This window comes from Apteryx rowi, unplaced genomic scaffold (assembly GCF_003343035.1).
Source record: "Apteryx rowi isolate R43461 unplaced genomic scaffold, aptRow1 scaffold_874, whole genome shotgun sequence".
Lineage (NCBI taxonomy): Eukaryota > Metazoa > Chordata > Aves > Apterygiformes > Apterygidae > Apteryx > Apteryx rowi.
Window position 1 is genome coordinate 155,202 of NW_020451176.1, and position 72,089 is coordinate 227,290.

At 39.5% G+C, this 72,089-nt stretch overlaps 1 long non-coding RNA gene across 1 annotated transcript; it reads right to left on the reverse strand.

The window, feature by feature from the left end:
- Positions 1-18,056: 18,056 nt before the first annotated feature.
- LOC112977875 lies at positions 18,057-31,380 on the reverse strand. The gene is made up of 5 exons (XR_003257677.1): positions 31,182-31,380; positions 28,513-28,643; positions 27,414-27,546; positions 26,945-27,025; positions 18,057-18,592 (listed from the first exon to the last, which is right to left on the reverse strand). It is a non-coding gene; the product is annotated as an uncharacterized LOC112977875 (long non-coding RNA).
- Positions 31,381-72,089: the final 40,709 nt, after the last annotated feature.

Genomic DNA, 72,089 nt, shown 5'->3' on the forward strand with positions numbered 1-72,089 from the left:
TCCTCTTTCAGAGTGCAGCACCTGCTTTTTACTGCAAACTTCGAAGACAGGAGTTTGTATTTTCCATTCAGTGCTTCTGTTCTCACTAATGCAAACTCACTGATGGCCTTAAAGGCAAATGGTTGAGTGAAATGCTAACAATTGGGGTCAAGGTGGGAACATTTATGTATGTCACTGAACATGCTCTTGCATGATGGAGTCATACTGATTTTTTCCCCCCTGCCTTTTCATTCTTTCCTTCCCCTCTTCCATCAAAGACTTTCTGTACAGTTTCACTTTCTCTAAGGAATTGTCCAGTTCTACAGAGACTTTGTGCAGAGCAGAGTTTCTAAAGCATGCTAATAATTTAGGGGAAAGTTCCCATGAAGATTTCTCTTCCCTTCTATAAAAAAAACCCAAAACTGAGACCAGAAAAAGCATTTGTTCACATGCATTTTATTGGTAATGTTAAATTCAGTCATTTTTTTCTCATCTCTGGCTTTCTTCCATTGTCTGTCTTTACCTTCTGATTTCATGCTTCCATCCTCTCTCTTCTGTTTTTTCCCATCTCACTTCGTATGAGTTCGCTTCTACCTTTGTCATTTGTTTCCCTCATGTGTTCTCAACCCAATTCTACAGTATAAAATCACTCAGATGTTTGATTCTACTACTGTGATTTCATAAGGGGGCTATATTAGATATTAAAGTAAAACATGTAGATAATGTTAACAGAGTTGGAGCCTTATTCTGTAAAGGCCAGATCTACCCCTTGCCAAAGACAAAGGAAAGCTGACTTCAGAGGAGTAGGATCAGACTCGAAAATGCCAAGTGCATTTTTGAGTGTTATTTGTAACAGACACTGAAGATGCTCAGGACTCACCAGAAACACTTGGTGCCTTGCAGGATTAGGTCTTTGCTCTGCATCACTGCCTGGGAAGTTACTGTGCTGCTAAATGTCACAGCTAACTAATGTGTGACCTCTCGGGCCTGACACCACACTTTTCACCTTGCCTGCGTAAGATTTTTTGATTCTGTGGCTAGAAATCTGTCATAAAAGGCTTAAGTTTGAGTGAAGAATTCTTCTTTTGAAATAATAAGTTTAAAATATCCAAGTGATACATTTTTATTAGATTTTTTGAAAAATTCCCCCGTCAATTTTTCCACTGTTTTTTCAGTTAACAACAGTAATAAACCCTATCCTGAAGCAGATACACAGATTCTACATTCCCTTCTTTTTGATTATTCCCTACTCACAGGATATAAAATAGAGAAGTCTTTGCAGAATCAGGTCCTAATAAAATAAAATGCACTGCATATGGTCCCAGTAAAATAAAGATATACTATCATTCCCACCTTACAGAAGCAGAAGATCGTGTTAGTATATTGCATGTTCTAATACTATTTCTCTAAGCATTTGCTATTGGCCTCTGTCAAAGATTGCACACTGGGCTAAGTGGACCTTTGGTTGAAACCTGCACACTGTATTGCATTTCTTTGGGTAACTGCTCAATGTTACTTCTTGAGATTTGACCTCAAAAACATGCATATTTGGATGGAAAATGGTGGAAAAATAGAGCTTGACCATCATAAATGTGAAGATAAAGCAGAGAAACCTGACCCCTGGTGCTGAGTGTTTATGTTTCCTACTGTAATATGGGACTGTTGGGGGTGTTCATAACAGTGGAGCATTAAGTCCTAGGTGCAATAAAATTCAAACTAAAGTTAGAAAGCGAAACTGGGAATACACAATTCTGACAGTAATTCAAAAGGAACAGCTAGTTCTCAGATCTGCCAACTGCTTGACATTTTTATCTACTTCTTTAAGAAAATATAAAAAGAAAGTTGAAAGAGCTTTATTTTGTTGCTCCAATCCCAGGTTTTCATTCCAGTTTCATGAAGAGCAAACAAGAGGTTCATTATTCAGCTCAGAATACCTTTCGGAAGAATCTCTGCATTTAATAACATGTTTGTAAGTTCAGGCCCTCTATTTTTGTATGTAAATCTATATTCTCTGTTTCACAACCTATAGGATATTCTTAAAATCCATTTTGATGTTTGTCTTTATTGTATTCAGCTAATGGTTTTAATAAATTCTCATGTTTGAAGCTTTTTTATATAACACAAAAGTTAAAGATTGTTATGAAAGCAAAATAATCTATTTCCACTGGCAGATACAGAAAAATTTTCTTTTGATTCTTTGTCTGTTTTCACTGTATCCATTGTAAATGCAGTATTTATATATATATATATATATATACACATTCATTAGGGCTAAGATAAAAACTGAAGACATGATTCTTCTCCCAGTGAATGCAATGGCAAATCATCTCCAAATTCCAGTAAAATTAGGATGGATAGACTTTACTGTTCTGATAAGAAAAAAACAACTTTCTGACAAATCTCAAAGCCTGGAAAATAAGTCTGAAAAAAATTGGCAGAACAGGAAGCTTTACAATTTTCCTGAAGGAATGTTTGCAACTAATGATTCATGAGTTCATCACAATACCTCCTCTACTCACAAAAACCCTTTTCCCACATGAGCCTGGGGACAATAAGGAAAGTTGCATCAGACAGTCTTGGGAAGAGGGTTTTCTTTGGGTTTGATTTCTGAATGTGCAGTTCAGCACTTCTTGTAGTTAGCACCTACAAGGAAACTCAACATTTTCTGTGTGATAGGTAACAAACATCATAGCTCACCTATTCTCCTCTGTGTAGTCGGATGCAGCTGTCCTAGCACCAAGATTGCAGGAAAGCTTTATCTGAAAAGCATCTGTCAGTTTGGCTCCTATGTTCCTCTCCCCCTTTTAACAGCTGGTGTTTCCAAGAACTGAGTTGAAAGACTGAGGCAGATTTTCATTTTTAATAACTGAGCTTCAGGTTCCCCAGAGGAAAATGTCCTCCATTGGAGACAAGAAGGTCCTGTGTCACCCAAATTATTTATTTATTAAAGAGATAGATGAGATCTTCTTACAAAACCACTGTAAAGACTCTCCTTAAATCTGGAGAAGGATCCATCGCTGCTTTCTTACAATCTTTTTTTCATTTTTATGGCCCCATCATGAAAATCCAGGAGGTCACCCACTGCTAGAAAGGCAGGAAGAATCACCTGAACTGCAGGGTGTGGGGAAATTAGAAAATGATGCTTGTATTCCTGGGTCTGCCAAAAACATAATAGTACAGTGGAGGCCACTTAATTGCTTTCTGGTTCAGTTTCTTCAGGTGTACAATGTGAATAATACTTTAGTGAAAAACATAATGAGTTCCTTTGAAAGGTGCTAGCAAATGACAAATATTATTTTCGTCTGTTCTGTTAAAGGAAGATTATCTTCCTTCAAACTCCCATCATTCCTCACTGCCTGGTGCTAAGAGTGTACAAATACAGAGCAGATTGACACATGTGGAAAATTCATAATAGAACATGAAATTCTCTGGACTGATTTTCAGTATTTGTTTCCAATTCTTTAAACAATCTATTTTTATGAAAAGAAAAGAAAAATTGGGGGGTTGCTCACTGAAAATAGGGCAGTCTGGAACAAGAAAAAGCTAAGTACAAGAATGCTCCTCTTTAGAGGGAGACATAAACATAATAGTTTCAAAAAATTCCATGGAAAAAGCAGTTTGTAATTGAAAAATAGCATGCTTCATTTCAAGAGCTACTTTATTGGAATGTGTCAAACCCCAAAGGATCGTGTTCTCAAATGCCTGTGTGTACCTTGGGTGCCAAAGTCACGTCTGAGCATTGCCCCATATTTTAAAATCTTGCCCAGAATTCCTGGTTTGAGAAAAACTTTGGAGAAGACAGTTTTTTCTTTATTGGAGTAAAGGCTCTTTGCAAAAAGAAAATGGGAAGGTTGACTTGGTACCAAAGAACTTGAAGCAATTAAAGTTTTTGTGGAGGTTTCAAATGGACAGCAGGCTAACTGCTGGTTTCAGAGGAATCGCAGGAGGAGAAGGCAGAGAAAAGGGAAGAAACCAAAGCAGAGCCGTTCAGCTGGTCAAGAGCTTTGGATCCTACCTCTTGACTGTTAATGTAAGATAAGGGAGAGTTGTAATGGCACTAGAAATGCAGCAACCTCTCCTTCTACTTTTATGACTCACAATTTGTTTGTTCCCCTTTGGCGAAGTACTGTGGCTTCCCCACTGGTGCTGCACGGGCTAACACCTGACCTGACTCATCACTCCCCTTCCCTGGGGACTAACCAGAAGGACTATTTCTGGTTAAATTAACTTTCATATTCTTCTTTCCCTTTCCTTCTCTCTTGTTACAATTTTCTGCTAGTTTTTCTTTCTCGTACCTTTGCCTCTATTTCCTATTGCTGTCTCTCTTCTTTTCTTCCTCTCATCTCTTTTGCTGCTCTATCAGTTCCCTTTCTTTCTACCACCTGGTCTCATTTTTTGATCATCTTTCTCTTACTCTCTCCTGCCAAGGAAGGGGACTGGAGATACTTGCTCACAGCACCACTGAGCCTTCCTGACTGGAGTTGGTGCTCTCCGTTGTCGAAGCACTTCACAAGAGTATTGTTATGGTAATCGAGGGAGGAAGGTAAGCAAGTGTCCTGTTTTATTGACAGGGAAGCTGAGACAGCTACCTCATCTGCCTATTTCTGATTTTAAGTATCCAGTTTGAGATGCTAGCTAGCCTCCCACTCACCAGGTTTGACAACTATGTTATTTCTATCTTTGTTTTCCTTAAACATCTATTATTTCAGTATCTAATTACCCACACTAACACTAGCTGACATGTCCAAGAATAACCAGAGACTCGGTGGTAGCTCTGAAAGGAGCAAGCTGTCTCTCTTGCTGTATTCCTTTATCTAACTTCTGCTTTGTGCACATAGCAATGGAATTGCCAGTATTTCAATAATAAGAATAGGTAATGCCACCTTTRCAGAGCTGTCTTGATAGTCTGCAGATCCAAACTGCTGAGTCATATTATTGTGTTTTGGGCTTTCTGTAAAGTATTGTATTAATTCTGAAGGGAAATCACAATGGAGGGATATGGCAGCTCATGTGTCAGGCCCCCCAGGAACGCCAGGCACCCGCAGAGCACTACTTGCCTTTGTGTTGCGCGGCTCTCTGGGAAGCCTACACAGCAACAGCCCCAAAGAATGAGCAGCTTTATTCAATATTTCCTCTCAATTCACTGTAATTAGGGAGCAGCTACTGAGGAAAGGGGTGTATTACAGCATAGGAGAAAGGTTACGTATCATACCTTTCTGTGTATTGGCTCAGAGCTATAGCTGAAATATCCATTTTGGAAAGGATATTCGCCTCCACATGCACATACAGATCTTCTAATATAGCTGTATAGTAGCCAATTCTCTCAAAGGGCCTGATTCTGATCCCCAAACTTCTAGTGAAATTAGTTGATTAGTGTATGCAGAGTCTATGCAAGCTCCAGTTCTTTACTGTGTGTTATAGTGGATAGCACTTCGGAGGTTTTTTGAAGAGTTAGACAGGAGTTCATGTTTAAGTGAAAGTAAAATTAGATCTAGAATGAGCAGAAGCTAGACAAAAGGAGCGAAAGATGACTCGTAATGAATCTCTGGGGGATCTTAGGCAAATCACATTGCCTATCTCAGGACTCAGAGTTTCTATTGCTAAAATAAAGATGTAATTTCACACATCACCTTTATATCTTTGAGATCTGAAAACATATTAAAGAAGTGAAAAATATTATTACTGTATTATAGGAGCAGTGGTTTTTCTTTCTTTGAAATTGAACTCTAGTTTATATGCTTGCTTACCCCATTTTTATGCCCACGTAACACTATCAGCTTAAATTAAGTTAATATTAATTTATGCTTACTGAAGACCTGAGGTCATGGACTTAGGTTTTATCAATAAATTCCATGCCATAATAATGTCCAGTGTCTCAGTTTATTCATGTTACAAAATGCTGTCTCTCCTCAATCAGTGAAGTTTTTATGCAAATAGAAATAAGCAGCCACCTAAATTCTAGCAGGATGTGAGAGTTTATAAACCCAAATACTCTGTTGGCATGTGTTGCAAACCACCTGTATGTTCTTTTAGAAAATTTCCCTTAAAGTCCAGAGATTCCGTCATGGTATTCCCAGATTTAGAAGCATCCTACAAAAGATTCTGCATGTACTCATTGTATTAAAAATACCAAAATAAATGTAATCCAGCCATGCTGATCTACTAGTCTGAAAGATTACAGAAGGTAAATTAGAAGCCCCTGTGTTTGACTATTCATGAAAAGTGAATCACTACTCTTTTTCTGAGTACTTACACAAGAAGTCTGACTAGATGACTTACAGAAATAGAAATAATATGGTCTTTGGCACCAAGCACACTTATATCTTAAATGGAATACCCCTCAGCATGGAAAAGAGGGAATTTGGGGAAAAAAAGCTATGGAAAAATTTTAAGTAAAAATCAATTGAGGTTATTCCATAAAAAGGGTGAAGGCTCATTTTCCTTGCTTTAATTTGTTATGAACTGTTCTCAGCATTTAGCAACTACAGGTTTCAGAGAGCGCTGTCGCTAAGCCTGCATGGTGGGAAGGATTTCTGATGTCTGAAGAGCAAGCAGCCCAGAGTGGGGACCAGGGGGCTGGAAGGACCCCTGAGGGAAGCTAAAGAAACAGACACACTAGTTCACGGGTTGAAGGTGGGTTGGCATGGGCCTGGTAGAAATCTTCTAAATGTGAGGAGCACGCTTACACGAGGGATAAACAGGATTTGTAAAAACAATATAACTACAGGCAGACACATTAAGCCAAATACATTCCTAGTAAAACTCGCCTGGCTTACACTGCAGGGGTGAATTTGGCTCCGTGTGTGACCTTATCTAAGACTAGAGCTGTGACATCTAATAAGTACATATATTAACACTGTATATACTTGGAGACTTTTATTTATAAATGGATTTACAGATAAATACTTTTGGGTATACAGAAGTTAGGATTCTCTGAATTTGTGTGTGTACGTGCCACATGGCACAACCTATACTCTCGGTTTGTGCCTATATATAGAAAGTAAATATATGCAGCAAAGCAGTGGGGGCAGGGGAGGCCTTGGCCCTGATCCATTACACCTGGCCTTTCTAGAAGACCATTAAAATTTCATGTTGTTTTCCTCCTGTGTCTCCTGCCGTCTTTGTTCCACTCAGGCCACTGCTGACCAGCACACCTCCCGAGCTCGGCAGAGAGAAAGGGAAGGTCTCTAGTTTGTATTTTGCTGCTCCTGCAACTTCTAATGAGCTGTCAATCAATGGCCTTGTTTCTTCAAGGCTTATCTGTGACTGCTGAGAGGGGCCAGCCCCAGGGATATATGCAAGCAAGAAGCAAAGATACCAACGGCATATGTAAAGTGCTTTTTAGCTTTACAACCAAGATTTCTCTCCAAATTATTGTTGCATTCAAGCTCTTACAGTAAAAAATGTCACTCAGGATTACAGCACACAAACAAACTTATTTTATTATAAAGGAAGAGCAGTAATCTCTACACCTTATCAAAGTCATCACGTAAACAGGACAAATTACCTTGCGTCAGACTGGCTTGCAGATCACCTTTTTTGGCAGAAAGAAAGGAAGCTAATTTCTAGAGATGAGTCAAAAGTGGAACCATGTTGCTAACCCACAGAAGCTTGGGAGGGTGGATTAGAAAACATGATCTAGCTCTACTTTGGGTACATCTTTATAGTATTTGTAATTTAGCTGCCTCACAAACCCATAGGAAAAAGTGAAAGAAACTGAAGAGGTCTATAGCAAGCTCTGAGTCAGCCTTAAAGCAGTGTCACTGTAATAGTTTGGAGCTATGGCTCTGTGGTTCTGTTTGGATATAGCCCTTTTAGCTAAGGGTGGCAAAGCAGCCTCTCGCTGCCAGGGTCAGGTGTGCCATTCAGCGAGCGCACAGAACAGACTGCATGAAGGGGTCACTACGACATTGCTCCTGAACTTAGGAGGCACTGCAGACATGCAGAGCTATTTCACTTGAAATGCCAAGACCTGAAGGGATTTTCCTACTAATTCATTACTTTTGATAAATTGTGAAGCCAAACTCCTTATTGTATCCTACTTGGCAACAGCTTTTTAACCCTTTTCATTGTTGTCCCTGAGGGAGAGAGAACTGAGAACTAAACTGAAGGCCCACCAACTGCTATTAACCAAGCAGATTTGCTTTACACCTGGATGAAGATGCTCATGCAGCTTTAATTTTGGAAGGAGAAAAACACTCATATTTCAGAACAGCTGAGGAAGAAAGACAGTGAGTCTTCTTTACAAGCTGTTGTAGCAGAATTTAGTTGTAAGTTTGGGAAAGGGGGAACTTTGCTTAATATCATAGCTTCCTGAAATAGTTTTAGCATAATAAATAATTTCCATTGCTGAATTCAGCCTAATCCTGATTCTCTATTGCTTTGACCTTGTAAAACATATCTTAGAAGCCTTACTGCTTCCACCCAATCTCTCAAAAACCACGATATCTGATTTCATTGCTTTTAACATATCTATTTCCCCAGCATCTCTCTGAGGTGGGGAATTGCCCCACCTTTTGCAATGGGAGGAAACTGAGGCCAAGAGAAGCCAAGTGACTTGCCCAATGTTGCATGAGAAGTCTGTGGCAGGTGAGGAACCATGCAGGCAGCTAACATTTTAATCACTGGACCACTCATCCTTCACTGCCCTTTACACCTTTGCAAAATCAACTACCATACCAGTCTGGCAACATTTTGCACCACTTCAGATTTTTTATGCACCAAGTTTAAATGCCAGGGTAGTCTTATAAACAGCTGTACCATACTGTCAGTTTATACAATTACATTGTGAGTCCCAAGATCTCTAGTGGTTTTTGGCAGGCCAAGCTCCTGGGCCAATACTTTATTTCAAACCGTGGTGTTGGAGGAGAAAAGCTTGAAAACAAAAGTCTCAATATGGAAATGCAAAAGTCAGAATGAATCATACACCCTTACTGCATTTTAAAAACAGATTTTTAAGGCAAACTCTTGCCTTTTTATAGATTGACTCATGATTTCTGGATGCTTTGTGTTGCTAATACTGATATTCCCTCATACAACCACAGTGAAAACACACTATTAGCGAAACTGGTGCTGTGCTTTAACTAGAGCATCAGGAGATGGCCARAAAGGAGGTGGGAGGAGACTCCGGGGTTATGAGAGCAGGTAGTTGTGTAATACATGAACATGGAGTGTTACAAGTCTGTGCTTTTTCTGCACAAGCTAAACAAGGCTTGGCTGGACACATGGACTTTGAAAGACAGGAAATTTAGGGAAAGTTGTTCTAAGAATTCCATTTTTCTTATACATGCCTTCATTCAAATACAACTTCTCTACAGTGATGTTGGAAGGGACTTGAACAGGGGCTTTGCACAGCCAGACCAAGTAGAAGACAGAGGGGTTTTCACACACTCTTCATCCTCTCAGGCTCTACTACATCATGGTTAACATACGGATTTTGTGTAGAGCTGTGAAGCAGATGTGCAGTACCCAGATTTAAGCACATTGCACTCTGTTTCTTGTCATCTCCTTGGTGTGAAAGCCAACCACTAGCCATTATGCAGGAGGCACACAGCAGTCCCCTCTTTCAGCTGTTCTTTGGAATGAAAGTGGTTACAGCTACTATATTTTGTGCCAAGTGCTGATAGGCTGGTTACAGCATCAGGTACGTGCCTGAGGAGCTAGCTACTCATGTCCAAAGGAATGACTACCCTTAGGAAATAATTTGGGTCCACAAATCCCCATTGTGCACAGGTACCTGGCTCAAGGCCACAGGTAAGTGCCTAAGTCCTGGAGAAGGGTAGGGCTTCCTACATGCTCAGCCTTCCTGCTTTCCTTAGGTATCCCTGTACTCAGCATCCTGGCTGCTGTGAATCTTAATCCTGGGTGCCAGTTGCTCCAGGGTGTTGGTCATCTAATTCAGGCTCATGAACTCAAAGCTAAGGACCCATACGGTAGCTGTGGAGATGCTTGGCAAAATCAAGCCTTAGTACGTCTGGGCCTTGGTGTATAAAAATGCACCTTTCTTTCAGCTGATGTATAGTTCCTGCTCTTCGGCAGTCCAGACAACGCCTTACTGCACTGAAAAAAGCCAGCCATTACTATTAGCTCTGGTATACACGATGCCATTGGGTCCTTTGTATCTTTCAAAGTTTTGTAGAGTTTGAATACAGTTAAGAACTGGAAGATCTAATGTGTTACTGACCCTATCTGACCTACCAGTCCACTGTAAAAAAACCTGCATCCTTCCCCACACATGCTAACTATGAATATTACAGGTTAGGGCAATGCAACCTTTCCAAGTGGTTCTGGCTAAATCCCTTTGCATCCCTCTCCCCTCAGCCTATCTTTCAAGTCACATGAATGCAACAGTGGCAGGTCCTGTTTAAATAACTGATTATGTACAGGCACCATAGGGGTCATTCAGCTGTTGGGCCTTGTGCGCAGTCCTAACAGCTGTTCCCCATTTCCAGCAAGGCAGAGGAATTTTCTGTGGGCAAAGTTTGGCCCTTGGGCTGCTAGTCAGACCACCCCACTTATCGGTGAAATCTGAGATGTTCTGGGACTACAGTGGAAAATCCCTTTCTAAATGTCATCTCTAATTATTCTATTGCTTAATTCTTAGTAGTCCAGAAAGACTCTCTGTCTGACCATTTGTACATTTAGAAACTCCAGATGTCAACTGCCAGCTGTGTTGCACAGAGCTGTCTGCTACTCTTTGGATTAGAGTACAGTGATGCCAATTGTTGATCTTCTCCGAGATGTGTGAGCATAAGAGCAAAGCACTTTGGACAGTTCACAAGCAATCAACACCATCCTTAAGAATAAGCTTTGAACACTTCTGTTTGGATTCTTAGGGTCAAAGACAGCAAATCCTTCAGCACAACAGAACAGCTGTACAGATACAAGGTTCTTCTGTTTTTAAAATAGAAAACACAGCATTTGAAGGTCAATGCCTCAAAGCTCAGGTATGGATCTCGAGTTCCCCAAAGCATGCGGGAAAAAGACCTGGAGATTTGCCCTTATTTAATTGCCAAAACACTTGAAATGGTGCAAGTTTCTCCCAATATGTTTTACCAAAACTGTTTTTGAGGTTGCCCCTCAAACCTTACAGTTTCAGGAGATTTCCGTTTTTAAAGAGCAAGATCAAGAATCCCACTTAGAGTAAATACATGTCAGCTCCTGAGACCTTTGTCTGTGGTTAGAGGACAGCATGTCTTATTTAAAAGAAAAGTGAGTGAGTGAGAGAGAGAGAGAGAGACTATCTGAGTGACAGATACCTCACTGCAGTCCCCGTGTGAATAATTGAAGTGGAATCTGGAATGCACACCACCTTGCCAGGGACTTCTGGAGACCACATCTCATCAGAAGAACTGACTGTTACCAGAGAGGTAATGGAGAAGTTGCTGGCCCAAGCCTCTGTAGTCTCGGCCTGCTGTGGAACAGACGCCTGGATCAGACAGGCACCCCTCGCGGCACAAAGTATATGGGATTTGAAAACTGGGCATCAGTCCAAGGTCTAAACATAAGCTCACAAAGAGATCCTTCAGAGATGCCAAGGCAGCCAGGAGCTTGCCCCGAGGAAAGGATGCCAGGATTGCTGAAACAGTGATGCCAAAGGAGATGACAGAGTCTAGAAATCTCCTCTTACTCACTTTGCAAATGAATTTTTTAAATTTAACATGTACAAATTTGCATTTTGCTACCAACCCCTCAACTTTAAACTCAGTTTGCCAGCAGCCACTCCAGGCTGACGAAAACAGCCAGAAATATTATACCTATTGAGACCCAGACTGCTGCCTCTTGGGAATAGAGAACAGTTTAATGGGATGGGGAAAAGCATCTGTATAGCTACAATTGTTGGGGGAGAGAATAGTTTATTTAGTTGCTTCTCAATGACATATCTTTCTTAGGTGTTTCTAGGATGCCCATCACACAAATATGTGAGTTCCATCTCAACTGTCTGGAAGATAGTAACAGAAAACTGCTATTTGATCTCACTCCTTTATCTAATCTCATCTATCAAGAGCATGTTCAGCAGGCTGGTATCTGAGCACCTCAGAGAAACTACACAAAGTCAACAACCTTTTTTGGCATCTCCTTTTTGTATTGGAAAAAAGCAGTACTTAACATCAAGGAAATACAAATGAATACTGTGTGATCCAACTATGCGCACCCACAAGGAATGTGGTGAGGATGAGTAGGGGGGAGCATAAAAGAAGCTCCCCTTTCTATGGAAGTCTTCCAGCAGTCCCATCATCATCACTCATTACCTGTGACACAGTTGATACAAAAGTCTGCATGTTCGATGTTCTGTGCAAATGTTGTAAGATGTTTAACAGATGGGGAAAAGCAAACTACAGGTAAAATGTTGGTCCCAGACTACTCAAGCAGATAGCAGCAGAGCCACAGCTGCAGTCCTTGGGCCTGGATCCAGGACAATAAATTCTCTGCACTGGACTTAAGGTAGCCTGCACTTGAGTTTTTAAGCCTCAGTGGACTCCCTCAACCCACAGAGAACAACTTGTCATCTCCTTTCATCCCCCTCCCTCCAAGCATATGTTAGCAAAACCTCTATAGACTATCTTACCAGGGTGTAGCACATCCCCACACCACAGTATCCCACTGTGCCAACTCCCTGCACACACACCAGGAACAGTGAAGGTGGACAAACTGCACCTAGAAATCCCCAGCTGGCCCTCAGGCAAGCTTTGAAGTTGCCTTTGGGCTGAAAAGAGCAAAGATTCCAGGGCATCTGGCTTCTAGGACCTCATCTGATGAGGAGTACTTTTAGCAGCAGTACTGGCCAAAGCAGCCCTCGCACCCTGTATTGTCCTAACCCTGTGCTATCTCCTTCAAGTTTTGCCACTGCAGCAGCTTGTGGGATTAGTGAGTGACCCAGACTGAGCAAGTGACCCTGGTTCCTTTTAAGGCATAATGCCAGTAGGAGCTACATTGGCACAACTGAAGGGGCAGCTCAGCGGTAAGAACAATCAGTTGAGGCTGTTTGCCACCAAAAGAAATGATTGCCAAATTTTGCCCAAATCCAGTACTTAAATTTAAGCCCATATACTGATGAAACTGCTTGTTTCAGCTGCTGTTGCTGAAGCTCCTCCTACATGGCTTGCTGATGGACAAGAAAGTCATTTGCTAAGTAGATTCTTATAACTCTACACTTCAAATTCATTTTAAGGTCTGCCTGATAAATGTTGGCCTCCTGAGGAATAATAAAAGCCTTGATGTAGGCACTTATGATTACCTCTGTTAAGTAGTCACAGTATTTAAAGAAAGAATCTATAGTGGCTGAAGGCTTCTGTGCACCTTCAGGTCCGTAGTTCAAATCCCTCATAAAGCTTAATTGCTTTCCTGATCAGTCCTGCTCTCTGCAGTGTGCACCTTACTTCCTAACATGCTGTCAGTGCCAGCTGCGAGGACCTGGAGCCTATGCCACTTTATCTCAAGTCAGGCTGAACTAACAGTGCCTGGAATTAATAAGGGATCATGTGCTCAAGTTCTATAAATAAATGAAAGGGACAGAGTCATCCCTAGGAGCCTTGTCACCTTTTAGGCACTCATGCATACCTTAAGTGCACTGGGCCAGCACAACAGCTCAGGAACAAAATGAGCAATTAATTAAACAAATGTACATTATCAGAGGCAATGGAGTAACTATCTACACAGTGGGAAAGCTTCCCAGAGCCATGTCACCTGATCAAAGCCTATGCTAAGAGAGCAAGGTAGAAAGGAAACGAGTAAAGAAGTGAGTTTTAAAAAGATCAGAAGTTGTGTCTGAAAACCAAGAATACCTAGTTCTGTCCTCAGGGTACAGACACATTAAATAATCAAAGGATGTGAAAATCCCAGTGCATCAGCTGCTCCACAGAGATGCCTGTGCACACACTCCTACCCGCAGTAAACATACCTGAGGTTGTTTGTCCCTCGGAGAAAGAGAGATGGCAACCTCAGTTATGTTGGGTAACTGTTGGTCACGAAAGCACAGAGCAACTGATGCCCCTTCAGTTCACAGCCTAGTTCCCCATGTTGTGACTTAATGTGCCCCTATGCTCGCCTACACCAGCAAGCTAGTGGAAATATTGGCTTGAGCTTTACACTGCAGTCATGGTTAGTTTTCTGTTAAAAGGGTGATAGTTACATGGATGAGCTTTACTCTGTACCTGTACCTCAAGTGCCATACCTCCTGTCAAGCAAGGCTTACAGCAAAGTATGATGTGCTTTGTCCAAAATTCGGACTAGGTGATAGAAGTGTCCTGAAGAAGTACTAGGATGTCACGCTGTATGACTGTAAGAGCCCCTTTTGTCTTTAAAGCAAAGATCTCCAGGTATCATTCTTTGAGAATCAGTTCTAGTAGTTTCAGAAGAGCCCTGCAGGTCTCATAGCCTAATATGAGGTGTGAGAAGACATCCACCAAGTGTTTCACTCTGAGATGAATAACAGCATTGATTTTGGAAGAAATGCTGCAGTACCAATATCAAAAGCATTTAAGCCTCTCTAACACTCTCAATTTGGCAGAAAAAGCCCTGATCTTTGAAAGTGGCTAAAGATAATATGATTGAACAATCCAGAACTGCTGAGTGCACATCAAACACGTCTTCATTAAAAGTTGTTGATAACTGTTGGCTGAAATACTCTGGAGAACACTAATCTTAAGCAACTGTGTTAAAAAACAGCATTGGCCAGCAACTCTAGTACAAAAATATTATCTGAAACACTAAAATGATCTGTGAACCTAACTCATTTCCCAGTGTAGATGTGAGCACAGGACACATGTATTTGTGCATATGTAACCTCAAATAGACAGCCCAAACTAAGGAAATGTGTGATGAAACACATGGTTCCTAAAAATACCTGGCAAGAGGGAGAGTTAAATAGTCAGTTTGTCTTGTACTCTTCAGCTATTGATAGGTGGATTAATGGTCAGTCTGCAGGGAAAATGCTAAGTAGCATCGCTGGGAACAGATATGAGAGCCAGAATAAGACTGAGGGTTTTATTCTCCACTTATACCAGTATAATTCCAGAATGATGCTCTTGAATCCCGATTCACAATGCTGTGACTCAGTGGACTATAAGTCCCAAGGCATGATATTAATATAGGATTTATTTCTTTGATCCAGTAATAATGCGATGTGTACTAGAGCTGTTGAAAATGATTGGGCCATATCTCTCGTGATGGGATTTAACCAGGGATATAAGTGTTGTGCATTTCCCTCTCCAGTACAGGAGACCAAGACAGTGCGAGGGAGCCAGATTAAAAACACACATACAGACACAGACACACACTTCTAAATCAAAATGTTGTGTTTTCAGATTTCCATGAATGATATGGTTCCCTTGGAAAAAAATCTCTTATCCACTTCCCCTATTTTTCCACTGATGAACTAAAACCAATTTTTGATTTTTCATTATGGTAGTAACATATATGTTTATACAGTTTTCAGATCTTTACTTAGTGCCTATGCTTCATCAGTGCACAGCACGATTAGTTGGCTGAATATGACACAGCTTATCATGGGGGTGGGCCTCCGCCTCGAAACATTGGGATGCATTATACCACTCTCAGCTGCCTCTTTACTGATGGGAGAAACTCAGCTCAGCCTAACATAATAACATGCAAAGCAGAGCAAGCGTGCTGATACAGCAGTCTCCTCCATATTTAGGTTTAACGACATTTTGAATATTCCTGGTGAATTCACAGCAAATCGTACTACTGCTGCCCTTTATCTCAGGCTTCTAAAGGGAACATGTGGCTCTGATTTACCTTTTCCCCCCACACAAATTACTGCATGGGGGAGCAGCAAGGGAAATAGGAGGCTAGACAGAAAAATTACAAAGCTGCCTTTGCTATGTCTAAAGAAGCCCTCTAAGGGAAAAATTATAAGAATGGCAGAAAAATTAAGCAAGAAAGTTGCAGTGTTGGATTAGGCACATGCAAAAGCAGGAAAACATTAGGGCAGGTCCTTGGCTGCAATAAGCAGCTGTAGCTTCATTAAGTAGATGCGACCAGCTTGATTTACACTATAGGGGATCTGTTATGGTGTTCAGTACCATTATAACTTCTAATGAGCTATTTTTGTTGTTATTAATTTTGGTAGTCCTAATAATTTAGCTTTTGCACCAGCCAAAATAAACTAATTCAATCATTAAGAATAAGATTCAGTATTGCCACCTGAAGTTGTCTTTTGAGCTTCAGAAAGGCACTTTTGAGGTCTGGCCTGGCAAAACGCCTCAAGGCAGATCCAAATGTCTTCTTGAAAAGCCTGTCTAGACTAGGAAAATAAGCAGCACTTACAATGTGCTAATGAGTACATATTGCTTGACACATTTTAAAACACAGTAGAAGAGGAAGAAGATGCCTGCTCAGGGTGTAGTTCCTTGTGTAGCTAAGCTAGGTTAATGTCTTGCCACTGACAACAGGGGAAATCATGCTCCCTCTTCCCTTCTTCCTCACTGTGCCCTATCACATGCCCAGCTGTACAGTCCTGTTCCCTGCTTTAAATCTGATGATGCTTGCTGGACATTTTCTATGAACCAGTTCACTGAGCCTAGCAAGGAGGAGTCTGGATGATGTTTGTGTGGGTAGATGACTGCTTCAATTTCACATAAGCCATCGAGATGTATATGGACTTCAACTGGCTGCCTCAAAAACTGTAAATTGGAAATGAAGATACAGTAACAGTCCCAATTCCCCTTTTTGTGGAACAATTTTTAGATACTTAGTCAAAAGGCAGTCTTTATGCTTAAAATGTGAGCCTTTGCAGTTGGCTAAAGTCACTTCTACAGTCTATTGCGGTGAGCCCTAGGGTGGGGTGCACACTCCTGACTGCTCGTGGGTGACCCCACTCAGCACATTTCATCCTACTGCAGGTCACCCTAATCCCCCCCCGGCCCGTCTCTGAGCTGCTCAAACTTCCTCCCACCCCTATCCCTTCATGCTTCTTCCCTTCCTTTTGAGCTACCAAGAATCAGCGTCTCCTACTTTCACACTCCCTCTGAGCTTCATGTTTTTCTCCTCTCCCTTCTGGACTCAAACCTCTCCGCATCAGAACTTACTTTGTTTGGGCCCCTCTCATTCACCTATTTCCGATCACTGTCCAGCCCCTCCAGGAACTCAGATTCACTCAGCCCCTGGCTCATAGGTTGTTGACACAGCTGTCTGTATTAATATGTTTCCTTCAGATGGATAAAAACTGATCAAGATTTGGCCCTTGGTGAATTTTTGTAAGGCACGTGGCCTATTTTTCATTATGGTAAGTGTGTTTGTTCTGTTCCTTCTGGGTATGATAGGATCTTGCTTACCTGGATGCACAGTGCTGTGTATTACGAGGGAACCCCTGTTCACTTGGCCTAGTTATCTGTATTCAAACCTTTTTTTGCAATAATCAGAAAAGGAGGGGGTATAAACACCTAGCCTGGGGCCCAAGCTGTTAGTTCAATATAAAGAGATTTAAGTAGGAGCAATGGGAGAAGGAAACAGGCTGAATATCAGGAAAAGCTCCTGCCAGTGAGACGTGTTTGGCTGTGAAATCTTCTCCCAGGGGAAAGAGGTCAAAGCCTCATTGTTTGGAAGTGGGGCTGGTCAAAACTGTTTTTGGAGCAGCCGAGGGAGTGGTGGAGGTGAAGAGAAGAGCAGCAGCTGTGCATGGCAGAGCAGCAGATATAGGAGAGGAAGTGGCTGGGTGGACAGGGAGAAGAAACAGAAGAAGCAGGGGAGGCTGAAGGAGGAGTGGTGCACACATAGGCAAAGGCACAAGGGACACAACAAAAGGAGTAACAGAGGCATGGTAGGGAGCAGTGGACAAAAGGAGCAGAGAAAGCAGGGAAAGCAGAGAGGAACAGGCAGGAGCAGCAGGCATGCAGGACAGGAAGGAAAGGTGGAAAATGCTCAGGGCAGCACTGAAAGGAGTAAGAGTGCTGGGATGAACGACAATAACATGGTCTCATTTCTTTTTTGTGCACTCAGTGGCTTTGGTTAAACAAAGCTAAAGGATATTAAAGCACAGGGAAAGGACACCTGTTTTTTTAACAGATCTCTTATTCTAGGACAGTTTTTGCAGTTTCAGCAATTTTCTCATTCTGCATTTAGAGGAAATCAAGATTTTTTCAGTGTTTTTCTTGACAAAGTCAGGGACAGACAGACTAGAAAAGCACCAGCACAGTACCTTAGAGCATGAATCATAGGCACAGGCAACATTTTGACATTTGCCATCTTCTTGATGATATATGCTTGATGATATGAGCTGAAGGAGACTGTCAGTGTTAATATTGCACCATTTTTATTGGCTACTCATTGTTTTTTGTTCTGTTTTTATGGACTGTAGAAAATTCCACAAGTTCAGTGACATTTCATTCCTCTCACTGGAGTGAACTCCCCACCAAGCAAATCCTATTATGATATGAATTAGCTGAAGTTCTTCAGGATCCCTACTACATCCTCTATTAAAGCTCACCATTAGTTACCTGGTATTCCATGACTTCTCAGAAGTTCTTTAGCTATCGTCAAGAAGGAAATTCCCAGCTCAGTTTCTTTCCCTGTAATAACATTAATGTTTCTTTCTCTCTAAACCAGGCTACTCATTTAATTTTGCTGAAGTTTGCTTCGTAATTTCAACGTAGATCTGCAAAATAGAAAGTAATTTATCAGCTCCAGTTTTGGCTAGTCTGCCAGAAACTTCATGTGCTGAACTTCTCCCTGAGAAATCAGAACAGTGAAAAAAATACAGGATCTCCCCCAGGACCAAGTGACACATACCATGTCTAGAAATGCAGCAGAGTGTTGACAGAATTTACCTGTGGTCCAAATCCAGAGCAGCCTGTTATATTTCCATAGCCCTGTTCAAAAAGCTTATTTCCAGTTCCTACAAGTCCTTTCAAATGCCCATCTACAAAGAATATTGCACATTAAATACAGGACTCACCAAGTTAATCTGAAGACACTTCTGATAACAACAACATTAATTGCCTTCTCATTCTGCTTTTTATCTTCATTGCTAATCCTTTCTCAGAAAAGGAGCCCTGCTTGGATTACTGAGAACGGCCTCTTTGTTCTCCTTGGTTTTTGTTTTAATTGCCTTCAGAGGACTATTTTAAAAGAATATTCAAGACAGAAGTACAAGCTGGCAAAAAGGCCATTAAAAGGCCATTACTATAATTTTATATCTGGTGCAGTGAACAGGACCTTCACAGTAATGTAGCTCAGCTGCCAGTTTCAAGGCTAAGACAGTTTTGTGATAGTTGAGCCCAAGTGGAACCAACCAAATATAAATCTGTTGAAGCTACTGGAGTTTTTTTTTTTCACTCCATGTTTACAGTAACTGAGATCACGGTCTAGTGCCTTAGGTTGCCTGCAGCATTCATGGAAGGAATTTGAAGTGGGGGGGGGAGAGGGAAAGGGAAAGGGAGAGAGAGAGAGAAATCAGTTTTAAGTGTGATGTTAGGCCTTCTTGAGAACTGAAAGAAGCAGGGCCTGGAAATGAGATACTACTTGCTGCCTCTAACTTAATTCAGATCAATAAAGTTACATTGGGGTAGTCACTATCCATATGCAAAGTCAGTCATTCTCTCTTAGTTCTCAGTGAATAAATCTCCAAAGCAATTTCACAAAAGGTCGTAGGAGGTAAGCTCCACATGAAGGCCAAGTATTAGACAGAGTCACTTTTTCCTCTCTACTCCTGTATGTCAGGGTAGGGCACTCTTGGTGGAGTAGGGCAGCTTGTTTGGCTGATGCAGAGCTGTGTACACAGATGCTTTACTCACCAAACCATCATTTTTTAGGGCTGCTACTTTAACCAAAGCCAACAGTGCCCCTCCGCGATGTGATCATGGTGTAGCACAGTGCTTAATCTATACTTGGCTTTGCAGAGCCCCAGGGAAACAAAACACCTGATGGTGGGAGACTTGGAGGCAGGGAGGTTGTGCAGCTGGCAGGAAGGGCTCCTCTCCACATGCCAGCCAAAGTATCCTACACCAGGGCTCTTAGTATGATATCCAGAAGATCTCTGAGAAGCAAATTAACTGTATCCATGGAAATCATTCTTCCAGTACTAGAGGTGCATATATAAGGCCCAATTTACATCTGTGTGATTACAGCTTTATAATGAAAAAACAGGCAAATACAGTAGTTAAACTTACTGTGACCAGCTCTGTTGGCTTTTACCAATTCCTGCAACAACATCTACTTTAATATGAACCCTCATTTTTGAAAGAAGTTCAGGTAGAACTTTCTATATTTCACACTGCCTGACATCTTCCACTATAAGATTTGCATTCAGCTGCCTATAACTTTACTAAACATAAACTAGGCTGAGTCTTATACTATAGTTGATTCAAAAAACCCAAAACAAACAAACAATGAAGAAAAAGCAACACCACACCAACACCAAAGCCTTCAATAAAGCTATATAAAGGCTGGAAAGTAGAAGCTATTTGCCTATTTGGAAAGAGTCTTGCATCTGTTCCGTTCAGCTGGCATGTACTAGTAACTCTGAGCTTGCAGCAGCAGCAACACAGGCAATAGCTTCTGAAGGGGAGGGAAGTCTGAGGTCTTACAGAGACAGACCTGGGTCACTCGCAGAACAGGCTTTGTTGCTGCTGGGAGAGTCAGAGTATTTGGGAACGGTAGAGGTTCACTCATGAGATTCTGACCAAGCCATGAAGGAGGTATGGGTTTCCCCTTTGAGATGTATTCAGTTTATCTCCTCCTAGCTCAGAAAGCAGATGAGAGCCTAGGGTATTTCTCCTTCTAGTTTCTTGCCCCTCAGCCAGGAAAGGAAGATTTCTGAGTCCTTCCACCCACACTTCATATTAGAAGAAAAAACCTTGAAATTAGGTAAGGAGGGCAGCCTTTGAGTCAGGAATGTGTCCATTACTTTATGTGTCATAGAAGGGCCCAAACGGAGAGAATAAGCAAGGGGTGTCAAGAAAAGAAGGTAGCTGAGTGCCATTTTGGAGAAATGGATTCTGGCCCTGCCAACCCATCTAGTATTTAACGTCACACAGAACCAAATGTTCATGTTTCTTCTGGCCCCCAAATCTGGTGACGTATTCTGCAAAGATGTTGAGCACTTATAACTACGGGCCAGTTTGGGCTTTGAACATAAAAAAAAAAAGTATTATAAGATGCTGAAGTTCCAAAGTTTATATAACTGGTTTCTTGTATTGGGTATGAAATCAATTAATTTAATTGAAAAATGCTGACTTTACTCTCTGTGGTTCAGCCTCTTCTCCACAAAATAAGAATATGATCATCTAACCTTCTAGGTGTTGTAAGGAAAAATTCAAAGCTCATTAACTGCCTGTGGAAGATGACAGTACCCTGAGTACTGCAGAAGATCCTATGAGGAAATAAGTGATAATTAGATATTGAAAGCAGAGCTTGTAGGGTTTGTACAGTAAATAATGCAGAGATCTATCCATACATGTGATGAAGTGGAGAAAAGTAACTAATGAATAACTACCAAATCATGTACATGGGCTGTGGTCTCTGGAAAAAATACAGGATGATTATTAGTTCAATAACTAGCATCATGTACATACACAGGGACCAAATCAAGATGACACATGTGCACACACAACTTGATTCTGGCAATTCCTGACTTACAAGAATTTGAAATCTTTATGTTAATCTTCTAGTTTAGGTTTTTGTCTTTAATGTAAAAGAGCCCTATACTTATAAGCAAGAGCTTTTTATTTATTCTCAGAACTGTCTGAAATAACCAGTTTTACAGCAGTCATTCAAGGACTAATATCAAATACTTCCTTGCAAAGCAGAATTCCAACATGAATCAAACTTGAATAAGATATACATCATATACATAACATTTCACATTATTTTAATTCCAGAAAAATCTTTTTAAGCTTCTTTTCCCTAGCATTTGCTTCATTCTGGTTGCTGAATCTGATCTTCTAAAATCCTCAGAGTATTTTTCTGCAGTTAACATTCTTGCTGAAATAGCATTTGAAGAAGCTGATATGTGTTATTTCTTAATAATGTAAATCCTGTACCTGAAGCTGTAATCCCAGATTCATTGTGTGTATATATATATACACACACGTGTGTGTATGTGTGTGCATGCGTATGCGTGTGTAAAATATATATAAAAAACTGAGATGATTGGCTAAAACTTCATACTACTCAAGCTATTCTACACATTTTATTTTTCTTTGAGCATTAAAGCTATGCTATTGATATAATGTTGTTTTTGAAGATGTACAATATGGCAGTGAACTGCATTTTTATACAGAGGCAACTGCTGTTCTGTTAATGAATATAAACTATTTCAGTTTGTGTGGCATTATGATTCTTTGCGGTAATGTGGCACTGTAGAATTGTTCTGCTCATGTGGCTCTCTAATCCACGGCAACTGTTTGTGGAAGAAAGCTGTACGGTAGTACCACCTGGTGGCCAAAAAGGAAACTTCATAATCACAGTAGTTTGAAGGCAATTAACTGTTTTCCCTCAAAGAAAAAGTAAAATTCATGATTGAAAACCAAATGAACAAACTTAAGTCAAGCGTTAGAGTCTGAGGATAAAGGAATTACTTTTTAATGAGAAGAACTAAAATGAAATATTAAGATAAGGTTGTATCTATGCTTGTTTTCTGTTTTCACACCATAGATTTTTTTTACCCAATACACCTTCCCATATAGAGGCTGTAACTATTGCTTTAGTTTTCTGCATTAGACAGAAGAGCTTCAGGAAGTATTCCCTTAGCAACTTATAAGCATCTAATATAGTTTACTTCTCATGTGTTAATACTTGTTTTTCTTCTTTCTCGAATCATTCATTGGCATTTTCTCACAAGGTCCCAGTAGACAGTGGAAAACTGAAAGAACAGATATGATGTGTTTCTGCCTTACTGAGGCCATACAATATTTTCTTAAAGGAGCTGTAAGTATGATTTGTGACTTGTTAGTTTTATTTATAAAATATCAGTCCTAGTCTAGATTCACAGGAACTTGGCAATATTACTAGAGCTACATTTCTAGAAAAGAGAGTAATAAAGCAGAGATACAACATAAATGCAAATCATTCCATATTCTGAAGAGGCAAACCTTCAATTACTAAGAATGGGATTTTCAAAAACACTCAGCACAACCTTTTTCTGTTCTCCTGAAAGTCAAAATTCCCATTCAGGTGATCAGAACATTTATTCCTACACTAACTGCTGTTGGTAATATTAAAGATAGTTTAATACTCCCTGGCCATAATAAAGAAGCTATTCTCTTCTCATGTCAGTTTTTGCATCCAGGCAATGCCACAGATTTCACCTGAATTTCTCTTTATTTGTATTATGAGGGCCTGTGGAAACAGGAATTTCAGTCAATTCACCTAGAAACATAAAGTACATTAAGCTCAGCATATTAAGCTTGGAATTAAACTGAGAACTGAACTAATGCTCCCATCAGAAATAAAGTGGCCCTAGTTCTTTACATCTCAGTTATTCCCAAGTCTTCTTTTTCCCCCCACCCTGTGTCACAGCATCCAGACAGGTTTTATTTCATGTTCATCACCTTTGATGCCTTATTTCCTTCACCTTAACTTTACCACACAAATTCAACTAGACAAGCCTTGTGAAAAGATGCATCAGGGTAACAGGCAGCAGGTTTGTATGAAATCCCATGAACCCTCAGGGGCAGGAAACTTCTGATTTTTGCTGTTAGCTGGGGTTAGAGACAGCATTTTCCTATCCTCTTTGTTTTGCGTGCCCCTAAAACAAATGCCAAATGGGGGAGAGAAGTTATTTTAAGTTACCTGTGAATACCATATTATAAGTCAAGCAGCCTGTTGGACTCAAATATATGTATGGGGGGGGTGGGAAGAAGGGGCGTTCCAATAAAAGCTACACGTCGCAAGCTGAGAGGGACATCAAATGTTCATCTGTAGTAACGGCTTTTTAAAATAAAATAAAATGGAAGTAATATTGTGTAAGAGTGGAAACAAATTGTAATCACTTCTATGTCAACAGAGTAACTATTTCCCAGGGAAATAGTTCCCACACCTATTATTTAAACTTACAAGGATGATGACATGTTATGTAATATGTAATCTTAATCTTTTTGTTTAAGGCACTCCTTGTTTGTATACAAGTTTTAGATGTGTTCTGTGTACATTTCAATTCTAAAGTGCTCATGTCGCTCCTTTATCAAACTCAATCTAACCTCATAAACATCCTTCTTGTAAGACCTCCTGATTAAATGAAATCCTATAACTTGCTGAGCAGCAGCAGATGTGGGTGAACACACACCAGCTGTGTTTATATCTATGCTTTGATCCATAAGTTGATAAGGAACCAAAATACTCATTAACTTCAATGAGCACTTCCCTTCTTTAGAAGTGCATAATCAAAGCCATGCGAACTATTGTTCAGATTTGTTTGAGTGTTTTATATACCTGTCTTCCATTTGTAGTTTAAATTCATGTATTTAAATTTTTTTGCTCAATTTGAAAGGTGAAGCTGTTATATTTTACTCGAAAAAAGTGTAAATGGTAATAAAACTATAGAAGGACTTTTTTTCTTTATTAATATCCAGTAATCATGGTCATCCAGCCACTGAGACCAGACTGCTCTACATATCCACTGACATTTTTGTGAACATGGCATCTTGACTCATAAGACTATTTGCATTGTGATGATTTTCCTAACTTCAGTCTTTAAGCCATCCTGAAATTGTTGCTGCCTCCATCTAGTACCATAAGGACAAAGAAACTCCATAGCTGGTATAACTAGCTATGGAAGAATTGTGGCAGGGAGGCGTTTTCTGGTAGCACTGAAAAAGAATAGAGGCATTAGACTCCTCTCCCCTGCTTTTCATGTTGCTGGCAGGGAAGGCAATTGGGAAATAGGAAACACAGACAGGATTTCCCCGAACTCCAGTGTTGCTGTTAAAGAAAGCTAGTGCCGCTGGCAACTGGTGTACATCAGAGCATCTGGACAGCAACAAGCTGGGAGGAAGAAACCAGCCTGAAGAAAACAATTTTAAGAGACCAAAAAAGGCTACTGTTAGGCATGTATTCAAATCACCCAATTTCATGAGGCAGTTAGTTCATCACCTTCAATAGTAGTTAGGAGTTGTCCTAGTACTTTTGGATTTAATACTTGGAATATAATATTTTTGAATCAAACTTATATTGAGATGGCACATGCATTGATGCAATAAAACAAAAATACATACATGGAAGCTTAAACCCAGCTTGGGGGGGGGGGGGAAATCACACACTGGATGACAGAATTGGAATACAAGATTTTTGCAGATTGGAGATAAGATCCAGAAAAAAAAAAATGAGAGAAATGTGATAGAGACAAGCACAGGGTAAAGCACTCAAACAAGGATAATCAAACAAGTTACTACACCTAGGGGTACCAACAGGCAGAAAAAGGCATTGGGCTACTGTGGATAGCACTGTGACTGAAAGTATTTCTGCTATATTGCTCTACTAGTGAGACTGGAGGCTCAATCAGAGTACTGTTTTAATGTCCGGATTTGAGCACCCTTTTCACTAAATACATGGATCAACTGGCAGAATCCACAGAAGAGTGGCAAGATTGATCAGAGACCTAGACTACACGTTTTAYACAGAACCATCAAACTGCAGACATTTTGACTAGAGAAGACTGAGGGAGACATACTACTAAGATCTACTTTGTTTACAGGCATCCATAGTTTTGAAGCTGTATCTGTCTACTGTGTTAGCATACCAGCAGCTTAAAGTGGTTTTAAAGCCAGCCTAGCACTCATCCCTTCTGAAACAAGTCTCTCCCACACCAGAGCATTAGCCACCAAGGGTTTGTTGAGACTAAGAAACGTGGGTAGTCAGGCCTCAGCGGGGATATCCAGCTTGCTTCCCTGATTTGAGCTCCAACAGTTTTCCTCCTCTCAGCCAACCTGGAAGATTTTATACTTCCTCTGCTTTTTCAATTAGCAAGAAGTTAGAAAGTGGTTGCCTTATGCCAGACTTGTAGCTATTCTCATGTTGTTGTGGACTATACTGGAAAGCACTGGAATATTGTCTAGTATCTTTTTCATTACCTACCTTACTTAAGGGAGCAAGATTTATCTAGTAATTTCTTCAAATAAAATCAGAGTAGTCATTAACTTGTCTACAATCATTTGTGCTTTTGATCAATGAGCATTTGAAATATTTTTAACTTGATTTGAAGGCTTTTCCAGCAGTGTTTTATTCAAAGCTCACCAAAAGTAAAGGCTATCTTTGACTTAAACATGCTTTGGTTCAAACTCGCCTTTCACACAGGTTCCTTGTGAGATAATAAGAAAACAATAAGACTTATTTCACTGTCAAATCCAATTTCTTTCTCACATAGGTAACTGTTCTGGTTCTACAGAACTATATGCGTTCAACTAAAAAAAAAAAAATTAGAACTATCATCTTCATAAAATGATTGTAAGTTGCATCATATGAGACCACTCTTCTTTCAAAGTTTCATTTCATGGAACAGAAACATCAGCTGGGTATTTGAAGTAAGAGAAATGGTATCTTTTCTGTTACCCATTTGATTGTCTTAAAAATATTCTTTCCACTATCTTTTACAGACCATATTGCAAGTTGGTCAGCAGGAAAAGTCATTGTAAAAGCTACATGATTTTCCAATGCTTCAGCTTTAATGAAATTAAAAGAAAAAGCAGGACTTATTGTAGCATTTGGCATATCCATATTCAGCATATCAAGTGATTTACATAAGGGAAAGGTCTGATCTTTAAGCAAACAACATCCACTCTGACAAAACTGAGACCTGAGCGAAGAAAATAATTCTCTCCAGCAGCTGCCACTGTTCATGGTTGAAGGATGCTTGCAAAGAATCAAGAAGCATATTAGCAAAGGGAACTAGCTGATGCAATGCTAAACCAAAATTACCTACTTCTGTTGTTACACTGAACAGAGTTATGTTTCATCAAGTGTTAGCATGCTCTTAATATCAATACTTAGAGCACTAAATATGTTATGCACTTACCTTCAGTGACAAATCAAAGTCTTGCTGATTCCAGAGACAATAGTATTTAGCTGTAGCAACAGCAGCATATGACGAAGCCTTCTGCAGGGGCCCGTACACATATAGTGGAAAGCAGGATAATTAGAAAATGTAAAAAACATGGGGCAAAGGGAAGAGGGAAGAGCCAGGCATTGAAGTTATCATGAACACTACCTAAGGCAAGAAGCCCCTTTCCTATACATCCTGATTCCCTGTTGACTAGGTCCCACTAACTGTCCTGACCTCACCCACTGACTAAGGAGCCTGATGAGACCAGCTAGCTTAGGTGATACATGTGAGCTTAATGACTGAAATGTTCAGATGGCCTAGTCTTCTAATTTGCTGTGTAAGGAGAAACTGGTGAGCACAAAATTAACCTCCTTTTGTAAACTGACTCCTTTGATCAGTCAGTTGGCCACATACATATGCCCTTAATGTGTAGCTTTCATACCTCCTTTGCAGGTGTCTATTCTTCTTCCAATCATTCCTACCCATGAAGATTTTTAGGTGTAAGAAATTCAGAAAACATCTTCCTTGAAGTTTAGGCTATGCTGAGTCGGTCACAGCTATAAGCTTAATCTTTGCTAGAGAAAAGAAGTTTACAAAATGAGGTGGGAACAGAATAAGACTATAAAAGAGTGAAGTTTACTATATGATGAGCCTTGAAATTACAGAGTTCCTGACTTTGTGGACATTTAGGTACTTGTTATTTAACAATCTTTAGCACACTTTCTAGTGTACCAGACGTTAAATTTCAACCAGTGCAACTTTCTTTCTCAATGTCATATGTCAGCATCTGTCACAAAGGCTAACTTACTGAATAATGGACACCAAAGATATTCTGCAAAATTATGTTCACCATATTGATTGATTTCTGACATTTTAAGCTGCAAATAAAACTTTTTTCTATGCACATTGCTTGCATAGGACTAGAATATATCTATTAATACCTGTGAATATAGGGAATGAAAATGGTGTTCCAAGGTATTTAGGGAATTAAAATACATTTTAACTAGTGTTGTAGCAGCAGATGTCATGCTACTTTCTACATCATCCAGCATACTTGTAGAAAGAGCAACCAGGGGCTTCAATTCTGGCAGAAATGACAATGACTCAGAGATGTGATACTTAGTCCAAATTGAACATATATGAAGGATGATTCTTTTTTCATTATTTGAATAAATCTGGATTCAGTCTCTAATATTAGCGTACTACCTGTTCAAACCCGAAGAATAACCTAACTGCATATTCCTGATTAAGGCAAAGTACTTCATACTAAAAAAACAATGTACTCTTATTTTCAGTAACAATCCCATTCTATTTATTAGTTAGAGAAGGGTTTAAAAGATTTGGAAACATTTGCATGCACAAAATTCTAAAAAGTTTGGGGTTTTTTAAGAAAAAATTAAGAAAAAAAAATTAAGAAAAAATAGCCCAGCTATTTTGCAATATCAGTATTACTACGACTTGGATGCTTGAGATAGACTCAAACCTCAGCTCCCCTGTAGGCAAATGCTGCTATTCTGAATGTCTTAAAATGCTCCCAGTACCTGGGCCCTCTATACACCATCTCTTTCTCTCCCAGATTTCAGTGCCGCCACTTTGCCGTTTGTTTCTTTAGGGACTTTTCATGCAAGGATTCCCAGAGGTTTCTTCTCTTCCAACACAGATAGCATGATTCCTGCAAGGCCACAGAAATACAACTGTAGCAGCATTAGCTTCATCTGTTTTTTTCAGAGAAAAACCCTCTTATCTGCCCTTTGTCCTAAGGATCTCTATGGGCAGTGTTTTGCTCCTAAGTAATCTCAGGCACAACAGAAAAGCCCTTCTGTTATGACCAGTGCTGTAACTCAAGAAAGAGAATACTTTCTATCCCGTGAAAGCCTAACCATAACTCATGCTAAGGGATCTTTTCACAATCAATAACCATAGATCTATGCTTTCATGCAATAATTACATCAATCCACAGCGTATACCTGTCCTGCCCTCTTATGACCTTTACAGACAGGATGTTCGGCCTGGGGTATCTCTGGAGCGGTTAGTTTGCATTTGCCTTCCTCTTGCTCCCTGGGGAAACTGCCAGGGCACAGCAGCGGCAGCCTGCAAAGGCTCCCAGGGCGAGCTGGGGTGAGCGCAGGAGGGGTTTGCCCTCCAAGCTCTGCTCATGAGCTGTGCGGCCTGCTCCTGCAGCAAAAGGTGCTTCTGCAGGACAATTACATATATTCTACTAATCGTGCCATATGAGGCACCAAAATAAATTTGAAATAGATATATTTCTCCATCTGTCAGTGATGATAAAGATATATACAGAGTGGCATCTTGCCAAGTTGCCCAGACAGCCAGTTGCTCAATAAATGCAAGTTAGTGTTTGTCCAATGCAAAATTTGGACGAAATAAGCAACAGGTATGTGCCATTTCCTTAGGAAATGTTCAGCGCATCTCAACATTAGCAAATGTATATTGAGGCTGAAAGAATCAAAGAATTTGAGCAGCAATGTATTAATATATATTAATAATTTATTACTGAAATCAGATATTTGTATTCTTTTGGACAAAAACATTTTATTTGGAGTCTAGGTCCAGGATGCCTCAATAATGCACTTGAGAAAATAGCTGTAACAGAGTAGACTAGCGGGAATATAGTAACTGTATTTTTATTATTCAACAGTGGGGGAGATATAAATCACAGATATACAGTACACATATATAATTTACATCTCTGCATCAAATATTTATATAAGTTAAAAATGACAGCATGCCACTGTGAATTTGGTATTTGTGTATTTATCAGAATCTACAACAACAAGCCTGACTTTTTAAATTAACGTTTCTTTTCCTTGTAGCATGGTTCTGGGCAGCAAACCTACGTTTTAAGTCTTTGACACCTGCTTTAAATCCAGTCTTGTAAAAAAAATGTTTAGGTTCTAGTGGTACAGTAGTCTGTCTTTGATTAAATACGTGATTGCTATTGCTATGACCACAAGAGGGCATTCCACCTATTGTGGAATGCCTGGTAGTGTCTCATGGTGCTACACTGCTTCATAGCAGACTTTTATTTTTACTTTTATCACCTTTCCTTGTCTTTTCCTATCACACTGGAAATGTTGTACCCTTGTTTATTAATTAAATGGCATCCTTTTATGGGTAGGTTCTTACCCATCTAATAATTGCTGGCTCAAAGCAAATAAAATGAAGGGTGGAAATTAAAGATGACCATCAAGCTAAGATATATTGAGCTTGATTTTGCTTAGAAAAGGAAGCAAGGGCTGAGAGGCAAACAGATAAAGAGGAGAGGAAATACTCGTGGCATAAATAAGATGAAAAAATGCAGGAGACAATGACAGTCATGGAAAAAGCAGAAAAAAAAGTAACAACTAAAATTCTCATCTGAAAAATTAATAATTCATTATGTCATCACAAAAAAAGGGAATTTCTAAGCTTTTGAAATGCACATGTTTTAAAAAAGCAGTAGTCTGAGGATGAAACCCATGAAAAAAAAAAAGAATGCATGAATGCAATATTGATTATCCTTAACTATTGCATAGGTCTTTAGATTGCCAGAGGCCCCAGCAGCAGAGCTGAAGAGACACATTCAGGTGGCAGCTTCATTTGGTAATTTTAAAACTTTTCCTCTGACCTCCTCTACCAGTTTTCATAGAGGATTGGTTAGAAGCTGTGTTTTCCACGCAGATATGCAGGCCTGACTGGTCAAATTGTGGATGACTGATAATTTTGCCTACCCCCAAAGTGTTTATTCCTTATTCTTTATTTCCTACTCTTTTGGGCAAGGGGGAATTTCTTGGCTTAAACTGTTGGAAAATGTATTATTATTTTAATTATGATCATATTATATTCTGGAGCCCCCTTGCCACAGTGGTAGAGAAGATGCCTGTTGTTGCTTCAGAAATAACTATTGCTATTGCTGACATAACAGGAGTTACAATTTTGCAAGCAAAGAACAGTATACGGTATTACATGCAGAAGTAAAATTGGGTCAGCTAGTCAGCATGTTTATAATCTCATTTAAAATGAGATTTATGCTTGGCCAACGGATTCTCCTCTGTCTCCTTACAAGGGAATAGTAGGCCTTTATAAATCCTAGGCTGGTTACTGAAGCTGATCAGAGGTACTTCATTAATTGGTTCTTGTTACTGATCTCTTCTGAATTTCTCTCTCTCTCAGGGCAGGGATTTAATCTAGAGGATAATGGCTGTTTTACCTGATATTAGTTAGGGTTGTTGCAATCTGCAGGAGCAAATTGTTATGTTCTCCCGTCTCACTCCCTCAGTGTGACCGCAAGGTGGGGAAGGAGGGTCGGATACCGACGTAGGGAGACACGCCAGACACGTGAAGGGTTAAACCAAGTAGACTTAACGAAGGACTTGCTTACACTCCAAGCTGCGGGGGGGGCCGGGGGGGCCGTGCGGAGGGGCCGCTGGTGGGGGCTGCTGGACGGCCGGGCCGGACGCCCAGGCGGGACGCACTGCGGCGCGTCCTAGGGGCCCCTTTTATCTGCGAGAGCTCTTCCCTTATCTCAGCTGTGCAATGCTTGAGTGGTTACCGGTTGCAAAGCAGCTGGAAAGTGTTGGCAAAACAGAATATGCATGTCCAGCCCTGACCGCTTTGGGTCCGTTTCAAAACCGGGGGCTACTCTCAGCTACTCTGTCAGTAGCTGAGTCCTCGCCAGAGGCTCCGCGGGTGTCCTTGCTGCCCTCAGGAGCAGGGAGAAGCAGGACTAGCTACCCTGTACTAACAGAACTTTTCAGTGGTATTTACTTAAGCATATTGTTACTCTGCGTCATTCAGTAGAAAAACAAGCTCCTTTTAGGGTCAGCCTAAATATGGCAAGTGTGCCAAGCGAAAAAAAAAAAAAAAATCACAAGGTAATGCTACTGAAATCTATACTTGATAGCATACATTATCACATCTATATCATAATGAAGATGAACCTATGCTAAATCAAATTTGCATATTCAGCTTGAATTCTCAGATTTCCTGATATTTAAGGGCTTGACTTTGCAACCACAAAGTTATTTTAACATGACTGCTTTTTAAATTAATATTGAAGAGTGAAACATGTAGGTAGATGGATACATATAGATATCACCCAATTATCTAAATAAGGGACAAGAGATTCACAGTTTTCACTCTCTATCAGATCCAGTTTTCAGCTTTGGGAAGAGAACACTGTGCCTCTTCACAACCTGTTTATATCTAAAAAATTATCTTTTCAGTGACAAGGGCTAAAAATTTTCTATTAAGTGAACAAAAATTCTAACCATGCTATGTGGGCTATTTAAATATCCCAAGTGCATAATATCCAGTCTATGAGCCCAAGCACTTGACATCTCTAATTCAGATCATTAATTCTGGGAGGAAGCCTGCGTGCCTAAAAGGAGGGTTTTCTGCTCTTCACTGAAGTTTCTTTGAGCTATTGCTATAACAACATTTAGTAGCAAACAGGAACTTACTGTCTGTGCAAGCCTGTCCTATATCCTTCCTTGTATTGTGCTTCATTTATTAGGAAATAGCTTACCATGAATCTTCACCCACCTACTAAATCTGAAAAACAGCATTTCAAGACTCTGTCACCTGTTTATAACTCCCTTCAAAGAAGAAGCCAAGAAACCGCTGTTCTGGATAAATCTTTCATTGCTGACACAAAGACAGTTCAGGTTTCTCAGTCAGCATTATGAACAGGCAATTAATAAGCAGCCTCACCTTGGTGCAATCCAAGTCATCATGTGATCAGATGAAGAGAAGCTGTCAAAAGCCAATTCACTTTCTAACAGCCAATACCTGAAATCAGGTCAGTGACTTAGCAGCACAAGACATTTCTTGTTGTGTCCAAGAACTGAAGTTTGCTTTGGTTGCCAGTCTCTCTTGACAGCCTTAATAAGGCTTAGTGCAACACAGTTCCTTGCAATCTTGTTACCTCCTTTGCAAGCAAAATGCCGAAGGAGACAGTTTCAGATGTTATAGTTTTCTCCAAAGATGCAGCCCATAGTTATGAAACTTGATACACTTTCATTACAAAAGGCTTCTGATAAGACAGGAATGTTGTGGCAATCCTTACATGAAGTCTTTAAAGGTCATTTATGTGATTTCATGACTGTCTCAAAGTTGTCTAGTTAGTAATAGGCCCCCAGCTAGATTAGTAGGCATAATGCCTTACAAACACAAAGCAGGAGAAAACCTAGCACCAAACATCTTGTTAAAATAAACAAACCAGTAAGAGTGTAAAATTTCCTATGACCTTTTACAAGACCTTCTAGAGAGTTTTAAACAGCGAACACACATGATCGCAACAGCCCCAGGTAGAATTGCCAGAGAAGTGTGATACATCATTCCTTTTCAGATACTTGGTAATACAACAACTTCACCATAGTTTCAAGGGCTAAATGTACATCAGCTGCTAGAATCTATAAATCCTGTCATATAATAGATTCCTGATTTTCTTACTGAGCATACAGGTCTTACAAAAGGACTATTTAGTAGACTAGCTCAATGGTGTAGGATGAGGTCATTTGTTATATTCACTTCTTACTTTTCCTTACTTGTGAGGTTTAGCACAGCAATAACAGCAGGTTTTTATATAAGATACCTCAAAAATGTTGATTCTGTCTAAGCTGTGCAAAAGTGTGCAAACAAGCTACATCAGCTTCCTTCAGACATGTGTGAAGGTAATAACCTATATGTGCTCCTTCCTCTTCACATAAACTAGAGGAAGAGCAATGTAAGGCTTTGTCAGGGCCCTGAGCACAGCAGGTTTTAATTGCCCTGATCAGCCTCAAATGGGGTCTCCACCCATGCACAACCTACCCATTGGCCCTGGAGCTGCATTTAAGCCTTGCTGTCCTGGTTCTTTTTGTTCAGGTACTGTGGGATTGTCTTCCTCTTGGGGAGACTACTGTCTTGATGTTACCCCTGCTCTGGGTTTGCACTCCCTGGAAGAGCAGCCTGCTCCAGGCTGAGTCTTGTACCAAAATAGGCTTGGGTTGCTGCTGTGAAAGAAGAAATAGTAGTTTTGTACTCCTTGCTGAAAAGGGGGCTGTTTTGTGCTAATAGCTGTGGTGATTGTAAATGGAAAACACTGCATGAAATGTGGAAATGGTTGTTTAAGCCTAGATGATATGCTGGAGAAGGGAAGGAAGTTGCATAGGAGTGTGGTGACTCAGTTGGTGCTCTTTGCTATCCAAAATGAATTGAAAAAAGGAGCTGACTGGCAGGTGTGGCTGTAGAAGGCATGGAATATTTAAGTATCTGGAAGTCCTGTATATGTCTTTACTTGTTAATGTACAGAACAGAATATATGTGAATCTTCTGCATAATTGTATAGAAAGCAATATAATGACTCATATTGCAAGCCAAACTGACAAATGTTTTTTGTAAATCACCAAGATGCCATAACATATGTAAGGACTTACCTTACTGGTCACCTGATACAGGCTGAAATCACCGACCAAGAGATAGGTGTCTCAAACTTTGCGATTAGTTTTCTGAGCCATTCAGTCTCATTCTGCTTATGATTGTATCTGTATGAATTAATACCAAGGAGAATGCCTTTCTTAAGCCTCTCTATTAGAATTTACCCTTTCAACCTTTGCAAAAAAACCCAAACCTACAGTCTGTTACGTATTCTTCTAATGTTATTGCAGATAGTTTGTGTTTTCTAACAATGGCTGAGTAATAGTAGAGTAGAAAATATCATGGCTTACATAGAAACAAATATATGAATCCAAATATCAAAGTATCAGAGACTGCCTTTTAGTTTTCTAATACAAAATGTAAAAACTGACTAACATGTTTTACTTCTAACAGTTCAGATTTAAAACCTGGAGATGCATACAGAACTCTAGCAAATGCTTTTCCATTGCAGTTCAACAGCTCTTCTTGGTTTAAATATGAAATAGATTCTGTTATTTTCATTACTATCTTCATTATTGTGAAGTCAAGTGCTACAAGAAAGGAATTGTTTGCTTCAGTTATATTTTATCAGTAGTTCAACCTTACTATTTATTTCTCAGAGACCTGCTGGGTTTTGTTCTAATAAAAAGCACCTGTTTTTATAGAAGAAAATACTTTTCTAAAGAAAGTGAGGTTTAACTTTGAATTTTTTCCCTGACTAGGCTTCACTTATAGATGTGATATGATAGATATACCCAAGATATTGCTGGAATAAGTAAAAAACACTCCCAATGCTGAGATAACACTTCAACAATAAGATACTCTTTTTTTTTTTTTTTTTTTTGTCTTGTATACCTTGCCTCAGTAGCCTGTATTGGAGGCCAGACAGCAGCAAAGGCAGGACTTGTCTTGATTAACTCATTTCTTTAAGAATAGTGTTAACATTATTTCAATCAATATACTTAATTCTGTTTTAATGATGAGAGTCAGTAACTGGATTATCTTGCATTTATGTGTTGCAGGAAACTAAGTCCGTGGGGCTGTGGAGTTCAATTGTTTGTACAAAGGGATTTTCTGTGGCTCTGCAGTTAAAAAGCTGCATTAAAAAAGCAACTTTAGGCAGTCTTTTGCAATAATATGTTCAGACCTTGTTCAACAGTCTGCTGAATTTTAACAGTTGATTCATCTGCAAAACTAACAACTTCTAGTGGTGTTTGGTGTATCTTCTGTGAAAAGAACTTGTCTTGATTTAAAGACTTCAAATGGGCATGAATCTACCATGTTTGAGTCTAATTTTTTCTTTATTATAGCTTTGTTTGCTAGAGATTTCTTATCCTGACCACTAACCACCTTTTGTTTTCACTTTCTTCTGCTGCTTTTTGCAGTAGTAACAACACCCCATTTACACTGGATAATCAACTACTTAAGCACTTCAGTTATTCTTGGCCTTCTTTTGGTCTGTGTCATAGAACCCAGAGTCCTGTGTTTTCTCCTTTGATTCCTGTATGTAATTCTCATTAATCTTCACTGCCAGGAAAAGAGCACTGAGTGGCAGTGACTACTTTCATTCCCCTTGTGCAGGAATGTGTTTACTTTGACTAATTGCTTTATGTTGTCAGAACCTTTTCCTCTCCTGCACAATTTTAAGCCATGCTGTTACATTAGAAATTCTTGGCACCTTGAACTTAAAAGAAAGTCAATGCACTTGAAAAATGCATGCTATTACAAGGCATGAGTGTCATATTATTAGCACAAAACCTAGTAAGACTTTACTAAAAGTTTTCATGGGTGCAAACTCTTCTGCTGATACACTACAGTTATGGGGCTTTTCTAGGTAGAGGCTAATGGCTACTAGATGGCGTTTGTGGTCTTACTAATTTCTAGTCAGGAGATAAGGATTTAAGCAAGTAAGCTTCATTAGGAAGTTAGGTCTGTACAGGTGGTACAAAGCACCACAGTCAGCTTATTCTGTTCCCTAAGGCTTTTACTAGCTTTTCAACCACGTCGGGATGCAATGCAGTATTGCTCCTCATGGGAGACACTCTTCCTGTGAATCCTCCAAACTGCATCATGGACCTCAAAGTTCTTCCCTTCCTATTCCTGACTTTCAGGTATCTTCAGTCCTTTCTACCTTTGGTAGCAGAACTTTAGATACTAACCTCTAAGATAAATTTCTATTTCACACTCAAATGAAAGGAGTAGGCTTTGAAATTAAATACTTCAGTCCCGATCAAAAATCAGGATTTAGATTTGCTGCCTTAAACCTTTGACAAGTATCTATTCACTGCAGCAGTCAGCATCAGGGCAGAACTATTATCCATGGCAATCATGGGAGGTGGTCAGTGAGCAGAGCTGCAGTTCAGTGTGAGGATCAAAACTAAGTTGCAAATCCAAAGCAAAGAGGAGCTTAGTTGTGTGGGACAGGTCCAAATGTGGATGGAGATAGTTATGGGATTCTTAGTGCCCATCTCCTGAGAAAATGAGAAAACCCTAAATGTTACATGCTACTTGCCAAAGGTAGCATATGATTGTGGCTCAGAGGTAGCATATAGGTGTGTCCATAGCACACTTTGAGCCCCTTTAACTGGAAAAGCTTAGGGAGATAGGAAGTACAGTGCTAAGACTTCAAAGACATCAGATTTTCACCTTCAGGCTAGTAGCCCTGCACTGCTAAGAAGGTGGAAAATCTGTTGGCAGAAAGGCATCAAACTAGAAGGGAATAAAATGGACAAAATATGCCAAACAAGTATCATCTTGCGCTAAAGATATCCCTCCAAAGTCTCTGGTAATGATCTGAAGAAGGCTATGGTACTGGGACATATGCTAGTTTAACAAACAGACTTCTGGTTTGCATTGCCAGTGAAGACTAGTACCCCTCCTACCAAACTTCAGAAGATGGTCTCTGAGGTGGATTCAGTGCTTGGGGAATGCATGGGTATAAATGATACAGAGAAGGACATGACTCTAGATTCAAAATACAAGCTGTTAGAAGACTACAAAGATAGGGAGCATTGACAATACAACATGTGGGATCAGGCAGGAGGGTAAAAATTAAGGTCTGTGTTTAGTTGAGAAAGATTTATGAAGAATTGAGGAAGCTTTAGGACTAGATCAAATTGACAGATAAGGTATCTAAACTGAAAAATAACAAAGCTGTTGTCATTTAAGTTTTAAAAAGTTATAGGGGAATTTTTTTGATTGAAGCTGTGAGCAAAATGGGTGCAAAAGAGAACAGCATTCAGAATAAATCTGCAAGGCATGAAGTCCAGTCTCTTCCCAGCAGCAATCTTGCCAGAAAGAGTTCATTATGTCTGTTTGCACTGCTTCTACGAAATATTTGTTTCAAGCTTCTGGACCTGTGGTGTTGCCTGTAGGAAGTCAGAACAGATTACTTTTCTCCTGCATGGATAATTTGGCTTCTGAAATGTTGGTTCTTTTTTTCTGTGAAGCACTGACAATCTTAAACTGATGTTCCTACTAGTAGTACAGTTTTTCAGGTGTTTGGCTCAAAATCCAGGTTAAACTTATCATGAAACTGAGGGATGGGAAAGTGTTTCCACAGGTCAGACAGGCAAGAAGCCATTAGACATTTGCACCAGTTACTTGTGTTGAAAATCTGTAGATAAATTGCACTTGGAGGGTTGTTATCTTGCCCTTTAAACAGCAGTTTAGGTTACATAACTGAACTTAAACACTTTCTAATCTGTAGAAACCTGACTGCCAAATTATGGCATTTCCATAGAAGTGGAAAGTGCTACTGTAATTTTCTTAAACAGCTTTTTTTAGCTGTGTCTAATGATATTTAATTTTCTTAACTAAAATTTTCCATTGTTGCTAGCAGCAGTTCACCTCAGAGCAGGGAGCACTACTGTAAACAGTGCTCTAGGCAGCAACTAACACTTAAAGCAATCCAGCACAAAGTAGGGCTATGTGACCTCCTGTGTAAAACGCCAGCTGCTGTCAGTACCCTGTCTACTCTAGCACTTTTGTTCCTGCTTCTGGCTGAGCTACTGCTATGGTTTGCCTGTACTGAAAATAATCAAAATAGGCATTAGGAAGTAACTGTTCTGTATAAGCCTGGAGCTATCACAAGCCCAGATTCACACCAGCAGCCTTTCTGGAATGTCCAAGCGTGGTAAACTTCCACTCACAAGTGAGCTCTTAGCAGGGATAGGGAACTTTAGCAAGTGCTTCTTGATGTAGAGTCTCTGCAGCAGTCTCATTCCTTGGAGTCTGCTCCCTGAGGAAGATTTTTTAATCTTGCTAAACAAGGATGAACACTGCCAGCCTACCACTGAGGAGAACAGAAGCTGAAATAACTAGAACCATTACATATTTATGGATGGCATATTTGTGTGTACTGCTCTAACAACAGCAATAGGATGCAAAGGTCTGCCTGGATCTTGGCAAGCAGGTCACTAGTGCATGGCTCAGATCTCAGAAGTGGACTGAAATAATAAGATAGGGCTGAACCGAAGATCCAATAGAAGAGCCTCAACTGGGATCTCAGAAGCAACCCTGGAAGCTTTTAAAAATGATACCCTCAAAACTGGTAATTAGAGGGAAGAGGAGTCTCGGTGGCAGCAGAGCTTTGAATCTAGTGTTTGGAGGCTGGATAGTAAGAAACTGATTATTGTATTATCAGTTTAGTGTCTATACTAAATTCTAACCTTGTCTGTTAAAATCTGTGAAGGTCAAAGTAGAATAAAACAATTGAGGAAAAGATCACTTTTAGATATACCCCTTACCTTTCATAACCAGTTGGCTTATCCTGTTGATTTATACAAATATTCTCTTCCTTGGCACTAACAACTTGCCATCTGATGGGTGCAATAAAACAGCTCAAGTATACTGATAGGAGTTGGGGAATACTATGAACTTGAACTATTCCTGGAAGTTTTTTCTTCCTTCAAATTCTTCCAAGAAAAATGTCTTGCAGAAAGAATAATTTGGGAAGAAGGAAATAGAGCAACATAGAGTTCATCTAGTACATCCAGGCAGTGCCAAGGGGCAGTAGTCTGTCTTTCTTCTTAATAGGTGCCAAAGGACTGGAAAAAAGATATAGCTTAGTTTGTACTTAATCAGTGGTGGGGCAGGGAAAAACAGATATCTGTTGGAAAACTGCAATCAGAAACAGGAATAGCATTAGAGAATGGTTTCATTCATCATTGCAAGTTTAGTTAGATTTAAAAGAAAAATAAAAGTGGTAAAAGAGGAAATAAGAAAGCAACAGTGGGATCTCAAACCATCTTCTGTTAGAAATAAATGAACAACATAAAATTTCATTGTGTATATGATTGTTTTCTGTGAAGAGGAACTACTGGAATCAGTACTGCAAATTGGGAGTAGTAACTCATCTTAGGCCTAGGCTCTGTCATTAACCTCTACTAGAGTTGTGGCCCTCTGCATGGAAGAACAGGGGCTAATCACCAGGCTAGGTAGTTTCTCAGTTACTACAGTGACTCTAAATTTGAACTGAACTTATGTGATTATATTCATATTTTACCTGGGCATGATTTTGTATAACTGAGCCTGCTGTACCAGAAACAAAGTATTTGCAGTTAAATACATTCTAATGGGATATAAACAAGCTGAAGCAAACCTAGAAAGATTATCAGTTTCCAATGCAGATTCATGAAACAGTACATGGTGCTGGCTTGTCTGATCATATTTGGTAGTAAGAAAAATAATAAATTTGAGGGCCACTCAGTAGTAACCTAAAGTGGCTAAGGCTTTAAAATTCAGCCTTATTGCAGGCTTTCCTAGACAGACTAAAATTCTGAATGTTGTCCAGACCTGTACTAGGTACACTAAAACTTGGAATGGACTCCTCATGAGACTACCTACTGTGATTGTCCTAAAGCCTTTTACAATAAACTGGGGGGAAGGGGAATACTGGCAAGAATAAAATACAGCAGCAAGGAAAGGGACATCTTTGTCCAAGGATTCACCATAGCATCTGTTACAATGCAGTGTAACACTTTAACAAAAGGATTATCTGCCTTCAGGATGGACAAACTCACCTGAGAGGGTGACAAAATGATGGTATTTTTTCAGTATCATGCTTTCACAAAACCAAATTCACAAGTTTTGTGCAAGAAAATCTTTGAAAGCTCTAGGACTAGTATGTCAGCTAAAATTGGCATTCACTAAAAGATAATGATTCTGGAGAAAGCTGTGATGAACATATGCTGTCAGTCTCTTGAGCTGAACATGCCTATCTCCCCTACCTTGGTTTCTTTTGTCTGATTAGTGGACAAGGAGATTAGGAGACAGCTGCATGTCTGCTGCTTACAGATGATCTGGCATAGCTATGCCAAGGCACTAGACTGCACTCTGAGAATAAAACGTTTTACAGGTGGCTGCTGTATGGTACAAAGGAAACATGGTTCCTTATTCCTTACTGTGTCCCTGACATTCCTTCTTAGGGGTCTGGAAAGAGACCAGATACAGCCTGGCCTTGCATCTAAAGTCCTCTGCGAGTTTTAGAGCAACTACAGTAAACTGTTACAYAAAAGGAGAGTATGCCTTATTCCTCAGTTTCCCATGCTGTGTATCTGCTTAGAGTGGTCCAAAGCAATGTAAGGATCTATAAAATAGATCATCAAACTTAAATCTCTCCTTGACTTGTATATATTCCACTCACAAATTGCATCAGGCCCTTGTAACAAAAGTTTTTGTGGGAAAGTGCAATGAAAGTATGAGAGGCAAGGGCCACACTTGCAAGGGAAGTTCTGAATAGATAAAAGAAAAATTCTTTGCAATAATGATCAAATATTGCACAACATGCCCAGACAGGCTGTGGCATCTCAGCCCTGGAAACTGGACAAGGCCTTGAGCAGCCTGGTGAAAAGTAGCCTTGTTTTGAGTGAGAGGCTGAATGTGATAACATCCAGAAATCCTTACTGACTGAAATTGTTCTATGATCTATGATTCTATTATCAAGGAAAATTTATGTCAATGGGCAGCAGGCAAAGCTAAGAATGGAGGATGGAATGCAGCCAAGAGCCAATCCCTGGGACAGTCAAGGAAATGGAAAAGGACTGAGAAAGTGATAGATTACATGAAAAATTGGCAAAGAGCAGGAGCAGAAGGAGCTCACAGCTGCCAAAACAACACTGGGTCCCCCAAAGAACCTTGGGACAGCAGTGACATGGAAGAATGGCTGATCAGCTAAGAGGTGGCAGCAGGTCTCCCAGCAGCCTTGGGCTCCCATAGCTCCTGCCTCCTGTGCTGTCTGGACAGAGCTTTCTCGCACCAGTTTTCCTCCTGATCTTCCAGCCAGCTTTCCTGAGTGTCCCCTGCACCAGTCTCAGTGGTCCTTTAACAACACACTTGTGCATTTCCTGTACTGGGCCGCTTTCTCCATCTCCCTTACTTTGGGAAGTGCTGACACAAGACTTTAACATTAGAAAACCCTTTGTATGAGCCTGCATTACTTTAACAGATTATACTTTGTGCAAGAAGGAAGTGAATTGACCTCCCTGCCCCTGGTTGTGTACTAATAGCTTCTTACTGAGAAATCCTAGCAGCAGCTTATTTCTGTCAGACTTGGCATTCCAAGTACTGCAGCCCCCCCCCCCACACACACAGATTTTTCTTAAATAACTTTCAGGCTAACCTGGTATTAGCTGTCACTATGGCATGTTGAGAAATTTCCTCAGAAATAACTTCTGCTCAGCCACTTTCTCTATTTCCTAACCTATTCACTTTTTTCTACATGCCCTCATGTTTTTTTCTCCAGAGAAAGTGGTACATGTATATTATTGCTTTGTCTTATGTATTTATGTATCCTAGCAGAGCTGGTGCAGGTCAAGAAATATGTAGAAAATAAAGTGCTTAGTAGTGGACAAGAGTAGCAGTTTGACTGTGTGGTTCAGACAAACCTTGCTTCCTCAGACTTGGAAGATAACAGCTTCTGAAACATAAGCTGAATCTCCATCAAATTTGGGGGTTTAGACATTATCACACTTGGAGAGAATTTGGATTCAAATTGGATTTTTAACCTGCTTCTGTTTCCATGAGCCATCAAAACTCTGATCTCCAAAATCATAAACCTTGAGAGAACTCAAGTGCAGATCAGGCCAACAGTCCAGCAATGGAATTTGTAACTCTGTACTTGGTGAGAAGCCATGTGCCATTTCAGAAAGTCTAACTGTCCACCAGGCACTGTTCCCTTTAACAATATTTGCAGTTCTTGTAGCATTTCAGATGGCCTGTATCAGGCTCATCTTTGTTTCTTGGCTTGGAAATTTACACTGTAAACAGCTTTGGGGGACTTTTTTATTCCTGAGACAGGTTATCCTTTGGCTGAGAGTTCAGCTCTTGGACTAACTTGAACTAAATCTATATATTGCATCCACACGAAGCAAAACAAATTCTAAATACAGTCATTTAAAAAGAAACCCAAAACAACCAACCTACCTGTCTTGCTGTTTCCTTCCCACAAATAGTTTTCAAAATATCTGTGGCAAAAGGTATTAATTTGTGCGTGCCTCAGCTAGTCATCCAGAGAAGCAAGTGCAATTTGAGCATAGGGAAGCCCTTTTAAGAATTTTGAAAATGACAGGTAAAAAGCTCTGCCCTGAAGTATACTCCTGTTCTGCTTTTTTCTTCACCTCATCTGAGTGCAGTGCCTTTTGAGGCTGTTTCCAGCTATCCTGCTGTGAATCCTAGTCAGGATAATACATATATACATATTTATTCACAAATAACCACATCCATGCACACAGCAGTGTGTAAAATTTGACTGCTAAGGTTTTTGAAAAGTTTGTCTCAGATCTTGCTGTGTTTAATCACTCTTGCCCATACTGACAGGTGATTTCACAAGGATACCTTCAGATCTTGCATTGCTACTGGGCACCCTTGCCAGTTTTTTTATTTTCTCAATTAAAAAACATCTGTTCAGAGACAGTGGAAGCTACTTCTGTTTCCTCTTGAATGAATTGTTTTAATGCTTGAAATTTTATTACTCTTCCTACCCAAGTCAACTGACCTCCACAATATAATAACCAATGTAGAGCCACCTGATCTAAGTAGACTTCCTGTCTGCACTTTTATCCTTGCTGGTTGAAAAGGGCTTAACACTGATCAGTTTTCAGTGTTGGCAGCTGTTTGGTTTCTTGATTACAGCACAGGTTTACTTTTCAGTGGGTCTTGGATTTTATGGTTCATCTAGTTCTGTACTGTAGACTAACTAATGGGAGAGTATTCAGGCTTGCCTGAATTAATTGTTACACATAGATGTTAATAGTACCTTCTGTTGGGTTGTACTGCTAGTTCCATGTAGGTTTTCAGGCATACCTGTTCTTGACTTTGTTCCTTTTTTGCTGCCTGTTCTGACTGTCTTTCCATCAAAATAGCTAGTTATAGTGCAATTCTCTCACTGACTGACTTCCAGAATGGAAACAAAGCAGAAACAATTGAGTTGGATTCCCTGAACATCCAGGCATTCAAACTTCAGGTTTTCTTTACAAATATCCACTTTACTCAGTGGTTCAGTAATAGAATGGTAAATTGCTTTGGACGGCTCCTCTTTCTCCTGTCCTCTTCTGCAGTTTACATAGTTGAAAAAGGAAAAGAAAGTGGGAATACTAAAGAGTCAGCAGCAATCTACAACCTTGGGAGGGGAATTGAAGGGATGTGCTCTAAGGGAAACAAACCTATAGCAGGAATGAATCCATGTGATGAATTCAGTGATGATGGCTGGAGTTATTTCAGTAGAGTTGTTTCTCACATTTGTTTTGCTATTTAGCCATCAAGGGGTAGCAGCCTGTCAGAGTCGCAGCATTCTCTTGGGTTGCTATAAAAACAGCAAATGGCATCATTGGTTTTCCACTGAGGGTGAATGAAGTGTTCAGTAAACAGAATGTTCCCACCTAAGGCAAACTTTATATTATGTTGAGAGGTAACTGCCATTCCCTTGCTGTCTTTCATCAGTTCACAGTATATTAAACAGTAAAACTGGTAACAATTTACATAGCACATTTCATCTTGAAGGATCCCAAAGGCTTTACGGGGATCACTTCCCTGCTATTGAAACACAAGCTTTAAAAGCAACCAGCAATATTATAAATAGTACAGGACAGGAAATGGAACACAAAAATACCAAGTCCAAACTAAGCTAGAATATGCTTATTTGTTTACTGAACAAACTTTTGCTGTGGGTATAAGTTTACAGCCTCAGATACAAATCCTCTGAATAACCTAACAGATTTGTCCTATCCATATGCTTCAAAATCACCCTAGAGAAATACACACCTCAAAGTTCAGACCACATACTTATTCTGCCAGTAAACTGCTTCCCATGGGGTTTGCATTGTCTTGTCTTTTTGATTTCAGTCAGGAAACACCCTGAACCCGAGCAACGAAGTTCAAATAAACAACCATTCAGTAATGATCAGTCATACCATCATGCTTTCTGTGTAAAGACTTTGTGCTTAAAATATGGCACCACCCTTGCCCTAAATACATTACAATGTAAGTAGATACATATAGCAATGCTAGTGAAAACAGTAGCTTGTTACAACTGGTAGTAGAAGGTAGAGAAAAAACAACAAAACTTACAGCCAAAAATTTTGAAGTACAGATTAGGCATAATTAGGTCCTAATTGCTGTTTTAGGCTGAAAGCTGTCACTTTTAACATAATATTGCTTTTTTCTCTTACACTTAAACTCAGAGCTTTTTAGGATCCACACAGAGCACAAAATTGAAGATGGCTGAATTAAAGACTTCAAACCTTTTTTGTGAGCAAAGAATAAAGAAGTATTTGGTCTTGTTTGATTATTCTGCCTCATGTGCTGTCTTTAGGGCTAGTTATTTGCCACCAGAAGGATTTTTTCAAGCAGTCATTAAAACTTTGCCAGAACTGAACTGGCTGTTAAGTATTACTGTGCTGTGCTACTCCAAGCTGACTAAAGTCAAATCCCTGCTGCAAGCCTGAAGGATGTAAAAATATTTTGAAAGAAATAACACCTGCAGTGTTATTTGGAGACAAAGTGGGTGGGAAGCAGGAGGGATTCTGCAAGGCTCACAAACATCTTTATGCTACTTGGTAGATATTAAAACTTTCCTCTTTAAACTGAAAAAAGCATCAGTAGCATGCTGACTACTAGCAAAACACACCACTTCTGAGATCTCTGGCAATCAGTAGTATCTTCACTAAGGCATTCTGGCTCAGCTTATACTAAGTCTCTTGCTGTGGCACTGAAATTTAAAGTACTGCTGCCATCTGCAGGGGCTCATCTTGATGTCATTTTCATGTTTTGTTGTTGAGCTTGCCAGAAACAAAATACTTCCTGGAAACTTGCCCATCAGGCATCACACTGTGGCCAACGTGTCACATAACCATAATGATCGCCTTTTGGTCTGTGCTGCGCTCTCAGGCCCAGAAGGCCCGCACATCTCCAAATCAAAACTTTAAAGTCAGACAGCTTTGGGTCTGTACTTGTCATAACACATGACAGTTTCATTACGTTTGCCCCCTTTAGTCTATGCCCTACCTATGAGCTTATTTCTGGTACTACAGAACAGACTGCTACTAGCCTGAAGTGAAAGCTTTGCAAACCTTGGAGGGGGGAATCCAACTTCTGCTCTGTAGTGAAAAGTGTGATTGCCTGTTAATGTGGAACCACATTGCTTCCCAGCTTGATGCTAGTCTTGTATGTGTTCATGGACTTGTACCCACATGTCTAGTTTAAAAGAAAACATTAGATAATAAGAATCCAGGTTAAGGGATGGAGAAGTTGACTGGAAGAGACAATAATACAGTACTGGACACTTGCAAGAGCTGATCTGGTTCCATCTAGACAGGAGTGACACTTGTGGTGTACAGAACTAGATGCAATCTGTATTGTCTGCACCAAAAGCAATGGGAAATGTTGGCTGGAGAGAGTTAGGACTGTGATCATGTTAAGACAGGGAGAGGTGTGGGCCTGGACAGAAATGAATAAAGGGAGGCAAAAGAGGGCATGGAGAGGGTGGTAGACTTTTATGTAAATCAGTCCTGTAGTTAGGTGTAGACCCTTAGGGTATGAGAATGAGATGAAGAACTGTGCATACTGGACACACAGAAGCCACTGTACCTGATACAGACTCAGTAGAATAATTCAGGAATATAAGATGTAGCATTGTGAGTTAAAGACTGAGTTGAGGAGTCATGAAGTCCTTCAGACCCTGGGATTACAGAGGTCAGCAAAACTTTACTTGTCAGTTTTTCTAGGGATTTATAAACAAAAAGAAAATTGAGGTTAAATATGAGGATGACTGAGTTTCAGATATGATCCTGCTATGCCTGAGGTCTAAGGATGAAGTAAGATGAAGAGAACCTTTGCTTCTGTGACAATTAAGAACACTTCTAGCTTTGTATCTTTCTTTTTGCTGTGGAAGGGGTTGTAAAGAGGTTGCTGAGGTCCCATTTTTCCTATGCTGAACAACAGCACTGAAGACAAATGAACTACTGACTCCATCTAGACTTATACTTGGCATCTAACAGAGATTTTTTTTTTGCTCACTTGAAGAGTTCAATTTCAGGTCACTTTCTATCTCTTCTTGATATTTTTGACAGGGTTCTGTCTACTGTACATTCAGTACAAGTTCACTTTCACATCAGATGATTATTTAGAATAGGCAGCAAAAGTTATTTCTCTGCATGAACCGAAGACAAGATTAGAAAGCAATTCTCACCTCCAAATTTATTTCATAACTGTTTTGCTTCTCAAAACAGCCTGACTTTATAAACAGTGGCTTGTGACTGTGAACTTTAGCTATGAGAATATTTGAAGGTAAAAAGCTTTAGAAACTAGTGCTGAAACAATCCCAGCTTTATATTTTGGTGATACAATCATTACACACTGCAATCTTGAAACTGCTGATCAAATAACAAACCCCAGAGTCCTTCCCAATTTACTGGGAATATGGGCAGTAGAGTTCTGAAGTGATTGAAATAAGCCCAACAGTGTCATGCCTTCATCCCAAAGGGGACACAAGTTCATGATAAACCATTACCTGGGTCCAAAGCAAGGCTGGACTTGTTTTCCTCCAACAGTCAAAGGTGAGCAGAGCATTGGTGGAGAAGGTGTATGTGCTTATAGTTGTGTGTTATATACTTGCCTTGTGAATTTGCATGCAAAGATGAATATATTGCAGTTGCACTCAGAATGCCAGAAATGTCTCAAAAGAGACTGTAAGTATAGGGTATTTGTCTTGATCCTGCAGTCATCTTATGCACTTGGCCCCTACTCAAGTGCTACATGAAGACATCTGGGGTTAATTCCCAAATGGGAATAAAAACCACTGTTGAAGTGCAGCTGAAGCACAGCTTTCAATTCTCAGATGGAATATGGGGTAACTACAAATTCAGTACTAGGTCAGGATCAATGACAATCATTCTTCAATAAAATGAAGTTTATGGAGCATGGAAGTACAAGTCATGAACTGCCTTATCTGTTATGTAAAATGAAGGGAATAGTGATTCTTAGTCAAGAAGCCATATTAGTTTTGCCATGCATCTAGAATGCATGGTCTCCTATTTCCAGAAGATAGGGCTCTCTAGGCCAACACTGTACATAGATTTCTGTTTTTATCTGGGGGGATACGTGGCTCTTATCTGAGCAACCAAAGCAATACTCATGGGCCTCTTTAATACTGAAGTACTTATGTATGCTAGTGCTGCTACAGAAGGAGAGGAAATTTTTTGCTGTCACAGGAAAAATGTATTCTTTCCTCTTATCTATATTTTACATGTGCATGTACACACACTAACTAAGGCTCTAGGCACCTGTATTAACCAGCTGAAAAAATAAGGACTCTAGAGATCTCAGAACAGAAAGAGCTGTGGAAGTCAGGAACTAGCTCCACTTGCTAGTTCTCTAGTGACTACCTTAACAGCGTAGGCTGTCCCACAATATCAACAGGTACATCTTTGCCTTGAAAAATCTAGGTAACAGGATGGGGAAGTTGAAGGAAAAATAGGGACCAAGAAAAATGTGAGAACACTGCTGTTGCAGTCCTGCTTATGTACACCTTGTTTTGAGTAGCTGCCTTCACTTTCTAGGTAGTAGTATTGCCTCCAAAGATTTTATCCTTTCCAGGACAACTTTGCAATTCAGTTTTGTTTTCCAACCTGTATTCTCTGCAAGATGACTTGCTCTTAGCTAAACTAATGCATTTGTCACATGGAGTCAGAACTCCAAGTCAGCAGACTTTTTCCACAATGCTGGGACCTTGGGATTGAGCACTTGAAATTCCTAAGAAATTGTGTGCCAGGGAACAATGACTGGAGCAGAAGTCTAGGAGGGGGGAAAAAGAGCTTGGTGCTCTATCATGCTGATATGTGACTTCTGACTAAAGTGCCCTGCCAGCCTCTGTGTAAGGCCCCCATGATAGCTCAATGCTCCTAACTGTGCCAGGTTCCACACCCTGACTTCTGCTTCCTCCTTAAGTTTTGTCACCTTATGAGTTTTTTACAGTACACATCACCTACTGTGAACCTTGGAAGTTATTAGATGTTAATGGGGATTTAGGAATCAGCCTCTTGATATGAGCAGTTAGCCAGTAATCAGGGCTTTTATGGGTTGTTTCCTTGGAGCAGTGCAGTGTCTTAGTAAGAACATACAAAAGGCTTTGCTTTCCTGAGTCTAACTGTAAGGAACAGCAGTAGGACATTTTTCATAAATTCGACCAAGCCTTTCTATGTAGTACTTGGAGGGGGGAGGGGGGAAAGAAAACAAAAGCAAGAAAACAAAAAAAAAATCTTGCAAAGTTTTTATCACTTAAGTGAAGTGCTATTTCACTGCTCTCTCATTCAGTGTGGAAAAGAGGTGACTAACATACACACTGGATTATCTGGAATGGCTAACAGATGCTGCAGATGTTTGTATGCTCCAATACAGCCACATGGAGATGAGACAGCAAAGTCTGGAAATCCTGGGGAAGCCAGCTAGAAGGTGATGTCCAGGAGCACCACTATCAAGTCTGTTAGTGTCTGGAGCACTGAACGCTTGCTGCGCTACAGCAGCTGGCAATTTCAGAGAACTTCAGTGTGTCCATCAGGTTGTAACAGTCATCAGGAACTTGTGGAGTGAGAGAGAGCTGTTGTCTATGTTCAATTCTGTGACCATTAGCAGCACAACAACCTCTTACTTGTGTTAGCCAGGATGGAGGCTGACATACAGGCTCAACAGAAACTCCTAAATCTACAAGGTAGAACCATCTCAATGTGCACACACACAGGAATGTGTGTAAAAAGATAAATGATTTCTATAATCTTTCTCCTGACAAGGTTCACAAATTAGACTTGCCATTAGTACTGCTAGAGCAGTCTTGTATTCAAATCAGGCCCTATTTCTGCCAATCTGCTGGTTAAATTGCTGCTGCTACTGCTGAGTTGTCACTGACTTCCCCCCGAGCTTGGAAAGCACTGTCAGTTGGAAGGCAGCAGGCAAAAGCCACCACTATCTCACAACAGGATTCCTTTAATCCTTGGCATTCTGTCACATGGTTGCTTGCTGCTTAATGAGTTGCTCCTAAGCATACAGTTAAATAGAGTTGTAAGGAACTGAAAGCTCTCATTGCTTCAGCTGTTACTTTGGCAGAATTTTTTCCATCAGTTTACCACCCTTGACAATGTCTAAAATACATGCTGCTTTTCAGATGCTATTGAGGCCAGTCTGAAAATGCAAACACTGTAAATGGATCCTGATTCCAAATTTCAGCCAAGCAGATACATGTTTTTTCCCAAGAACTAGACTATAGAAATTAAATCCATGTTAAATTTCAATTTAGCTTTATATAAAACATACAAATATATCTGCAATATAAATGAGATGAAATGAATTTATTCTGTTTTTTCTCCACAAGCCCTCTGCTCTGGAGATGCTGCAATTATAGCTGAGGGAGCACTGTGTATGGGACAGCGTGCCTTCCATGTTAGAGAAAATGGAAAGCAGACAGTGATGGAGACAGGCTGAAGAAAGAGATAGTTCCATGGTTTAGGCAGTTATGTCATTCTGGAGAAATGGAATTAATCCATCTCTGCCATAAAGTTACTAGATGATACTTATCAGTTGCTCAGGATGGACAACCAACTCCTTATGCTTGGGATACATTTTTCCTCCCAGTCATCTACTCATGGCTAGTAATTTAATTGAATCAAATACTCAAGCAGCTCTTCATTACCCACACCACTAGATGCCTGCCACATGTTGGGGTATTCTAGGTACTAGAGGATATGTTAAGGAGTGTGGTGTAAAGCTACCTGAGTGGATTTACACAGAGGGGGTTCACACCTATTGCTAGCTGAAATCTATCTGGTCTTGCTAGCTCTCAGGTGCAACCCAAAAATGCCCGCACTGATGAGCGGGCTTATGGCTATAGCACAGCTGTGTTTGCATGGCGCTGCATCTAAGCTAATGTGCTCTGTGGACCCAAGCTGGCTTTGCATGGAGTCAGCTGTAGCACCTCTGAAGCCACAGCATAGCTAGTCTGCAACCCAGATAAACAGTCCATAGATAACAGACAACTATTTCTAGTCTGTGCTGAACAGCTTGAATATCTGCTATGGTACTCCTATATTCATGTCCATTTTCCTAGACCTCTCATTCCTCTCACTCTCCCACTACTTTGACTGTTATTTTCTACTTCCTTATATAAACTAACAATCAAGAGCTACTTGTTCAACTGTCATCCGATTTTTCACACCTTCTTTCAGACGAATTTAACACTTTCAAAGTTCAGGGTTAGGTATCTCCCTCTTGCTCTGCAGAATTTCCTTAAGGCTTTGTTTTTAAAATCTCTAATTCAATGAAAACATTATTTTTTTTAACAAATCAGCAGACAGGAGAACCTCAAAACACTGAGTTTTGATTAAATAATAGTTGTTCTTGCCATTAAAGCTTTGTAGCAGAATTAACAGAAATGCAGTACAACTGAGGTCAGAACCCAAACATTTGGGGACCTCGGTTCTGTTTTTCAAGCTTTCAGACTAGTAACTGTTTTCTTCTAAAAATACAGCTTCTGTATTTTTACCATCCATGTAGTTGGCACCAGCTGTCCAAAGAAAAACAAATCTCTCTTCAATCTTTGAAGCTACAAAGAATGATCTATTTCAGGCAGAAATAGTTTCTTCTTCATGCTGGGCAGATTTCCCAACTCTTCAGTAGGTGAAATAATATCACAGATTTGCTCATAAATGGTAGCATAGTGTTATTTACAACGTTATTTTCAAATGCAAATGACAGTGTCTGCAGCTGGAAAGTCACTCCAGCTCTGAAATAACTTACTGCTTTCCCATCAACTACAACACATGCTTTTTAGTAAATCCAAATGTTTATGCAAGTCCTAGGCCTAGTTTAATGAGCTTGGGAAGGTTCCCAGTACATGGATACTAACACTCATACTTGTTAATGATACAGCTCAATTTTCAGCAAATGTCAAGCAAATTCCATCTTCTTGTAGTCATGTCCACAGGAAAAGCAAAATGAACAGCTTTCTGTTAGCCTATACCACCTCAGTTTTTCTGGCAGGATGGGCCTTGGATCTTAGGCTTACTGCCCTGCTCTGCCATGTGACTGAACTTGAAGTATGTTTATGTCCATTGCCTTTTGTACATATTATTGCATGCACTCAACACATAAATCCCTACCCAATCCAGAAAGAGGGGAGTGAGAGCAGGTTTCATGCACCTTTGCCATTTGTAGCCAATTATCAGCCATTCTGTTCTGGGGAGCATGCAGGGACCTAAATATGTGTATATAGGTCACAAGCAGCAAGTCCAGTGTGGTGGGGAAAGAATCTGGGTATCCTGCCAAAATAATAGCCAGGAGCAGGCTTCCACCACCAGAAAAAAATCATGTGCTCCCTAGCCACTTGTAACAAAAGCAAAGAAAGATGGAACCAAGGGCCAGATAAATTGTTCTGGTGACTGCATGTGGTCATGGGCTCTATGCTAATCGCCCTCAGCTGGGCAGAACAGATCTTGCAGTCAAACATCTAAGTACAAAAATAGCTTTTACTTTGCTTCTTATCTCTGGGAGGCACCAAGGAATTATTTCCTAGTTACTGTTAGAATTAAAGCTGCAAGGACAAAATGAGGTCTATCCTAGGACAACAGATGTTTGCAAAGAGAAGGTCTCTACTTCCTTTTATGCTTTTCCTGGATGAGGTGAATACTGGTTATCACTATCAGTTCCATCTCAGTGATAGAGCAAGCCTCCAGCAAGACAACAGGAGGGTAGAGTTGTGAAATAATTCCAGTATTGCCAGACTCAAGAGAACGGAGTTCCTTAGTCATAGTGCAAGGAAATCAAATATGTACCTCCAAGTCAGAAGACCGAGTAAGCACAGTTACAGACGCACAGTGCTTTTCTGGTTTGTTTTTTGATATGGTTTTATTCTGCACATAGAGGTGTATGGGATGCTTTGTGGAGATATGTGCATGATAATGAATTAGCGTTTTCCACGCTCACAGATGTACTCAGGAATCCACCCATTCAAATGGGTGTGTTTTCCTCAGTTATTGTATTGATCCTGCTTCATAGACTTCCTCTTCTCCTCTTCACTGGGCTCTAACAGGCTGTGCTCCTCAGTGAGCAGTGCACCTCTAGGGCAACACAGGGGTTATAGGAGGTCTTGTATGCCACAAATCCTGCCTCCTGTACTCCTTTCCTTACCTCACATGTTCCCCTGTAAGCTGTTGTTTTGCCTTCATTTATCAAACCCAGGCATAATCTTAATGGGAAGCATTACTAGCCCAGTGCCATGGCAAGCTGTCAATTTACAAAGATCACCAACATGACCATCTGTCTAACGGAAGTATGTTCCTTTCCCAAAGATGAATTTTTTTCAACTAAACTTGCTCTTAGCTGTCCGTCTTTGCCCTCCCAGACCATTCAGTTGCCCCTCCCAGACCACCGCAGCTGACTCCCCCGTTGCTTTGCCAGCAGTTTCCAGGTTCAAAACTGTAACCTTGCAAGCTCGAGCTCATTCAAATGCCTTACACTATCCTCCATCTTCCCTGCTGACCGAACATGAAAGTAACCCTTCACAGTTTTAATAGCACTGCCAATTTTTAGAAGATTGAAGAACAAAAGTTTAAAAACATTCCAGAGTTAAATGCAAAATCACTCTGAACAGCAAAATATAGACACTTCTTCACTTTCTGAGAGCCAAAAGACTCAATGAAAAGTTTTTACTTAGGAAACCCAATTTGTTACTTGTGTTGTAAGCGTGGTGTCTTAGCAACAGCTGTGCTGCTGCTCTTGGCAAAGGCTTTGCTGACTCACCGTGGGATTCAGGCAGGCACCAGCTTTATTTGGCAGCAGGGCGCTTGCGTGCAGCCTCCATGCATGCCCTAGGCCACACCTATATATAGCCACTTTGCATCCATCCACGGAGCAGCGAGCTGCAAAGTGGGCACAGCCTCCAGAGGGTGAAATGAGGGTCTCTTTTTGCCCTTTGCTGAACATGTGCTGCCATGGGCCCAGGGGCAATAATTAAGATGCAGCAAACGAGTTGATGTCATTTGTAAAGTCAACAATCTGGAAAGAACTGTTTCTGTTTTGTTGCCAGTAGCTGCCAGTCTGTTTTTCCCTTCAATGAACATGAATCCTGTACAGATCAGTCCAAGCACCAATAACTGCACAGGCTGTTACTTAAAAAGAATAACTGGCAGTAAAACATTGTTAAATAACCTATGTATTTTGGTAAAAATGACAAGAGTTTAAGCTGCAAGCTGTATGGGCAAGTGCTGCCTTAACTAAGCTTTTTTAAATATTAATGTTGGTTTGGGATGTGTGTTTTTTTGTTACATCAGTGACAAAAAGAGAAGATGCATCTCTCTGCCAGATGGACTGGTATTCTATGAGCAAAAATAAGAGCTAGAAAGTCCTGCAGTACAGAAGAGAAAGTGAGTTGCATGTATATCTTATTTTCATTTTATTTCTCTTTTCCTTTTAGTTTTGTTCTTCTACTTTTCACTGTTTGTAATATTTCAGTTACTTGCAACTCTTACACTTTCTTTTAATCTTCAACTCAGTTATATTTCTTAATAAACTATACATTTGTATAGTCAATGGAAACATTTAAAAAAATGCAGAGCTTGGTCCACACTAGATTGTACTAAAATAAAGGAGCAGTAGGGTTAGGAGGTTAATTCCTCCTTCCTTTTACTTGCTTCCTTTTGCAAACTTAATTTACTGAGCAGTTTCTGCATCTGTGCACCGCATGTCACTTATTGGTTCCAATGTGTAACTGTTAATAAGACGCGTGCTAATTCAGCTGCCAGCTTTTTTCCTTCTGACCTCAGTTTGCCTCTCACTCAGAGGCTGATGGGAATGTCTGCAATAGCTTCTCAGCCACTTGAGAAATGTGAGGATTGTTCTCTCAAATTACAGACCCAAACCTAACTGCAATCGGCCACACTGAGCGATGTCAAGCATTTGGATGGGATTGCCTCAGGACAAAACAAGCCAGGAAAATGCTGGAGTTCTAGTCTTGGAGCTTCTTGTATTTGGAGAAACAAAAAGGTAGGGAAAAATGAAATTCATAACAACAGAATTAAATTGCAAAAAGGAAAATATAGGTGTGTATATAAGAAAAAAACAACAAAACTCAAACTCTGAGAACTACTACATTTTTAAATTAGTCCTGAAAAGCAGTGCCTTGGCTAGAACTGTGGCCTTCAAAGCTGGTTTTGAGCCAGCTCTGGAGAATACTGAGCTGGGACTGATGTTGTATAAAATACCCATAAAAACAGGTACCCACTGCTATACAAATGAGTTGTGTATACTGAACACTAAGGATTAATATTTATTATCAGGTAAATTAGCTTTTGGATAGCGGTTCTTCATAGAATGTTTTATGAACTTCCCCATAACATTCTTAAAAAAAAAAAAAAGGCACTGAGACTCAGGCTTAAAGATATGGAGAAACATCTGAGGAGAAGCTGTCTGTAAAAAAACTCTCTGCTGTATTTTTCTGTATCTACCAAATAAAATTATCTACCAAATAAAATTAGCCACTAGAATAATTTCTTAAAAGGGTCATGGACGTCCTCACACAGAAAGATCCTGTCTATGAGAACATTACTTGTTCTGGTGTCTTCTGTAGTCCCTTTTCTGGACACTTAGTAACCTGTGTGTGTATGGTAGACTCCTGGTGAACTTCATGATTCGTTCCATATGAATGTTCTGGCAGAGGAGATGGTATCTGAGATAGTCATATGAATGATGAAGCATTGTGTTTCTTTGTACACCCCATTGTTCCCCCATGCTTCTTGCTGCCCTTTAAAGTTGTCAAAGGTGTGAAAACATCTTCAGAGGGTAGGCCTTTCTAATATGCCTGGAAGATGATCAGTCTGCGGTTTATCACAGTCAGGTCCTTGGCTAAGAGGAAAGAAAAACATTTTCCAGATATAGGGGGAAAAAAAACCAAAAAAACAAACCACAGAGAGTGGGTAGTATCACTTCAGTTTTGCCCAAGTTGAATTTGAGCTGGTCTTTTTCCCCAGGACTTTTCAGACATTGTGGCATCCTTGCATTTAGGTTGGTTCTGTCTCTGGAAAAAGAGTAGTACAGGAGGATGTCATCAGCAAAGAGCCTGCATGGGTAGTTTTGTCCAGGAGAATACACAATTACTATAGAGGAAGAGTATGTTATAGAGAGACATTGCTGCTGCAGTTGTGAAATAAATAGTAAGCCAACTAGAAGGACTGAAATCATGCATTTATGTGGGCAAAAAGAAAAGCTTGGCAAGATGCACTGCTCTCCTGTAGATGTATGAGATGCAGGTTGATTCATAAATGGATTTTTCATCAAAATGACAAAATTCTCCTAGGTGACAAGAAAAGGCAGTGAGTATGTGAGCTGAGAATACCAGAGGAAGAAATTTTGCTCAGGGATACAAAATATTTAGCAACTCTACAACAGTGCTGATAATATTTATTCTTTGATGCTTTTGCTGACAAAACTTCTGATGTGAAATAATCAATAACTCCAGATTACATTAAGCAAGGAGAAAATTCATTCCCAGTTCCTGGATACTCTTGTTTCTTGAATACTTTAGACCTCAAATCTTCCTCCCAGTTATGCTTTCCCAGAAACCTTCCATCTAAAATGCAGACACCAGCTTCTTCCCCTTCTTAAAATCCTGCTCCTTCCCCTTTGTCCTCAAACTCCTTCCTCTGCCTTCCCTGTTGGTCCTTTCATCAACAGGAGAACTCCAAGATGCTGTTAACTTCTGATTCCCACCCTGAGAGATGGGTTTCTTAATTGTACAGGGATAGATTAAATTGGCAGTGCTGGCTAGCAATAAGCAATTCAGCCACTGGGGAAGCAAGACTGTTGTTCACTACAGAGTCCATTTTCCACCATGTCTTCAAGTGGAAAACCTTTCTTGATATCTGAGTACCACCCATCCTGCATTTTCCATCTATAACCTCTAGGAACAAACCTGTTTTCAGACATTCAATTAAAGTTTGTTAAAAACATTCATTAAGAAAAATTATTATAGACAACTCAGCCTCTGCCCATGATCAATATTTAGAGAAGCTGCATTGAACTGCTTTGCACTCCTCTTTCCCTTGATCATCTCAAAGCACTTAATAAACAACTATATTACCCTCACAGCACCTTGTAGTGAAAGAAGTGTGGTGTTTACAAATAGCCAAAAGCACAGGCACAGACATGTTAGAGCCAAAATTATCAAATGTGAATGTCAAAATATGACAATTTGAGGCCCTATTTATTTTAGTAAGTGTTAAGCATGTGTGTCTCATTGACTTTAAAAGAACCAGAAGAGGATCCACAGGTCTGAAAAAACAAAACTGTTCTATTTAACCATATAAATAAGTAAGTAAATGCCTAACTTCAAGCAATATATCCTTAGGTTTAATAATGGTTAATTGTACTCTATAATTACAATGCATGTGAAAAAAAATCTTACATCTCAGGGGCATATTTCATCAAAGGTTCCCAAATGACTTAAATACATTTCACAGGAATGAAGCCATCTCTGGAGTGGACTGTGACAGCTACTTCACAGCCCATAGGAACTTTACACAACAGTCTGAAAAGAAGTGAAAAAGGCTGTATTGAACTGAGATTGCAGGGAGAATCTAGGTCAGAAGAATGCAATTACTTTACCTTATTGAGCAAAGTTAAAAAAAACCACTAATATTCATTTGAGCTCAAAAATGATCAAGATTTACTTTCTTTTGCAAAAATAAAGTTAAGCAAAAGCTTAACTAGTCCCCAAATACATGTTCGAACTTGATTATTTACACATAGTATTTTAAATGGAAAATGTGTTCATAAGCTGCAAAAGTCACTCAGGGTACAGAAATTGTATCAYTCAAATGACTAAACAACACTGAATTAATGTAAAAGTTTTAATAATATTCATAACAAACTGTTCATAAGATTCATACAGTGAAAACATTTTCCAAATTAATTGATTGTGTGTATTTGAATTTATGTGAGAATTCTGTGAGCAGAAGAAAGAAAAGAATGTTTTGAATGAATTATACATCAAAAATCTCTTATTTTCAATTACTGACTAGACTACCAAGACTAACAATGCTATTCTTGCAGAAAGCATCATGGGATTAAGTATCAGCACCTCACTTGTGTAATTGATTTAAACTGAAACATTAGGAGATCTAAAAATCATTATAAAATATAAGCATATCTCATTTTATACAGTTATCTAGCACCCATTAATATCCTCTGGGAATGGTAGTGTCCTAAATCCTATTCTAGGGAGAGAAGAGCTGCATATTCTATGAGGAAGCAGATGTTTCCTTCTGTTTTGAAAAGCACTTGAACACTGTTACCACAATTTAAATAGATATCTGCACAAAACAGCTGAGACAAGATTCTTTATTGTGTAAAGTCTAGTTCTTGGCTAAAAGAGGCTGGTAGCAACAGATCCAGGTACAGACTTCACACCTACTCAAACTACAGAATACTTTTGGTTTTGTAAAGCAACTTATTTGGTAATTGTATTATAATATTCAGAGTATAAAGTAAAACATCATGGAGCAACACTGAGAAACAACAGACTTACTTTGACTCCTGTTTCATTATATTTTTATACTATTATGACATTACTTTATATTTATATTATGTTTTATAAACACATTCTCTTCCAAAGAGCAGAGTGATAAATTTTCCAAGCATATTTAGTTTACCTCTTATTCACGTGTATCTGACACCCACAGATGCTGGAAAGTAATGTAACTAGTGGTTACTGTCTCTGGAACACTTTTGACTGGAGTGCTGCCTATCAGCTGAGAGCTGTGTATTCCTTAGGAAAAAATGAATTTCAGATTTGTGATAAAAATGGCATGTTTTGGATAAAAATATTAAACTCTTCCATATGTTTTCTTTTGGAATGAAGTCAGAGGAGCCTACATCTTATGACATCAAATGTAGTCAGTGTCACATCTGTCAAAATATCTTGCCAATGCTTTACTGTTAAAAACAGGTTAAATTTAGTGGGCTACTTTGTTTTTAAAATATATGGATAATTTTACAGCTGGCAGATACTAAAATACATGTAAACCAGGTATTGTACATAAAGGAAATATTTTAAGCATTCTGACTGACAGCTATTTTAATTTTGAGCATGTCATATAGGTGCTACCTGAGGCCTTAGGCCAGACTTTCCAAATCTGCACAGCCAAAGCTAAAGTTAGGATTTCTATTTCCATTTTGAGGCAGCACTATAAAAATGTCAGACTTTGCAAGATTCTGTATCCCATTGTTCCTACTAGACAATAGGAGCAATAGGAGTTTAGCAATTTTGAGAATGAGATCACCTTCTTTTGGGTCACAAAGGATGGTTTAAAAACCTTAAATTTGAAAGTTTAAATGTAACCTGCAGCATCCATTCTTTCTCACTTCTGGGCATTATGATACTGCACTTTCTGTTAATGCATCTTAAAACAAACTTGAAGTAACCTCCACTCTTCCAATGCTAGACTCCCGAAGCTCCTCACAGCTGCGCTACCTGGTATGCTTCCTTGTTTCTGCTGCATTGCTTCAGTTCTCAGCTGCTGCCTTTCTCTTTAGTTCTGGTCTCTCCCTACTGGCTTGCCAATGCTTCTCTGTTTCTTCTATCCTTATTTATTGTATAATAGTTGCTCTGGTCATATTCCAGATTCTGATAATATCTAATCTTAACTTGCAATACCTTCCATTATTCGAGATTTGGGATCTCATAAAGCTTTACTTGTTAATTTAAGCAGCATCTCCTTTATACCTGTTATTTATTATAACCTGAATCTGCAGTCGAAATTGCAGTGTTGAATTTGGTTTCTACAGGTCAAGTCCATCAGTTACCCCCATCTTAATGTTTTTAATCCAGGGGCCTAAGACCTCATCACTTTTTACCTTAAGCAGTAATTTGCATTTGTGCTAAACATGTAAATCTATTAGGAAATTTAATTAGTAACACTCATACATACATTTCACAGCTGGATCTATAAATGCCAGTAAAAGATTATTTTCATGGTAATGAAGAACCAGTTTTTTGTGATTCAGAATTTGAGGGGCTTGAAATAGTTTTGCTGTATATTCTAGACTAGGAAATTATTTCTGAATTTCCATAATAACATTTTAATACAACTTCCTAAAATGGGTAAGATTCATGAGGCCTTTTGGCTACACCCAGTGTATAAGCTTCTGCAGAGTGCTATATACAAAAAGAATGATTAAGTAGATTGCAAATGGAAGCTTCAAAGTCAACAGAAAAATTAAGGAGCATTACCCTGTGTGCATATCCTCTCACTGATTTCAATTTGAAAAGACTACACACAAGACTGACTAGATTCAATCATTAAAGCCCCATAACACAACGGCCTAAGTAATAATCCAAGTCGCAATGGAATACAGGTCATATGAAATAGCTACAGATTCAAGACAGCAGAAGAGCCCAAGCTCTAAAAGACAGCTGGGTAATAGAAGCAGACAGGTAGCGTGCATAGGAACATGAAGGCAAGGACTAGAAAGAAAAGAAAAAGCTTTTGCCATCAACTGACTTGACACTGGAGGCTCAAAAGAAATAAGGCTGATAGGAGTACAGAAGGCCAACAAGACAAGAAGGCAGCAAAAGCGTGGAAGCAAATCCCTCTTCAACAGCAATAATACAAATGGCAGATTAGCTCTAAAATCACCATACCTAAAGAACTCTTTCAAGGGTGAAGTATGCGTTAGTAACTTCTGAATCCAGCACACCAAAGATTTTCAGGAAGGACACAAAAAATACAGAATGACGTCACAGTTTACATGAATTGTGCAGTAAGAAACATAGGCTGCAAGAAAGGATTTGCAGTAGAAGGCTGGAGTAGGTCAAGTGCTAGCTGCGCTTGCATCATCCTTGCAAATACCTTTTAACATAGAGTACCTATTTGGTTTCATGAAGAGGGACTTTGCCAAAGTAAAACACTAGAACTACACTGGCTTTCTAGGGCTATTAGGGTTTCAGCAAACTCGGAAGGTGTAAGCTGATATACACAGGTTTACTACTGGAGTAAGAAATAACCTATAAATGTTGCACCCACAATAAGGGAATAAAGCTGCCAACAGGCAGCAAAGGAAGAAAAGAAGGAAAGGGAAAAGCATCATGAGAAAAATCAAAAATGTTCATAAAAGACATTTTTCTTGTTAATGACTATAATGCTATGAGAGGAAACGAAGATTCAAAGTATAAAAAGGAATAGGAGAGAGCACAGTCACAAAGCATCAACAAATGCCTACAACATAATGCTTTTCCTTCCCTGGTCAGGGATCTCTGTGTTTAGTCAGTGCTTACGTACCAATTTCCTTGTACCTGGAGCCATGTAATCATTAACCCAGTAAAACCTAAATATTGGATCTGCAATAGCAATAACTGACTTTTTAGCTTAACACCCCCCCCCCCACCTGAACCATTTGTTCGCTGCCCCTCTTCCTTTCATTAGCAGAACACTGCTCCCTGCCATGGGCACAGCCAGCTCACGGAGATGATCCTGTGGAAAAGTGTATTTTTTTGCTGACTTTCATTAGGATTTGCTCTGTGCTCTGGCTGTCTGCATGGCTGTGCAAGAACTAGCTCTGGTGCAAAGCAGAGGCCACAAGTATACAGGAAGGCGCAGAGGGCAGAGCAGGACCTTTTCTTGGTCCTTGGCAGTGTGTACTTGACAAACTAATATGAAGCTTTACTGTTGAATAAGACTTTCTAAGTAAGTTTCTATGACTGTACAGACAGAAGATAAGGGCCTTAAGTAATACATAAATTATATTTAATAAAGAAAACAATTGGAGCAAAAATGAGCCTCAAGCAGCATCCCAGATACTGTATCCTCAAGTGAGCACGTTTAGTAGTTAAATGTAAAAGACTGGGGCTAAAACTTACTGGTGTATATTCCTGCTTGTGCTATCTTAATAATGTGCAACATTAGGTAAGACAGCTGGAAAGCCACTTAAAAGAGAATTTTCCAGTAAAGAAGTTGGACGCTTTCTGCAAGACAAAGTTGCTTTGTTTCCATGGCATTAACTAGGATTACATTTTTATGTAGGATTTAGAAAGTGACTTTAAAAGTTCTCCCTTGATATTGCCTGTTTGAGTACAAAAATCCTGAGATATTTAAAAAGGAGAAGTTACTGGAAATGGCATTCATATTATTAGAACATGATATATTTAACCAAGAGAGAAATCAATACACATAAAGGAATGTGAAGAGACATATGGAAAATATATGGAGGGCTGCTGGACATTTGAAGGGGGACAATGGTGTATATATAGGAATTCAAGATATTGATATGAAATACCTAAAACTAAAAAAAAAAAAAAGGTTTTTTTTGTTTAAATTTCTTTTCACCATAGACAGTGGATTGTAGTAGAGCCAGGAAACAGCAGATACCTAAGCATGTAGGAAGACCAGTAATGTAACTACATATGGAGGGATTATGCAAGCTAATTCTTTTCTCACCAAGTCTGCTGTATTTTTCTCCTCATCACATCTTTACTATCTTTCCACTTTTCAGCACTATCTCAAGTATATCAGCCACTTCCCCTAAATGCATGCTGTCGTGCCTGTTCTTTTTCAGACTGGATGGTTGTGGAATTCTCATGATCTGGGCCAGCTGTTCACAAAAAGGCAACAGACACAAGATTTCTCTATGCCATCTGTCTCTGTAAGGTATGCTCTAGAACAAAGTAGGGAAAAAGATATGCTAATGTAATTTCTTAAGGAAGAACATTATTTGGGAATTTTGTGACTCAGTTTTACATTTGTTTTACATTATTCTCACTGTTCCTCCTCAGGTTAATGTAGAAAGGAAGGACTCAAAATGGGAAAATCAATGAGAATAATGTAAAACAAAATAATGGCTATACTGCGTAGACAGTAACAGAGAACAATGCTTGTAAACGTGGGTTTGTTTTTATTAAGAGAGAAAAATAAGTAAGACACAAAAAACGCAAGAGAACACTTTCAGAAACCTTAAGTACTTCTGAAAGTCTTATCCTCTTCCACCCAAGAATGAATTTAAAAACCTCAAAATAGATTGCATTCAGAATCTGAAATCCAAGGTTTATTTACCCCAGGGAAAAAAAGGTAAAAATAAGGTTACAGCATTCTAGTGATCTCACACTGTCGAACAGTGCATTTCAAAACAGTTTCACAGGTTTAGATCCAGAATAATCTTCATGCTAGCATAAGTTTTGGTCCAATCTTCTTCCTGCATTTCCTTGAATCAGGGATTCAAAGACGAGACTTCTGAACCTGCTCTGTAAAACAATAAAACACCGCATGACAAACTCTTATTCCAGAAATGCCAACATCAGTAACAGCCTTATTTCGGTACAGGAATGTGCGGCAGCAAACATGTATAATGATGATGGTACATTATTATCAGACTGTCACATCACAAATCACACAGCCATTCATCAGGAAATGACAAAAATAGAGAAAAACAAAAACAAAAATAGAGAAAAACAAAATGCAGCAGACATTACTGTTGCAAAGAACGCACAAGCAAAATGTGATGCCATGCTATAAAAGCAAATCAAAGTATTGAAAGGAAATACTTCCCTTCCATGTCCCAAAAATGTCATGCAGGGGTATTCAGCATCTTCAGCTACACACCTGTATACATTTACTCATAAATGTATACTCTCCTATTACTCTCCTATTTGAGAGACTGTATTTCTACCACAATGTACTTATTTACAGTTATGGTTATAGTACTTGATATTTACAATAGCCAATGGAATCAGTAGCTTGTGCTGTGTGACACAGATGTACATTTTTGTAACACTACTTCTTGTCTTGTGTGTGAGACACAAATACAGAAAAGTCTCTTAGCAGCATTCTTTTTTGCCACTATTTTGTTGCATTGAAGAGAGAATTCAACCTGAGGATTAAAAGCTATTTTGTATTTTCTTCTTCTTCTTCCTAATACAGCTATCAACACTTCTCATGTCTTTTTTTGTTTAGTTATTAAGCAATATCTATCTGTGTTTTACTTTAAGCCTGTCACATGGTTTGTGCTATCTCTGAACAACTGTACCACTTCTGGTTATCTTGCAGAAAGCAGTGCAAATAACATGGGATGTCTTTTTATCCCTAGGGTCCCTATGTCACCTAGGATTTGTAGCTTAAGGCAGAGTGAAATGAGGTCTAGAACCAGTTGGATGATACATAATAAATCATCCTCAGTAATCCCATGCAACATGAGCACGTGGCAGTGAGGTTATCCCTGTCCTTCTCCCCCAGCCCACAAAAAAGGCCCCCAAAACACTTCACATTGGTCACAGACAGCACTACTGTCCCTTGACAGTTTGTGGGGCACACAGAACTTGGAGTGTTATATGAATTGAGACCTTCTTTGTATAGGAAAATATATTAATTTCTATTCATGAAATGTGATATATTTCAAGTTTGACATATTGCATTAGCAAACTTAGGTCAACTACAATGCCTTGATAGCCTAAAGTTCAAGTAGACGTGATATAATCAGATCCCCTATTTGTTCTCTGTCATTTCTAACCTAATACGTACATTGTAACTCTAAATGTGATTCCCAGAAGCACTGCAAATTTCACTTGAGATCACAGAATCTAAACATTTCTTTTCCCTTCAGATAGCATTATAAGAATAATAAAGGGTACAATCAGAACTGAAATGGAATTCTGTTGATGTGCCTGGCAGAAGAGACAATAGCTTACTCTCAAATGAAAAGCACAGCAACAAAAGTAACAGAAGTAAGAGAAAACCATTGGTTCATCTTCATTTAAAAATGTTAGGTATATGTAAATATTTTGCAAATACAGAAGCAGATGCAGTGTCTGCATACACTGCAAGAGTCAACTGTAGGGGTTGTCCTCATACTGCCCTGTGAGATGTCATTCAGTTTTAAATCATACCCTATAGAACGTATAACAGTAGTTTGCACTGTTTCTTGACCTTCCTTCTTTCTAGGAATATGTCTTGTCTCTCCTCTCAGACTTTTCTCTAATTACAGGCTGTGGACAAAGGGAGCAGACTGCAAAGAACTGGACATTCTAGTGCTGCTCTTGACATATTTCCTATGTTATCTGGATGGGTTCTCTATATGCTGCAGAATGGACAGGACTGGAAACCAGGGTCCTCATCAGGCTTTGGCCTCTAGCAACGTTTTTAGGACTCAAGCTGAGGGGTGTCTAGTGTAGAGAGTAAGTAGGTTTTAGTTTTAGGGTGATCTTATGGTCACCTCTGTCAGTATAGCCGGACTTAAGAGTTTCAGAGTTCAGTAATCTTAACATGTTTTTTGGGGCTTACAGCAAAGACTGTATATAGCTACTTTTTGACATATCCAGTCTTTGTCTCTTTTTTTAAAAATTTGGCAAGCTCTTTTGGACAGGGACCTCTCTTTTCTAGATGTTTGCCCATCTTCTAAACAGTGGTTCCTTGATCTGTTGTTATTTTGATAGCAAATAGAGTACTGTAAAAGCAATAGAGTTCATCCATTCCAGTCTGCCGGTGCTGTGGTCAAGTCTGTTTCCTAGCCTACTCTGTTTCCATTATTCAGGGATAAAAAAACACACTGCAATCCCTTAACTTCCTGACCAGAACCACTGTTCATAAATAATGCTTGCAAACAAGGCTTGCAGTTTTTCAACTAAAATTGCATGCACAATTATTATCTCTTTTCATACAAATAAGGCAATTGTTTTCAGCTGCTGATTGCTGGCTGTTTTTATGTGCACTTACTTGATCTGCTACTTTTCAATAATGTTCATACAAATCAGAAGGTCAGTGATATTCCTAAGCCTGACTTGACCTCTGAAAAAGTTTCTAGCAAGAACTTCATTTCTGTTTTGGGACTCCACCTAACCTTTACAGAAAGCTACATCTTCTCTTTGATTTGAGAAAACCTACCAGAAAAAGTTGTCAGAATTACACATGCCTCTTCCTTCATTTTTCAAAGGCAAGGATAATTTGCATTAAAATGGAATCTCCATTTCTTTGTTTATCTTTATTTAGTTTCTGACTGAAGGAGAGAAGAAGCAAATTTTATTCTAAATAACCTGATTTGCTTTTCCAGCTATCAACTTCTGCTTGAATATTCATTTGATACTTTTACCTAGTAATTCTTCTTCAGTTTGCAGAATTAAATTTTCCTTGCCATACCTGTGGTTATTTGCTTGTTGAGCTTAGCACTTCCATTGTGTGGGTGCTTTCTCTGCACAGTAGCTTTCCAGCAGGGCAGTAGCTGCTTTCAATGCAGATGTGTTTAATCAATAATGCTGTCTCATGTGCCCAGTCACTAATTTAAAGAGCAAAATACTTCCCTTTTAGGTCCAGTCTTCAGTGAAACATAAAGGGAAAACAAGCAATTCAGCTCTTGACCAATTTATGAAATAGAAACCAGATGATTTCTCTGTGTTCTTATTTGGCACATGTTCTTTCCTCCTTTTTCAGTAGTCACTGTCATTTTAGCTATCCAGATGTTGCAGCTTTTAATCAATGATTCAGTACACAACCCATGAGATGTGCCACAACACTTCAACAAGCAAGTTCTATCTCTCCATGGGGACAAAGGATCTGAGTTTGTGTCAGTCTCCTCTTGTCAGTTATAATTAACCATACATCCATTTACATACATAAATATTTATACACAAAGAGAAAACTTCCTAGTGCTTTATCGGATCTCTCTTTATAACCGTGGGTTCTGATGACAGCAAAACAATTTGGTTTTCTTAACTCACAGAGAATTTTGAATATTGCAAATACAGAAATTTGGCCCAGATTTTTAGATGTTAAGTACCTGCAGCTTCTGAGGACACCTGGATATTGTGGATGCACATATCTCTTATTTTAAAACATCTTGACACTGCATTATGATAGACACAAGAAAAATGAATGGCAAATTGCACAGAACTTTTACAAGACTTCTGTGGGTTTTTTGTGCCTTTTCAAAAAAACAGATATATTATGTCAGGTAGTGAGAGTGGCAGGGAAGAAAATTTATACTGGATTCTCAGAAACTAAAGCACAGCCCAGTGTTACTGCCTATGCTGTCCTTGGGTGGGGCCAGTTCAAGAAAAACTGACTAAATAGTTTATCTGCCACTAAGCCATTGGAAAAGCCAGATGCTACCTAACATACATAATATTCACATGTTTTAAACATCATGCTTTCCCTGATAACCACTGAGATGGTGGGTGAATATGGAAAAGTAAGTTTAGAATTTGTACTGGGCTTAGTTTATTTGGGGAAAGACATTTTTTAGAAAGTAACAAAGTAACTTCCATCTGATAAGTTTTGGAGGCTTCCGTGAGTGACTTGTTGACATGTATCTAGTTACCAGAGAAACAGTAAGTGTCAACATAAAACAGACTACCAAGATTACACAAAATGATAGCATTAATTGCTCACTTTTTCTGTCAGTCTCAGTAGAAGCACATAAGGACTGAACAGACTAAGTTCTGTCCTACAGTCACCCTGCATAGGGTTCCTCAGGCCATGATCACAGTCATCATAATCTGGCAAAAATTTGTTCTCTTGCTAAAAAGGAGTAATTCCTCCTGTCAGTCTGTCTCATTACCTTCCTCAGACCAAATGTAGCATTCATGAAGCTTTGTGCTTAGCCAAATCAAAAAAGGATCTAGACAAAGACTAATGATTTGTGACAGTGTCAGCTCACAGAGGTTAGCCCTTCTACTCCACCTTGCCAGATTGCTTTATGCCTGGACAACCCCTTTGCCTGCTTAAATATTTCTATTTACCTGCCCATGCAACTGTTTTGCTCAGCTCCAGCTCTTCTTGGAAGAGATGAGAGCCATCTTTGACTGTTGCATAGGTGACATATTCCTACCTGAGTAGGTAAGATCTGGAGAGAGGAATCAGCCAAGGTGCCTGGCTCCATGTACAGCTATCTAGGTCATTTGCATTTGTTTTCCAAAGCCTGAATCCAGTAAATGGAAATGAAAGTTATTAAGAACTAATTATTTAAGAGCCTGAAAATGTGATGTTGCTGTGAAGTGTGAACACCTCACCTGAAAAAGACCTGGAGTATACGTTAGGAATTCTTGGAGAGAGAGGCTAAATAACTTGAAAAGAATATGGCTATTAAATTGAAGCTCTCATTTAATTCTCTAATTTGTTTTGCTTTGTAATGTTTGGTTCCCAAAGTTAGCCCTTTGAGTAACTGGGCATGGTCTGAAGCTCATCTGTTTTTTCCAGCTATCTCATGTGATCTAATAAAAGATTTTCTCTCTGTCCACAACTTAGACCATCATGACCACCCTGAAACTATAACTAAATAACCTTTGTTTCTGTTTTATCATCAAAACTCCATGTTACTGCTGATGAGTTAGGATTCGAGCAACCGAGCAAAGCAGCTTGTAACAATTACATCATCTGTATTGTTAATGAATAATGTGATCTCTGCAGAAAGCTGGTAATAGATCACAGATTTAACAGAATATATGTTTAACAAGTGTCTTATATAAAATTAAATAGGCAGAATTAGATTGCTAACATGGGATTAGAAATAAAAATTAGAGAAAGCTTCCAATAAGGGATAATTTAAACTTAGAAAGGAAGGAAAATGTAATCACCCTTAAGGCCAGAGCTAACAGCAAAACAAGAAGTATCAATCCCTACTGTTTCCACAATGGCCAGTCACCAGGTTCCAAGGATGGGAGTTTAAAGGGAAGCAGAAAAAAAAAAAGATTGGAAGAAAATAGAGAGAGAGGAGCACAAGAAATAATAGTTCATTCCCTATGAATGTTTGCTGGAGCTGACATAAACATGTTGTATGACTGGAATGTAAAGAAAGGAAATGGTTTTCCTAGTGATCTCTTGGCTGTATTGCAGTCCACTCTGTCATAACACCTCTTTTTGGTCGTCTTTAGGATAGTACATGCTATAAAAATGGAGGCTATTAGAAGCAGCAGTAACAGAGAGATATCAAAGTTTTCAAAGGACTGAATGGGTTGGGGACTCAGAGCCACTACTAGGCACTTATATCCTCTTTTAGAAATTCTTTTAAATAATTATGCTGACCTTCTCCTGGGTTACTTTTAATTCTGGGTATGTTCTTTATTTCTGGAGGGGATGATTATTAACATAAGACCCCAGCCACTGTGCTTTGAGATTTTTCTAGAAGAGGCCTTGATCTTCAAATTCTGGTATATGGGTAGTTACCTACAGCCACGTGCTACATGCCAAAGCTCTGAAGCATAAGATTACTCAAGCTCTTGCAGAAAAACAGTCCACCTGTTCCATTGCTCTGCTATTTGCAGGCAAGGTGGGAATTTCATAAAAATGTAGTCAAAACCACACAGCTGTATATGAAACAGTCAGTTAATGATGACTGATATTTATACAGTAGGCTTTTTTAAAATTCCAGTTCTAGAGTTTTCAAATAATTTTGCAGTGACAAAAAATTGGTTCCAGTTCAATGGACTGCTTGCATTGGATTCAACTGTTCAATTACAGTTAGTGTTGCAGATCAAGATGCATTTCATCCCTTTGTGAAATACAGCAGTCATCTCTCATGTGAAATAAACACAGCAACTGTTTTTTATTTGAAAAGCAAAAGTTATTTTTAAGAGATAAAAGGTAATAAAGGAGAAATCAAAGACAAATCAAAAAAGCAGTCCCAGCATCTGTAATAGATGGACTTAGGTAAGCTGAAAATTAAGATCTGCACCTGCCTAACACTGCAGATGCATAGGCTCAGCAGGTGCTTCCTTTTTTATCTGAACATTCCTTGGGCTTCCATAGTTCTGCTTTTCAGCATGCCCAGAACTTCTCCGGTTCAAGTAACTAGTCATCTAGTTCCCATCCAAGCCCTGCTGCAATCCATAAAGTACATCCAGGAGTCCAATATAAGAGGCATGCCTATAGTATTCTTCACATGCATTCAGGGGATCAGCCCACATACAGTACAAAGGGGTACCTCTGTTCCTTTAAAGCAGTAACAAAGTGTCCACATTTTATATATTTAGTCTAGTGATTAAAGCACTTGCCCAAGAAGTTGGAGGTTTTTTCCCTCTTCAGCCTTCAGGTGTTCAAATCGCCAGCTGCTACCTTCCAGGAGAACTCCCTAGCAATCCAGGTTACCCCTCCAATTCTGTTGCAAAGTGGAATCTAAGAAGGAGTGCAAGTGAGAATGAGCACTTAGCCTAGTGGCATGGTATGGCACAGGTAAGGGGAAACCTTCTTCTGATCTCTGTTTACCATCTACTGCATTTTAGAAGTAAATGGCAATCTCTGCTTTATTAATTTAAAGAGTACTTGAAGCACTTGAGTCAGGCATGCAAGCTCCAGAAAGGAGTAGGATACCAGATTTATTCATGTGCATGTAGAAGTGCTTCAGCTCCACTTATGCAAGTGATGCCAGCACAGCCACAGGAAAATGAAAGATGAAAGGGGTGGGGGGAAGGCATTAAAGTTGGGATTAGAGTGCCTTTTCCCCTTGTAAATTGTACTGGATAACTGTAGGCAGTTCCCTGCTCAGGCAGATGCATCTTTGGTCTCTCTTCTACTTTTTGTACAGAGAATCTAGGGATTTACCATCTGACTTTCAGTTCCACAGTTGAGGCACCTTAGAAACACAACATCTAGCTTCTAGCCCCTCATTATTACTCAGATCCAGCTTTCAGCCAGGACAATGCCTTGCTTTTTAGGCCTGTGTGAGGAGATCTTTGATGGCCACAGGCATCAAATCCCTTGAAGTTTAAAGGTATTGTTCTTAGGAGAGCTTGCCTGAATTATTGGTAAAACAACACACAAATTAATTCCACTTCTTATACAAAAATTGTTACTCTTTAATTTCATTTAGATCACCGAGCCCTTTTTAAAATGCCAGATGAAGTGCCTGTATGCACACTTGCTGCACTAGAGGGAGTAGGAACCCCATCTCTGCCATGGGCAGCTTTGCCTGACTCAGGCTTGTATAGAAAACAGGCTGTTTAGAGGCCATCGGAGTGATCAGGTTCCTGGTTATTGAACACAGAACTGTAAAACAGGAACATTATTACAGATCAAAGCTGAAGCTCTGTGTGGGAAAAAGGCTCTTCTAACTTTCTGTATATTCTCCACTTCGAACACTGCTAGATGTTTCAGAATATTTCTTTAATCAAAAATCGCCCATATTTGTAATCATTTGCTCCTGATCCAGGATCCAGGTGCATGCTGTATATATGCCTTGATAATATAGGGAATTCCTCACTTTACCATGATCCTGATTTTACATCTTCGAACAAAATTAGTTTCCAACGTCAATCACCCTCTGATTCACTTTTTTGTACAGGAGACAGTTCTCCACACCATAAACTTGTTACAAATTCCTCTTCTAAAGATGAAAAAACTCACTAGATTGATAGTATAATCTGTTTCTGTCTGTAAATTGCAGGCAAAATGACCTATGCCACATCAGTTAAAGAGGCTTTTCTTAGCTGAGAGGCATGGTTTAATCGCTGCTAAAAAGCATTCTTACAGTTCCATCTAAAATGCTCTAACAAGGGTTTTTCTTGACAAAGGAAAATCCATCAAAAGCCCTCAAGGAATCCAAGAGAGATCACAATGTGTACATCTTCTTCCTTTACTATGCCAAATGGATGCCTGCATCTGTAAAACTGTAAATGTTAAAAAGAGGAAGGAGCACAAGGAAGAGAAGGGATAACTTATAAAACTACTGCTCACCTATTGCTGCAATAACTGTGGAAGCAGATTCTCCTGTGCCCTCAATAGGAAATGATGTACTACCACCCAAAGAAGTGACATATATTATTTATATCTTGCAAGACCAAAGTCAAAATTACTGTTCTGAAAACATTCCCAGGTCTTCAGCCATGGTAGCCTCTTTTACAATTTCAACTCTTTTCTAGATTTTAATCCTCTTCCTTTTTCTGCTTCCCTTTTAACTCATGTTCTTGCCAGCTTCTTCCAACAAAAGATTGATATCAGAGCTCTCCACTTTCATTTTTTTGCCATCTCTCAACCTCTCCCTTCACTCCAGTTTTCAGCTGTGATTATCTGTCTTTTTTTCTTGCTCAGCCTTTTCACTGTCTGACAGTTCTCTATACTGTCCTTATTACTTCCTTTCCTCTTGCTTATTCTTAACACTCTCCTTTTCCTCTGGCTCTTTTCTTTCAATCTTCAACCATATTACAAGTTCCACTATTACAGAATAATCTTCTCTTTACTCCCCTTATCTTTCCACTGCTCCCCATCTCCTTCTCTCA